This window comes from Peromyscus californicus, unplaced genomic scaffold, assembly GCF_007827085.1.
Source record: "Peromyscus californicus insignis strain IS unplaced genomic scaffold, ASM782708v3 Scaffold_7__1_contigs__length_154581171, whole genome shotgun sequence".
In the NCBI taxonomy this organism is placed as follows: domain Eukaryota; kingdom Metazoa; phylum Chordata; class Mammalia; order Rodentia; family Cricetidae; genus Peromyscus; species Peromyscus californicus.
This window is the reverse complement of record NW_026294595.1, coordinates 151,517,551-151,589,639: the sequence shown is the minus strand read 5'-3', so window position 1 is coordinate 151,589,639 and position 72,089 is coordinate 151,517,551. Positions and strand designations below refer to the sequence as shown.

The following is a 72,089-nucleotide window of genomic DNA, read 5'->3' as shown; positions in this document are numbered from 1 at the left end:
GACGGAGGAAATTCCTTGGTTAAGGTTCTTTCTTCCTAGCAAGGCATGACTCTAGCTTGTATCAAGTGGACAGGAACTGACCAGTGTCATCTATTGGTGTCAGATAATAAGGGGGTGGCCGTTTGCTGCTTCAGCAACAGGAACTCTGCACACACCCAGGAGAGAGATGCCAACTGTGTGCAAGGCCTGTGTGCAGAGAAGGAAACAGGTCACCTCTAGGGGAGTGTGCAGAGCCCAAGAAGGGCAGAAGGGACACACGTCACCTCCTAAGACAGCTAACTGATCCTAGCCGCCAGCAGGGCCATAAGCTGTGGTCCTTTCCTTCCCCAGAATATTTATAATTTTATGGGGAAGAATTGAAAAGCAGAAGGTCTGCAAGCCTCAGAAGAATAAAGCTGTCATGAAAGGGAGCAGAGTATCGGCAGAAATTTCTGCCAGACTCTGGGACCTCAAATTAAACCAAGGCAATCTGTGGGTACAGTTAGCACTGGGATATCTTGTCTAAGGGACAATTTTTATAACCATCGTATTTTTCAGACAAGTGTTAGAACACCTGGTCCCATGATGGTGGGGATTGTCACTTCAGAAGTGCCAGCTGCAATCTGCAACTCACTGTCTGTCTGCAGGAATGAGGTGGTATGATTTATCTTTAGTGCTCCATGCTGTACCTGCCCTGGTTGCCTTTGAAGGCATTACACGGCTCCGCAGAACCCCAGGCTTTGGTGCCCAGCACACCTGGCTCAGGTTCCCTGGGAACAGCGTTGGTGGAGATCCTGACTGTCTTTCAGGCTGTTTTCTTATCTAGGAAATGCAGACGTGAACAGTCCTGGCATTCAGGGTGCAAGCATGTGAATGATTTTGATGAGCTCATCAGTGGTGGCTGGTGCTTGGCATGCCACTTCTGTTGGCTTCCTAGGGAGGTGGTGTCCTTTCCCCCTGAGCGTCCCCAGTCTTAGTGATGCTGGGCACCAGGCTGGCCACTCTCAGTGCAGGTGTTTTTCTTTTCTACACTGTTCCTCTGAGTTCTGGTTGCTGCTTGGGTGATCGTAAGCCCGGTGCTTTCTGCCAGGAATCAGGGTTGGGTTTTACCAGGTGCTGAGGTCCGGGCTGGGAAAGCTGTGTGTGAACGCTCTGCTTCTCTGCAGGTCCTGGGGGACCCCTCAGAGGCAGGAGAGCCACCTGGAGCTGCTGACCAATTCTCCTTCTGCTTTTCCTCCTAAGATCTTTTCTTCCTGGGAAAATGTGCCTGGGCTTTTACCCAAGGGTTATTCTGAACACACAGGAACCCAGCTGATGGGGAAAAACAAAGTGGCCCTTCGTGCTGTGAGGATCCTTCTGCCTGCTTTATTCCAGAGGTCTCTACAGAGACACCGCCAGTGAAAATGAGCCACTGACTGTGACTGGAGCAGAGAGGGCACAAAGTGAGGGTTGGCAGAGAGCGTCCACCAGAGCCCTTTGTGTTTGCACAGAGATGTTTTAAGGAAACAATGGAAAAAGCCAAAAGACAAACAAGAAAGAGAGCAAAAATCACAATGTCCAGGGGCTGGAAAGATAGCTCAGTGGTGTGTGTGTATGTATGTGTGTGTGTGTGTGTGCATGTGTGTGTGTGTGTGTGTGTGTGTGTGTGTGTGTGTGTGTATACTCAGTGCCATGTAATCAGGAGGATCCAAGTTTGGGTCCCCAGACCCCATGTTAAATGCCTGGTGTGGTGACAAGTATTGGAACACCGAGCCAGGCAGACCCTGGGGGCTCACTGGCCAGCCAGCTAGCCTAACTGGAAAGCCCGAGGTCAGGAAAGGACCTGCCTCAGAAAATAAGGTGGATGGTTCCTGAAGAACAGCACTGTAGGTTGACCTCTGTCTTTTATGTCTTCTACAGGCATGCATATGTACACACACACACACACACACACACACACACACACACACACACACACACAGAGAGAGAGAGAGAGAGAGAGAGAGAGAGAGAGAGAGAGAGAGAGAGAGAGAGAGAGAGAGAGAGAGAGAAGAGAGAGAGAGAGAGAGAGAGAGAGAGAGAGAGAGAGAGAGAGAGAGAGAGAGAGAGAGAGAGAGAGAGAGAGCCAAGCATTAGAATCCAAGTACCTTCCCAGGGGTGGCTGTGGCCCAGCTGCAGATGACCGCAGGTACATCAGACAAGCACTGTTCCCGGGAATCCACAGAAGGCCTTCAGTGTCCCTACAACACGGTGGTCCTCAGTTTCTACTTAACCAGATGTGAGTGAGATGCAGGAGGGTCTGAAGATGCGGCACACCTTCCAGGGGTTCCTGGGCCTGCTTTTGCCCATTGGCCAATGCCCTTTCTTATACAGGACACTCTTAGGAGAGGCTTTCTGCATCTATTTCAAAATCTTTTCCAGGGGCCTCCTTTCTGCTCTTCAGGCCCCTGGCAGCATCTGGATCAGTGATGGAGAACAGAGAGGCAAAGTCCTTATCATACAGGATGTCTGTGTTAGCAGGATGGTCACTGCCTTATAGCCATTTGTGAGTCCAGCTACCTGAAGGTCCTGGGATGTCCCCATACCCATCTCACCACGGTTCATCTTAACATAGAAACTGGGAAGAATGAAAGCTCCTATAGTTTGCCAGTTTAGCAACACTGATGGTTTTCATGGACTTTCAGCTTTCTCCTGCCTGATTCATTAGAAAATACTGCGTGTGATGCTCAGGCAAGCACACGGGCCTCTGCAGTCAGCTTAGCCACAGTTTCTGTTCTGTGGGATCACGGGGGATGTCATCACCTGTCAGTGAAGGGCTCAGCAACCTGACACTTGGAGGAGCTTAGAATGTGTTAGCTGCATGGGAATCAAAGCTCAGCTGTCTGTCCATGGCTCCATCAGCTTGTTCCTCTAGATCAGCCTTTGCGAGACGGCTGTCAGTCAGCCTGAGGAGGCAGCCTCGGGCAGCAGCGCGGGACAAATGCACAGGCCTCCCACACAGTGCACACACCCCTCAGAGGACCAGGAAAGAAACTGAATAATTTACCACCAATTTTGTCACCTTCTGTTCTCTGTCACCGAAGGGGATGATTCCTGGGAATGAGGCTTGTTGTAAACTTCCTTTTTCTGCACCCAGAGGTTTAGAGTCACTGACACATACATTATGTAACTGATCCATCTCTTCTGGTCTCCCTGTGCCCTGCCTGGAAAAGAGGTGGAGCGAGCTTTCTGTATGAGTGCTGGAGATAGAACTCAGGTCTCAGTGCTCACATGGCAAGTATGTCGGCAGCCAAGCCATCTCTCAGCACTGCGGCACTTTATGATGGCATGGTGCATGCCATCACAGTGGGGAGGAGCTAGCTGGTGCATGTCATCACAGTGGGGAGGGGCTAGCTGGTGCATGTCATCACAGTGGGGAGGAGCTATCTGGTGCATGTCATCACAGTGGCAGGAGCCAGCTGGTGCATGTCATGATAGTGGGAGGAGCTAGCTGATGTATGTCATCACAGTGGGAGGAGCTAGCTGATAAATGCCATCACAGTGGGAGGGGCTAGCTGGTGCATGTCATCACAGTGGGAGGGGATAGCTGGTATGGGGCATAGCTCTCAATTTCAGAAGAAGAAGGCTTTATTTTGGCTAGAGTTTCAGAAGATTCTGTCTATGATCAGGTAGCCCTGTGGCTTTGGACCTGTGACCCACAGCTCTTTATGACTGGGAGCATGCTGCAGAGAAAAATGACTAACTTCATGGCCGAGGTATCAAGGAAAGGAAGAATTAGAAGCTGGAGTCACACTATTCCCCTTTGACCCTAAGACTGCCCACTAGGCCCCACCTTAAGATCTACCAATAAGCAGAGATCCGGTGCTCAAACACTGATGCATCCATGGGAGACATCGCAGCTCTAAACTGAGGCAGCAAGCCTGTGGGCAGCCCAGTCTGCTAGCCATTTCCAGTGGCTAGTGGTGGCTCCTACCTCCATGCACCCTGATTAGCTCCCAGGTTCTTCCTCTGTGGCCCAGCCCTAGGTTTCCTCTCACACCTGCCACACTGACTCACACCCTTCTTTAAATAGCACCAGGGTCACACCATAGCTCTTTCTTCCTCTCTGTACCATGATATCTTTAGGATCCAAATCATATTTTAACATCATGCCTGGAATACTTTCATCAATTAATTGACTAACTCAGATACACATCTGTATTTTATTTGACCTAGTACAGGTGTCAGTCAGTGCCTGTTCACCTGGGCTATTCTCTGAACACTGGGTTTCCACTAGCTATCTTCCTGTGCCAAGTCTGGCTCAGGGACCTCTCTCGTGCAAGGGAGTAGCCCTTCTGGGTTCTGGCCCCACATGGTCAGTGTCCTCTGATGAAGGAAACAAATCCATCCTTCACAAGCCACTGGCAGGTGCCGATCGCTGGTCTTCACTCTGATAGTTCTTAGATGAACATGATTAAATTCACTCCTGGCTCAAGGCAGCTCGTAATGAGAACATTGGCCAGGTGTGAGACATATGGGTGGGATTTGGTGAAGAGGCAGCAGGTGTGAGGCATGGCAGAGACGGCTTTGGCGGCTTAGGTAAATGGCCAGAAGCCTGTCACGCGTTCTCTCGGCATCGTCTTCTCATTTGTTGTGTGTATCAGAGCAGGGCTTTTATTTTTGTGCATCTGAGGATGTTTCTGTTCTCACCAGCTGGGCTGATACTCTAGGTTGTGACTGTCTGCCTATCCTTGTACCTGCTGCCAGGGTGTGGCCAGCATTGACCAGAACAAGGAGACATTTGTTGAAAGAATGACATCCTTATCATGAGATTTCCTTGTCTCACTGTTAAGTTGTTAGAATGTAATCCTCAGAGCAAAACAGACCCCATCTTCATCAGATCACACCGCCCTCTTGCAAAACACTGGCCAGAATGGGCCTGTGGATGGCTGATGTCTTCTCATAGACTCGATCTTCCATTCAAATGCTCTAACTGCATGTGGCCTGGGGTCTTTTGAGGCACTAGAGCACGTGGGCCAGAGAAGTTACTAGAAGGGCTCTGTTTACTCAGCTACGGGGAAGCCATCATCTGTGTTAGCGGAAGCTTTTCCATTGCAGCTGCTCTGGGGTCACCCAGGCTCTGTAGGTAAAGTCCAGTAAGCTCACTGGTTCCCTAGCTTAGTCCTTGGACCTTGTGAGGGGAAGATGGCATCTGAGTTCCTCCAAGTGGTCTCACCATACTCTCTAGCTCCACATTGACTGCTTCCACCATGCTATCCTGACAAGAGGCCCCTTCTCTTCCTGATGACTAGGCTGCTCAGAGTTTGTGAAAGCTCATTTCTAAACAGAAGTCTAGATGGTCATACCCTGGCGTGACTGAAGCGTTTTATTCTCCAGGCAAAGCTCATGATTTGGAATAACTTCAGACTCTTCTTCATATGAATCCAGTCTCTTTAAAATAATGTTTTGTTTTTTTTTCCTGGGGTTGGGGAGAAAGTTCACTAAGTTAGTGCTTATTTTGTAAACTCGAGAAACTGAGTTTGATCCTTTGAATCATGCATAAAGCCAGGCAAGATAGTGGTAGAGTGCTGGAGCTCACTGGCCAGCCAGCCCAGCCTGATTCCTTCAGGCCAGTGAGAAACCCTGTCTCATTGAAATATGGTTAGTTCTTGAAAGCAACATTCCAGGTTATCTTCTGGCGTGTGATGGTTTGAATGTGAACGTCCCCCATGAACTCATATATTTGAATTCTTGGTCCCCAATTAATGAACTGTTTGGAAGGTTTAGGAGGTGTGGCCTTGTTGGAGGGAATGTGGCATTGGGGGTGGACTTTGAGGTTTCAAATATCTACACCAGGCCCAGTCTCTCTCTCTGTCTGTGTCTGTGTCTGTCTCTGTCTGTCTTTCTTTTCTCTCTGTCTGCAGATCAGGATGTAAAATTCTTGGCCACTGCTCCAGCACCATGCCTTCCCGCCTGCCACCACACTGCCCACCATGATGATAATAGATTAAACTTCTGAAACTGTAAGCAAGCCCCCAATTTAAATGATTTCCTTTATAAGAGTTGTCTTGGTTGTGGTGTCTCTTCACAGAAATAGAACACTAATTAAGAGAACATGTGAACACAGACACACATCTAAATAAAAATAAATAAAAATGTGTATCTTTTTCCTGATCATGGATGCAATATCACTGCAGAAATTTGAAAACAAACAAAACAAGTAAACAAACAACACAAGAGTGTGGAATAAGAGCCAGTCAGGCTGTTTTCCTCTCGTTTTTATGGAACCAGAGTGAGATTTTAAAATTCTGTCTTCAGAGTGGAATAAAGAGCCTCACTCTCAGACCCAAAACTGTCACTGCCGGGGGTGGTGCTTTGCTCTCCTTGACATACTTCACCTCTGCACCCCAGCCTCCTCTTCAGAGTGGCCCCACTGACAGGCAGTTTGCAGCCTTGACTTTGAGTGAATGAACAGTGTGTGTGTGTGAAACACTCTGATGTGTTCTGCTATTTTAAAAATAAATACTGCCATGCTCTTTGCAATCCTTCACTTTCAAGTTTTCCCAGAATGAAAAAAAAATCCCAGTCTCTTGTAACAATATTGCAGAAAACCCGAAGTGATTCATTTCATGGTTAATTTATTTTGTAATTACAGATCTGTTGGTAAACAGTAGAATAATATTTTTTTTCATTTTGCTTATTTATGCTATTTATGCAGTGAATATTTTTACTGTGCTGTGATAGCTGTTCATGGAAGATGTTCCCAAAGTGCATTAATTCAAATAAAATTATCTGTGCTTCTCATGTACACATAACGATGTTTATGTATAAGCTGAGTACCTAGAAAGGCTTTTTTATAAGAGGAAAGCAAATGAGTTTCATCTATTTTTTATTTTTAATTAAAAATGCAAGTTAAAAAGCAACATTAAATCCCAACTTTAAAAACATTATGTTAGCCAAATATTTTAGCTTCTAATTTTGGAATGTATGGGCATGCATATTTTAAAAGATAAATATCAAAAATTTTATCATGGCTGTTTATTTTTATAATCATGACCTCAATGAATTGCCAGAAGTAATTCAACACAGAATAGAAATATACTCAGGAAGGAAATGAGAAAAGTACCCAACAGGTTAAAAGTTCTTGTCTATGGGAGCACAAACAGGCAGGCATGTAAATGTGTGCAGGTATAGGTGTGTGTGTGTGTATGCACATTTGTACAAGCATGTGTGTTGATGTGTGCAAGTGTGCAGGTATGTATGCATCTGTGCAGGTATGTGTGCATCTGAATATTTGCATAGGCATGTGTGTGGGTTGTGTGCACTGGTGTATGTGCGTGTGTGCATGTGTGCAGGCATGTGTGTGTGTGCAGGTATGTGTGCCCTTTCTTATGAGTCAGGTTTACCTCTTTTACTTCTTTGGTGATAGGTAGGGATGTGAGTTTCCTATTGACTAACATTGTGCTTTGTTCTTTGGTTCTTGAGCTGAGGGAGCCCATGTCCCTGAAGTGGGCTGTGTTGTCAGGCACTCTCTCTCTGCTCCCCACACTGGCTCTGCTGAAAGTTTCCATGTGTGCTACATACTTCTGCAACCATTATAGCACGGCAGCCTGCATTTTCCTTCTTACAACTTTTGTGTGTGGGGGGAGTAAACGTGTGCATATACACATGTATGTGGAGAACAGATAACACCCTCAGGTGCCAGTCTTCAGGAACCACCCACCTTGGTTTTTATGAGAAGAGCTCTTTCATTGTTCTGGGGCTTGCTGATCAGGTTAGGCTTTTGGGCCAGGGAGCCCCAGGGATCATCCGGTCTCTACCTCCCCATTGCTGGACTGCAAGCTCACACCACCATGCTCAATATTTTCTATGTAGGTTCTGATGATTGGAATTGGAATTGATGATGGGCCCAATTGAGCTTGGTGATTTACCCTTCCACCTAGGAAGAAGCTTAGAGATCATCCCAGACAAGCCTGCATTTGCTTTTTGAGAGGGTTGTGCCCCACATAATGCCACATGGCTCACTGTCACAGAAAAGCACCCTGTCCCAGTCTTGGTTCTGATGTCACTTAAACAGGAACTCAAAGTTGCTCTCTTAGAGAGATGAGGTCACAGGTCCTATCAGAACAACGGACATTCGCTGATCATAAACCTTCTATAAAACAAATGGCTTCCAAGGCCAAGGCTCCTATGGATATATAGATATATGAACTCAGCCATAAAGAAATTTGTCTATTGCAGGAAAAGAGAGGCAGCTGGAGATCATCATGTCAAGTGAAATAAGGCGGATTCAGAAAGATAAAAGGAACACGCTTTCCTTCCTAGGCAAGATCTAGACTGACAAGAAAAAGGAGGTTGGCTCGGTTTCTAGTACTGGACAGTTTCCCTCCTTTTGAGCAGTCCTTCAGTCCAATTAGAGAGCTGCTGGCTGCCACCAAGATGCTACCTAGAGACACGTGCCGTGCTAGTCAAAAGGCTGCGGTGAGGTGGAGGTTCGTAGGAGAGGTTGGAGGGAGGAAAGAGAAGAGGAGATGAAGTGATTACATTTTAATTTTAAGAATAAAACAAATCATTGTAGGATCTGGAGAACTGGCTCACATGTTAAGAAGACCTGCGTTTCAGTTCCCACAGTTCCCAGCTGCTGTAACAGCCCACTCACAAGCACCTGTGACTCCAGCTCCTGGGGATCCAACACCCTCTTCTGGCTTCTGTGGGTGCCTTCATTCTCGGGCTCATACTCAACACACACACATAATTAAAAAGAATAAACATAATAAATTCTTTTTAAAAACATAATCATTGTAAACAGCTCGAGTTGCTAGGAAAATATTAGTAAGACAAAAATCTGGAATGCCATAAGCATATGACAATGTTTGGGCTACGGAGGGAACACAGAGAGGGAAGGCTAATCAGCTGGCCAACTGTGGCTGAGAGCAAAGGACTGCTCAGATTCAGCATCGAGTATTGGAACATTGACTCAAACCTGTCACTTCTCTTCGGTGCCCTACCCCACCCATGTTGCTCACAAACCCAACCAACCCTGAAGCAGAAAGTGGGCCTCCATACAGACCACTCTCCCACCCCAAAGCCCCCCAACTTCATGAAGCCCCACCCTCTCATCTCAGGCAATGTCTGTGCAATGAACTGGTGTGGGCCTTCCTTACAGAAATATACTCTCATCTCTGCTCCAACTAGTCTGGACGTATTCACAACTGCTCCCACTCATGCTAGTTGGTCACTCTGAGTCCTTTCTCTGGCTAGTGTGGCTGGGGGCTCCACAGTCTTGTTTACGTCAAAAATCTCTCAGTTTCAGAGTTTTGTATCAATGATAGCTTCGAGTGCACTTTTGAGTCAACAAATACTATCTGCCCATGAGCACAATGCTGTAAAAGGTGCAAAACAGGCTGAGGAGGCAGTCCACTTGATAAGGGGTTTGTCATGCTGCTGAAATGGGCCACAAATGTTATTTGCAAATATTTTCAGTTCGAGGTTCTCCAGCCAAGGTTAACGAGGTGGGGGGTGCAGCCTGTGCTTAGGTGTCATTTTGGGTAAAGATTCAGGACCAAATGTGGCTTCTTCCATGGTCCACACTGGAGCTCCATTGAATGCTGCTGAGGCTAGAGTCAGCAAGGGCAGCTGGGCCAGCCACTCCCAAGGACAGCCCAGACCTGCACCATATCAGAGGCTCAGGTATCCAGCACCTCATGGGGGAGCTTCTGAAACATGAATGAAAACAAAGCTGTGGGGGGAGGGGCAATACAATGCCTAGGCATCACTGAAAAGAACAAGTGGCTTGCTTGCCTGCTCTACAGCAAAGCACATGCCTGGCTTCTAGCCCCCAAAAGCAAAAGGTAATGTTACCCTCTGGCTAAGCTGACCTCTGCCTCCCTTAGTCTGGAATGGCTCTATGAATTTCTTGTGGGATGGCATGTGATAAAGCAATTTCTGAATAAAGACTTACATATCAATTATAATCTTGATTAGGTAAAGGGTTTTATCTATCAGTGCCAAATCCATAATTGTACGCACATCCTTAATCAAGACAAGGTCGTATTTAAAATCAGAGATTATTTTATTGTTGGTGGTTAAGTCTTTAACAGCCAATGTAAGAACAACTTGAAACGTTGTTAGTGACTCCGAGTTCCCCCAGAATGGAGACAAGGAAAACAGTAAAGGGCTGTGTACACGGCCCTGGGGACCATCTTCAGAGTTCCGAAGCCCTATGGAGGGCAAGCTTCCCAGCAGATGTTTATTGTCACCTGGTGTCCCTGCCATTACAGGTCAGCATTGGGGAGTGAATCCTAAACATTGAGTCAGGCCTCAGTAAACAGAGGCCACTGTGAAGAGCATAGTTCACAGGCTCTGAGATTTCCCTTTTCTCTGTCCTCTGGGTGCTGTGTCACAGCTGAGTTGCCACGTGGTGTCCTTCATTCATCTCCCAGGCTTCTGACCTGCCCTGGCTGTTCTCACCCCTGCCGGCCCCTCTGCGGGGCTGCTTCCTGCCACTGCTGGTCTCCCTGCCTCTGGAGTTCACTGTATCCTGTGGATCTTTGCTCAGCCCTCATTGGCCAACAGGTGATCTTGCTGTGGCTTTTAGTGTTGGAGGGCGAGCGTTGTGTTAAATGGATCTCTAAGCAAGAGCAGAGATCAGGAAGTAGCTGCTGGCAGCAGATTCTGCCCTCCTCTGCCCAACCTTGAACTTCCTTTCTAGCCTGTGCATGTTGTCATAGTTGTGTCTTCCTCAACCCCTTCTGTGGAAATAGTTCCAATTATCTAAAGGGTCAGAGTGTCTTTCCAGGCTCCTGAGGATGGCTCTCCACAGGGCATATAGCCTGTCCAGGGTACTTAGGATCTGGATCCTTCAAAACACATTGCCTGAGTTTGTACGCTCACTCTACATAACTAATTTTCGTGTTTCGCTTTTAATGCATGCAGACACAGGTGTGTGTGTGTGTGTGTGTGTGTGTGTGTGTGTGTGTGTGTGTGTGTGTGTGTACTCACACATGAATCCTTAGGAGTCATCCTTAGGAATGCATTTCACCTCCTCTGCGACAAGGTCTCTTACTGTCCTGGGGATCACAAAGTCGGTGAAGCTGCTTGGGGTCTGCTGTCCCCTCCTCCCAGCTCTAGGTCACAAGGTGCATCGCTAGGCCTGCCGTTTTGTGCAGGTCCTGGGAACCAATTCAGGTCCTCAGGCCTGCATGGCAGACACTTTACCAACTGAGCCATCGCCTGAGCCCCTGCTGACCCTCTCTCTTTTCTGTCACAGGCTCCAAGTGAGTCTACGCTACTGGATTCAGTTCTCTGCCTCTGCACTCTCCTGCCCTTGCTGCGGAAACACCTGCCTTGTCCTTGAATTGCTGCTGACTCAGAACGGCCTTGGGCTACACTGGTGGCTTCATTATCTTTGTGTCTCTTCCTGAGAAACTTATCTATATTTCTTGTATTTAGAGACTGTCTTAGGCATCCGTGATCCCCTTGTACCTGGTCCAGACCCTGGACCTGCAGTGAATCAACTGGCATTCTCAGAAGGAATTAACACAATGACAAGACTGTCACAAAAGATGCAGCCCAGGGTTACAGGATGGAGATGTTGCCACTTCCCAGGAAACTGTCTCCTCTAGTTTTCAGTCACTGAGAGGTGACCCCCCTTATCTCATTCTAGACCGGGCAGTCACCATCTCTGAGACTGAGGCTGAGCCCAAGGATGGTGCAGTGGTCAGAGTTAGAATCTCGGTCTACATAACAGTAGAGTGTGAGCTTCTAGAGAGCTTGACTGTCCATAAAGTCATTTGGAAGACTTTTTTCTGCCTTCAGGTATTCCCATTTTTTTGGTTGTAAACAACAACAACAACAAAAAACTTACTATAATGTGGTCCATACACAGGATCATAGCGAGTGCATTGTGCTTCCTGTTCTCTGCCCCACTAAAATCCACACTGCTGTGTTTTCCTCTGTACCAAGGTGAGAATGTCAGCCCCTCCCACCAAGACACTCCTTTTATGTGTTGGTGAGAAGCCACAGGGAATGGTACCACCTGCAGCTGAGATGTTGTTCACACACCAGACTGAGTGCCCGTACCCCCATCCCTGCACAGCCCTGGGGACAGGTGACAGAAGAATGGGGTACAGGGGGAGGGAGAGAGTTAGTTCTCTGTGTTGAGTGTCTGATCCAACATCCCATAGTGATTAACAGCTAACTTCAGTAGGCAAGCACATTCATGTAAATTTCACTTTCTGTTCAATACTGAGCCTTGATTTCCCCACCTGAATAGTGGCGGTGTTCACCCACAGTTCTCAGGGTGAGGGGGTGGAGTCAAAAGATTTCTCTGTGCAGCTAGTTCTGTTGTAGACTTTCTCCCTCAAATGATGCTTATGTTTGTGTCTCATGGTCCATTTCACAGATATCATCAGAGAGGAAAAACGACCTCACCAGGGTCACAGGACACACCAACAGGGGCTGGGGCTCCAGCCAGGCTTGGCTTCCTGCCATCCTCTCCTTCAGAGTGACTGAATTGCGTTAGGGACTGTTTGACTCATTCCTTTGACCCAGGAACTTGTCTGAGGTTTGGGCCATGGTCTCCATTCATTTTTTTCAATGATTCCATCCCTTCTATGGTTTAGCTGAATGTCCTATCAAGACTGTGGGCTAAAGTGTGGTCACAGCATGGAGCTGTTGAGCAGTGGTGAAGCATTTCGAATACACTAAAGTCCTTGGGAGGGGAGTCTCCAAAGGAGATTGTGGGACTCTGTTTTCTGCATGCTTGCTGAGTGAGGTGAGAGATGTGATCCGCTCTGTACTCCTGCCGTGGTGTACTGTTCTCACCAGCACCCAAGTGGTGACCATCACACAGTGTTGAATTAGAATCCATTATAGATCCACAGTAGAACATTAGGAAAAGTCTAAGAAGAATTTTATGTCCTGCATTCTTAATGGTGCTTCTCTGCAACTGAAACAGGCAGAGGTCTGTAGTTAGAGTTTTTCTGGTCCTGTCTGGCCCACAGTCAGGACAAATCTCTTTAACCCGCCAGTCCCGCAGCAGCTCAGACCCAACCAAGTAAACACACAGAGACTTATATTGTTTACAAACTGTATGGCCATGGCACGCTTCTTGCTAACTGTTCTTGTAGCTTAAATTAATCTATTTTTATAAATCTATACCTTGCCATGTGGCTCGTGGCTTACTGTCGTCTTCACATGCTGCTTGTCATGGCGGCGGCTGGCAGTGTCTCTCTCCACCTTCCTGTTTTCTCTATTCTCCTCTGTTAGTCCTGCCTATACTTCCTGCCTGGCCACTGGCTGCTGTGGGATGTTCTGTATGGCAAATGTGTTGCTGATTAGTCAATAAATAAAACACTGATTGGCCATTGGCTAGGCAGGAAGTATAGGCGGGACAAGGAGGAGAATAAAGCTGGGAAGTGGAAGGCTGAGTCAGAAAGACACTGCCAGCTGCCACGATGAGAAACAGCATGTGAAGATGCCGGTAAGCCATGAGCCACGTGGCAAGGTATAGATTAATAGAAATGGATTAATTTAAGCTATAAGAACAGTTAGCAAGAAGCCTGCCACGGCCATACAGTTTGTAACCAATATAAGACTCTGTGTTTACTTGGTCAGGTCTGAGTGGCTGTGGGACTGGCAGGTGAGAGAGATTTGTCCTGACTGTGGGCCAGGCAGGAAAACTTGAGCTACAACTGGCCAATCAGTTTTTTATTTATTGACCAATCAGAGCAATTTGACATACGGACAATCCCACAGCAGCCCCCCCTTTTTTTTTAAAAAAAAAAAAGAGGAAGGTTTTAACTTTTACACATCTCAAAGGTCAGTTTGGTATATTTGAGAATTTGGGCGTAATTTTTCTTACTACTTCCTGCTGGAAGGGGGCGCTGTATCTTATGGGGACACAAAGAAAATTTTAGGATTATGGAGTAGTCCGTGAGGCTGTATTGTCTGAGCCAGTTGCCTTGAAATGGTTCTGGATATTGGTTCATCTGAGCCTTGGTGTCATCAGAGGTTTTTCAGGGGGTCTTGGCTGGTCAAACCTGATGTATCTTAATCTGGAACAAATCCATAGCCTCTGGCTTTCTGTGGAAACAAAAGCAGAGCCTCCTTTCCAAAGCAACATATCCTTTCATCCAAATTTTGAAGTCAAGGTACCTTTAAAATATACATTTTGGCATAACTCAACAGTTTTTGCAATCAAATGTTTTTCTTCGGTTACAAATATCAAAGAGGACATAATCCAGAGTCTCTATGTGGTAGCCATCTTTATGTGGCTTATTTTTTATATTATCTTGAGCCTATTGCTTTAAACTGCAGCCTTCTAAGCCTGAAACGGCGCTGGTGCTGTGCCTGCTGACTCCGCCCACTTCAGCTTCCCAACGTGGCCGTGGTACATTTTCCACCAGCTCTGGGAGCCATCAACTCTCAGAAATAGTGGGTCTATGCTTTTATCAAAGCAGCATGTAGCCTAGAAACCTCTTTTTGTTTTGTGCTAGCAAAGGCTAAATCCACCATGCAGCTTAATGTGCCACTTGCAGAGGCCTCATTCCCGCCATACGTATATGCCAGGAACCCGCCATAGTAGCTCAAACACACAGGCTGTCGCTAGCTTGAAAGAGACAACTAGGAACTGTTTTTAACTCTGTTTTAGAATCTTTTTACTCAGGTTTTAGGTGGAAACTTTTGCCCCATGTTGGGCGCCATTTGTAGCTAGAGTTTTTCTGGTCCTGCCTGGCCCACAGTCAGGACAAATCTCTCTAACCTGCCAGTCCCACAGCAGCTCAGACCCAACCAAGTAAACACACAGAGACTTATATTGTTTACAAACTGTATGGCCATGGCACGCTTCTTGCTAACTGTTCTTACAGCTTAAATTAATCTATTTTTATAAATCTATACCTTGCCACATGGCTCTTGGCTTACCGGCATCTTCACATGCTGCTTGTCATGGCAGCGGCTGGCAGTGTCTCCTTCTGCCTTCCTGTTCTCTCAATTCTCCTCTCTCCTTGTCCTGCCTACTTTCTGCCTGGCCCCTGGCCAATCAGTGTTTTTTTTATTGACCAATCAGAGCAATTTGACATACAGACCATCCCACAGCAGAGGTCAGTGTGGAGTGGATGTGTGCTACAAGCATGTGAGCTGGGTACTGATTATACTGCCCATCACCCTGAGGTGCAGGCCAAGCACCACACAGTATGAAACCCCAACCCATGGGGAGAATGAAGATTGCTCAGGTGAGGAAGAGCATTGCTCAGGGACTGAGGACCAATAGGTCATTCAGAAAGGAGGCACTAAGTGCTCAGAGAAAGCTATTCTCCCCAGGCTGGTGAGGGTTGAGGGCAAGTGTAAACACAGGCTTGTGATGTAAGAGCATGTTGAAGGCAAGTGTAAAGATGAGTGTGTGGAAGAGCTGAGAAAGGCATACCAGATGGAAGGGTCTGATCTGTGGCTCGTGGAGATGCTGAGCAAAGAGAAGTCCATCCAGGAGATGAGCTCAGGCAGGTAGGTGGGCAGACAGGTGGGTAGACAGACAGATGGGTGGGCAGGCTGGTACTGTGGTAAGGATTTCAAGCTTTGGAGGAAGCCACTAGGATATGTGGTGCAATGGCTCCATTGGGTTGATGTTTATGGAACTGTGATTCTGGTTAGAGGATGCCATGAGTGGAAGAAGCTAGACATAGAACAAGGGAGTCAGTAGGGTTCCTGCACAGATGAGTGGGTGATGCCGGGTAGGGGGCCAGCACACAGATGCAGAAGGAAGGGAAGGAGACATGTTGAGGGTGCTCTGAAGAGGATTAATCCTGAGGCTTACTGCTGCTGTGGGAGGAAGTGGTCATGAAAGTGAGAGGAAGCACTTGATGGTGTCTGTACGTAAATTCAAAAACATCCAAGGAGGCTAAAGGCTAGTATTTTTATTTTTATTTTTTGCAGACATTGGAAGGAGGAAACATTGGGAATTGGCTTTGCAACTGTGTGTAATATTGACTGAGAACTACTAAATGATGATTGTGTTCTCAAAGGAAATGCACACACACAGGTCTTCACTCCACCTTATTCTCTCTCTTTCTCTTTCTTTCCTTTCTCTCTCTCTCTCTCTCTCTCTCTCTCTCTCTCTCTCTCTCTCTCTCTCTCTTTCTCTTTCTCTCCTCTGCTTGCATCAGAGAGGAAGGCTAGCTCCAGAGTCATGAGCATGAACATTTACAACTGTGGATCCAGCACCTGAGTCCCAGTGTGTGTATACAAGGGGATGGGACACTGAAGGATACTGGGAATGGTACAAACACATTCATAGAAGCTGCCTGAATAAAGGAGCTGTCAGTGGAGTGGGATTACAGTGCCTGGATGGGATTTCAATCCTGTTACTTGAGAATTCATCTTTACATGAATTGAAAATCCAGTGTCAGAAAAAGGGCTTCAAAATTCTCTGGAGATGAAAGTTACTAAATCCACCCACATCTGCATGTGACAATTTGGGGATCCTGAATGTCAGTCATCCCAAGGTGGTTTTTCATTGTAGTAAAGGAAAATCCTACTGATTTGGGGTCTCCAGGGGAATTACACCAGGTGAAGGTCACATCAGCAATGCTCTCTCCAGGGGGAGGGCTTGGACATCTACTCCAGGCAGGATTTCCCACAATGCCACTCTGTCGCAGCAGGACTACACCCATTTTAAAGGTACATGATAGAAATAATGAGTTATTACACAGCTTTGAATTCAAGAATAAAACCTATAATCAAAGAAATAGTAACTCTGAAGGGTATTTAATGATACCAGGGAGTGAACTTGAGACTTAGCACACATCAGGCAAGCACTAAACAGAATCCAAACCATCCTTTTAGGCTTTTTTATTTTATTTTATTTTTTTATTTTGAGATAGGGTCTGTTAAAGTTTCCCAGGCTGATCCTGAACTCACTCTGTAGATCATAAAGGTCTTGAACTTGGGATTCCCTGTCTCAAGTATCCAGAGTAGCTAAGATTACAAGCCTGAGCCACCACGTCCAGCTCCTAGATTTGCTAACATGGGTTGTGAGTTCATTGTGGTGCCATACCTATAACTCCAGGGTACAGGAGCCAGAAGCAAGAGAATCCGAGCTTCAAGGTCATTCAGCTCTGTAGAGGCTATCCTGGGCTATGTAAGCTGCTGTTTCATTTAATTAATTAGTCAACCAACCAACCAATCAAATAGGTTGTTAATCACCAATATACCCCCTCTAAAATACATATCATCAGGTCAGAATTCTTAAAGGCTTATGAGTTTAACACTAAGTCTTTTCTGCATCTAAACTTTGATAAATTTTATCCCAGAGTCTATAGGTAAATAAAAGTGGATGCAGGAGATGAGCTGGCCATTTATAATTCATTACTGGCACCACCAAACATTAATGCCCAGAGAAAACAAATTATTGGTCCCTCCTGCCAGAGCCACGGAATATGATCAATATTTCATTCCACGGCACTCTTCAGACATTTGAATAGCTCATGTGTCCTATTTATGCCAGTTAAAATGAATTCAACCTATCATGGCCAAATGCATTCTTAATGACTCTCTTTACCTTGAGGGGAAGTGCAACCACAGCCTGCCTCCTTCTTTTCCAAACCCTTCATCCCGTGGTGCACTGCCCATGAACCTGTATGTGGAAGTGAACTTTTCTTACTAAAAACAAACCCCTGCATATTAAAGAATAGATGCTTTCAGAGTCCCTTGATGGTCAGTGTGGCAGGAAGTGGAAAACACACACACTGTTTTATTTTGATTCTTTTGTCTTGTCTTGCTGATACAGTGCTTTTCTCAGATTCCATGTCCAAGGGAACTCTGTTCTTATTCTGTGCTTCTGTCACATTTTGGTAGTTCTTGCAATTTATGGTGATCTTGCCTGTCATGGTGGTCTGGGACTCTATTGCCTTCATGGGTTTGAGGTACCGTGAACTACCTGTGAACTAGCAAACGCTGTCTGAGTTCTGATCACTCTGCAAACCAGTCTCCTTCTCTGGCTGCCCCACTATGTAGCATAAGTACTGAAATCTGACGAGTTAGTCTCCTGGTGGTGTTCTTTAAGCACTAGGTGAAAGGTCTGTCACAACTTCCATTTCAAGCCAAAGCTGGAAATGATTCCACTTACTGAGGAAAGCATTTCACAGCTGAGCGGGAGCAAAACTGAGGCCTCTCCTCCACTAGCTAGCCTAATGAACAGGGAAGGTTCTGGAAGGAGATGCCAGACAGTGAACAGTGAATGATGAGAGAGGCAGCCATTGCTGATGTGGGGAAAACCTCAGTGGTTTGTAGAGCAAGCATTCCCCTCTTCCACAGCCTAGACCAGAACAAGATCCTCAAGTCTAGGTGTGGTGTGTGCGCTAGTGAGGCAGACACCCAGCAGATCCTGGCTCTGGAGGCCAGCCTGTGGCCAGCCATAACAGTCTGGCTTGTAAATTCCAGGCCAGTGAAAGACGCTGTCTCAAAGAAATACAGAAGGAACCTGAAGAAGGACATCCTGCGAGGTTGACTTCTGACCTCCATGTACACATACATATATGTACACTCTCACCACACAAATACACACATAGAAAGATCCACCATGCCCCTTAATCCTGTGAAGGCTAAGAGAGGTAAGAATCTTGAAGATGAAAGAACAAAAACTATCAGAGGTTGGCTCATGAGGTTGAAGGGAAAACATGTCTCTATACCACAGGGACGCTGGTGAAGTAGTCAGTGCCAATACAGGAGTTGCACAGAGCAGGCTTTTCAAAGGTCTCACTAAAATTGTTGATGACAGTACTGTAGCCACTAGCAGATTTCCCACATAGATGGAATAGCTTTCCATTGGACAAAGATGTCATCCAGGACTGTCATAGAGAAGAAGGAGAAGATAATGTCTAGCTTCAAGACTTCAAAGCACAGGCCAGCTCTCTTGTTAGGAGTTCATGATCTTTGCTGTTCCAAAAGTCCTGGGGACCACTGAGGACAATAACTGTTCTACTCAAATCATGCTATCAGTGAACAAGGAAACCAGATGAGAGGACATCTGTTTATGGCATGGTTTTATCCTGGTGTTGAGATCTACTGCTCATTGGTAGAAAAGATTAATTTCTTGGTATCAATATTCCTTAGCAATGTACCTGATCACACAAGATCTCAGTGGAAATGTACAAGGAGATTGAGGATGCTTTCCTGCCAGCCACTTCTGTAGCCATGGGGCACTTTGCTACCTGCTTTCTGGGTCACTAGCTCAAGGATCAAGTGACGTTTGGTGAGTAACCTCATTATCTAAAAATTACTTTTCGTAGGACTATCATAGGTGGTGTCATAGGTGGTGGTTCTGCGTGGAAGAACTTCCCAGGAAGGACTTTTTTGCCCTAGACACCACTGAGACAGCTGTGATCCCAGGCAGGAGGTTGAAACATCAAGATGAACAGCGGTTTGGAAGAAGCAGATGACTGGAGGTCAGAGCTGGCAGTGGTGCCCAGAGCTGACTCTGATTCACTGTAGTACCATGGAAGAGCTCAAGCAGAGTGGGAGCACTCTTGCAGAGGGGTACAGTCATGTCCTGAGATGGAATCTGTTCCAAGGGAAGGTCTGAGAATGCTATCAGGTGACAATGTAGGGTCATTGCCCTCTACAGAGAATTCTGAAAAGTTGATAGGCAAAATGAATATCATTGTCTTCATATAGTAAGACATTATCAAAGCCACCCCCACCTCCAGGAATACCCTTTCCATAAGTCAGCAGTCTTATCAGCAATGAGACAAGATCTTCCTTGGCTGTGACATTGTGGAATGCTGTACCTAAGGTAGAGTCACACTGGCTACCTATATACAACATTAGATTCCATTCTTGGAGCTTCTCTGCTGCCCCAATTGGTGTGTAAGCTGAAGCCAAGATTGTTCTAGAATTATCAGTTATGGATTTGTGAGCTTTAGCACGTCATTACAATAGTTCTAATTCTTTCAGAATAACGTGTGCAACAGTGGCTTTCTTAACCTTCATTCTGCTTCTCTTCAGAGGACTCTGAGACCCCACTAACATATCAGTTCAGCACCCCCTAAACTGCAATCCCTCAGACTCCCAAATAAGGCCCTTTATGTTTCAGAGTCAATGCTGATCTTTGTCTGATACAGCACAAAGTTGATAGCTCTGAAGCCCCCAAGCACCATGGGCCTTGTTCACAATAAAGTCTTTTAAATGAAAGTACATACATTTTGGGGCAGTGCCTTTGTGTGTTTAATAGATACCAGTATAGTAGAAGCATAGCTTTCACGTGCACTGGGAAACCAAAGTATTCATGTGACAGACACCTTGGACCTCTCAGGGACATCTTCATCTTGTTGTGAGGTCTTGCTTTAGAATGGAAGGCAGTCCTTCCTGGTGAAGTAACTTCTCTTACAGAAGTGGCAGGAGGAAGGGGCAGAGGAAGTGCCAGGTGATGCTCCTTCAAGGCTCAGCCTCTGTTCTCTCTCACTCCACACTGGATGGAGCAGGCATCAGCACATTATCCCTCAGAATCTTTCCAATTCCTGAAGACCCCACTTAGACTCCTCTTAGCACATGCTCTTCTCTGGTGTTTTCTGTCTGATGGGACAGATGATAGCCCGGTTCTTTTTTCATGCTCCTCTTCCCACGATGACTGCCTGAGAGCAGAATTTTAAGATTTCAGAACTTTGTGTACAGATCTCAGAAATGCAGCAATTTATTAATGCATTTCTCCCATCACTAATGGAAAAGGGACTCGCCAAAGCAGGTGGGAAATGGAGGGGGAGGGTCTGCTGTAAGGGAGACTTTCATATTTTCTTCCCTGCTACAAACATACCATTAAAAGGCCCTGATGTTTTATCTGTTTGTACCTGAGAGAGACTTTATTCCCTACTAATGGTGGGAAATTAAGGCTGTGCTCTCTCGTCATTGTTCTGGGTGTACCCTTCTTTATTTTGAAGGCTGATTATACTTTGTCAATAGAAAGAGGTGGTTTGGCAGATAAGGCTTAAAACTGCGGCATCTCTTGCTCAAAATGAACCTCACCTTTCCTCTGGAAAGTATCTTAAAGGCAGCTATTTTAAAGATGAAGGGGACACACAATATTTCTTTAAGCATGAAAATAAAAGCATGATAACAACCATGACACCTTAATGGTGTGTTTGGGAGAATCTCAGAAGGTGCCGAGCCTGGTCTGGAAAAGCCCCGGATACTGTGCACAGTGTGTGGTGGGTGGCTGCAGGTTATATATAGCAGACGCACCTAGTGCTGCTGTGCTGTTTTGGAGGCAAAGCTTGATTACTTGTGAAGCTGCAAGCAGTTCAGTGGGGGTTCAGGGAAGAGGTGGGGCTGCTGTGGGAATGTCTAAAAAAGAGTGGGCATTCCTTTGAGCAGGCAGCCTTCCATGTCGATGTCACCAGCAAATGCATGCATTCTTTTATGTGTCGCAGTTAAGGGTGGCTGCATCCTGGTGGGTTCCTAGAATATTCATCAATGGCATCTCACTGTCTAAGATAAGTATCAGAGGTTATCAGCCTTTTATTTATTCTTTGGCAATTTGTAAGTGTATATGTTGATTTTACCCACCCCAGCTCTCCTTGCCCCTTCCCCAATATTCCCAACATGTTTCCCTTCCGCCTTCATTTGACCAATTTGTGCTGCCTGCTGAAAAGTGGTTCCATCTTGTTGGCATGATTCTATTTGGATCTTGTACAGATACCTGCAGCTGCAGTGAGCTCATGAGAGCAACGGCCGTGTGTGTTCAGAAGGCAGCGCTGCTCACACCACCTCCACCCTTGTCCCCAGCTCTCATGCTCTTTGAACCTCTGCTTCTGCGATATTCCCTAAAGTTTGGCAGGAGTTTGGACAGATGTTTCTCCTGACCTTTGGCAGGAGTTTGTATGGATGTCCCATTTACGGCTGAGTTCTCAATAATCACTGTTCTTATCCTTAGTTTTTATCCTTAAGTTCTGAACAGCATTTGTTATCCCCTCCAGCACGGCTCTTGGCTCAAAGGCACACACACAGGGCCTTCCCACCACCATCCCACCTCACTAAGGTTTCTATTGCTATGATGGAGATCATGGCCAATGCAGCTTGGGAATAGAAGGGTTTATTTCAGCTCACAGTTCCATATCACAGTCAAGCAATGAGGGAAGTCAGGATGGAGCCTGGAGGCAGGAACTGAAGAAGAGGTGGAGTGCTGCTTACTGGCTTGTTCCTCACGGCTTGCTCAGCCTGCTTTCTTATAGCACCCAGGCCCACCATCCCAGGGATGACTCTGTCTTCAGTGAGCTGGGCTCTGGCACATCATCGATCAAGAAAATATGCCCCAGTCTTGCCCACAGACCACCCTGGAAAGGACATTTTTCTCCACTGAGATTTCCTTTCCATAATGAGTCTACCTTGGGTTGACTTGACATAAAACTAGGCAGCACACACCCAGAGTCCCATAGATTGCTCTGTAGAAGGGCTGGATCTTATCCACATTATAAGACAGAGGTAGGGTATCAACTCTACTGGTCCATTTTAGGCTTGTGCATTGAACATGCAACCACCCTCCCCCCCACCCTGTGGCAATAAGGAATTTCTCTGATGAAGGCTGAGTACAACACTAATTTATGGCTATAAACATTGGCATTTAGAATAACCAGGGCCTGTAAAAGAAAACTGGTACTTGTAGCTGAAGCCAGTGTGATCACGGCAATTCCATTCTGGCTCTGAATGGGTGGCTGATGCTAAGCCAGGCTGGAAAGCACAGAGTGCCATGAACCTGCTTCATTCTGCCACACACACTCCATCTGGGAGGTGTTTTACCAGGACAGCCATGTGTGCCTGGGTTATCGGGACCTTGAGGCTTGCTGCATCAACATTTAATGAGCTTTATGTATCCCTCACAACAGAATAATTCTCCTCTCCGAAGCCATGGTCATTTTCAGCCTTGCCTCTGCCTCCCTCCTAGTGCCAGCAAGACTGTGCCTGGCATTTCTGAACTACTGCCGCCTTCCAGTCTTGAGTGACACAGAGGCCGTGCTGTCTGCTTTAGCTGCAGTAGCAAATTTGCCATGGAACCTTGATTGCTTTCCGATATCATTTCCAGGTTAGCCGTCCATGCATGATGGATAGCCCATCCTCAATTTGGGGTCGACAGATGATGTGACCCCCGCCGGCTGTGCTGCTTGAGGGTGCACTTGCCTCCCTCAGGAGTGTCAGTGTCTACACTCAGCCTGATTCTCATTCATATCTAAACCAGGAGAGATTCTAGGCAAGCTGAAGGTCACCATGGGCATCCACAGTGGAAGCTAGATCCTCACTAACTGCCAGACAAGTCTATGCTAGGCTACAGAGGCGATATGAAAGAGAACTACCCAGTCCTTCAGAACAAGGCTGGGCTCAGAGGCCAGAGCAGACAGGGGATGGGAGTGCTCAGACCCTCACGTGCAGTCTGGGTTTAATGTTCTGAGCTAGTGTTTTCCAGTCTGACTCACGGAGGATTCTTCTGACAAACTGGTCTCCTACCTCTCTTCTGCCTACCTACCTTTGGTCTCATCTTGGGAGCTTTGACATCTGATAGATGCAAAGGAGAAAGCTCTCAGGAGCACCAGCTCTGCCCTGCTCCACATTGCCCCTCCCAGTGCAGCAGGCTGGTGATTCAGTGCAGGTTTTTGTTAAGGTGAAGCTCTCGATGCTGCAGGTCTGGTGTTTACACAGCCTCCATTGATGGTTTTCTAAGTTTCTGACAGATTCAAGTGATGGTGTCTGTGGAGGATGCCCTTAGGTTGGGGGTTAAAAGTATGCTTAAAGTAATAATGCTAGACAAGCCTACAACCCAAGATGGCAGTGCTATGTTGGCCAACAGATGAAGCTTAGGTCTATGGAACACAATAGAGAAGCAAGGCAATGGACCTTCAGCAATGTGGCCAAGGTGACGGTGTTGGCCAACAGATGAAGTGTAGGTCTATAGAACACAATAGAAAGACAAGCAATGGATCTTCAGCAACATGGCTTGATTGATTTTCGACATACAAAAACAATTTCCTGGCGTGAAGACTGTGTTCTGAGAGTGACCCAAAATGTAAATAATGGTGAACCTGAGCAATGCATCCCTTACACAAAATTTGTCAAATGAACAACAGACTTAAGAGCAGAATATAATGCTGCAAACTTTTATTGAAAAGTCACAAGAGAAACTTATTAAGATCTAGGGAGAAGCATGCAGTTCTTAAACTTAGCACCAAAAGTATGATCTTTAAGATATCAGAAACCACCCAACAACGCACAGTGTGTCTTGGAAATCCAGTGAAGAGTACAGGGAGGACACTAGAGTGGGAGAGAATATCTGTACTATATAGATAGAGGGCTAGAGTCTATAATACATGAAGACCCCTCTTAACTCAGTGTAAGTAAAAGAAATAATTGCACAATGGGAAAAGGGTATTTCAACTACAGAGTCTGAAAATGTCAGCAGTGCACGTGCGAAGATGCTGAACCCTGTTAGCCAATAAGAAGTGTAACGGTACCACCACACTCAGCTATCCTGTCGAGACACACTATGGTAAGGCTGCTGAGACTGAGTCCTCCATTGCATATGATGGGAATGTGACATGAAACACTCTGGAAAACAGCTTGGCAGGTTCCTGTAACTGTCTACACAGTCACCACATGATCCAGAAAAGTCACTCAGACATTTCTCCCAGAGAAATAAAACATTATATTTGTACAAAACCCGTGTATGAATATTCATAGATGCATTACTTATAATGGCTCCAAAATGGAGAAAAAAAACCCACATGTCTTTCAATGATCAAATGCTTAAATAAATTGAGAGACATATGCAGGATGGAATATAGCTCAGCAATAAATGACATTGCACTTCGATATGTTTAATCAGATGTGGGAAATCTCTAGAGAATTAAGCACGGGGAAAGAACCTCAAGTCCACGGTTTACACCCTTGATGATTTTATTTACAGATGAGTTAATCTTCACTGTCAACTTATCTGGACTGAGTAGATGTGTGAAAGCATTTTAGGAGAAATTCAAGTGCAGAGGGAAGACTCCAAATGTGGGTGCTACCATTCCCTGAGCTGGGGAACTCACAGAGGAAGGATAGGTACCCTAAGCAGTTGGCTGCCAGAAGAGCTCCTGTGGGTCATTTGGCAACAGGAGCAGCAGAGAAGAATCGGGCGCTGTGACAGTCCATAAGCTTTCCTTGATCACATGAATCTACACTTTCTGCTCTGACCTAGAGGACTGGCTTTGACTTTTCCTGGGGAGGTGGGAGGGTGGACTTTTCTGTGCACCGAGAAGGGGAGTGGCTGTGCTGCATGCAGGGTTTCTTCCTCCTTCAACATGACTCTGTGATCCTGCTTTTTCCTGTCTATGAGCAAAAAGCTGAGGCACAGAACACAAACTTAGAGCTAATCTCATCATAAGAAACAAAGGTCACCCCACCCAGAGCAAACACAGCTTTATTACTTCTGATGGGGGCTATCCTGAACCTTAAATTAGTTCCTGGGAAAGAGAAGTTGTTTGCCTGTTTCCTCCTCTCACTTAAACCAACAGTGGCGCTCTCTGAAGAGAGTGCTCTCCGCCGAATTCTGGTATTTCAATAAATTCCAATGTGCTGCTATAGTAACTGTCTTAGCTATGATTAATGTCGGAACATTAGGAGAGCATGTTATTATTATTCTAAATTAGGTTTTGCTTGAATTAATTTTTATGCATGGTTACTAAGATGTAAAAGACTTTCTGAATTGCAAATTGTAACATCCCTGCTTTGGGGGTGAGATTGGAAACACAGGAGCCCTCCTGCTGGAAGGATTTCCAGTTAGAGTATTTGCCTAAGGGCCAACATATTATTTAGTTAGTAGCCTGCTAAGAAAATGCAGCTTGACACCATGGATCCTTTAGTTAACGGTGCTTTGCATCACCACCTGAGCCTACTTTGTGGAGAAACACAATAGATATCAATATGCTGTCACGTTCATGATGTGAGGAGTAGGCGAAGAGTCAGGCTGCCCCAATGGAGCCCACGCATGTCACTTTATTTTCTCTTTTGAAATCTTTATACCAAAATGATGGGACTCACACGCTGGAAATCGTAGTCGAATGCTTACTGGGCACTTAGCAGACCTCCGAGGCTGCCTTTTGCTGCTGTAATAAAACACCAGCCAAAAGCCACTTGTGGAGGAAATGGTTTATTTCATCTTACAACTTCCAGGTCACATTCCATCACTTAGAGAATTCAGGGCAAGAACTCAAGGCAGGACCGTGGGCACAGGACTGGAAGCAGAGGCCATGGAGGAGTGGCGCTGACTGGCTTGCTCATTATGGCTTACTCAGGCTGCTCAGACGATGGCAAGTAGGTCATGGAAATATGGACTGCAGGTTTGAGTGATGTTGGGAGCAGAGACCGGAGAGAATTAGCTGAATGTTGTGTGAGTGAAAAAGAGTTTTCTGATGTAGTGAAAAGAGAAGACCTTGGGAATGCCAAACCCCAGCTTCCTAGTTCTGGTTAATCAGTTGAATTAGATAGTTGGACAGGGAACCATGGAGTTGGGGAGGCCCGGGTCAGGAGTAGGCCCTGGGGGCTATTCAGTCTGGTAACACCAGGAAGCAGAGGCTTGGATATTCACTGAACTGAAACCTGAACTTTGTGAGACCCAAGTGTGGTGGCAAGCTTTAATTGTCAGCTTGAAACAACCTAGGATCGCCTGGGAATTCCTCATTGAGGGATTGTCTTTATCAAGTTGGCCTATGGGCATGTCTGTGGAGAATTGTCTTGTTTGCCTAAATGACTATGGAAGGCCCCATTTCATGGGATGGTCACTGGACTGTGCAAGAGTGGAGAAAGTGAGCTGAGTACCAGGAAGTTTGTGTGCACTCACTGCTCCCTGTTCTGGTCTACGATGTGAGAGGACTTAACACTTCAAGTTCCTGCCGTTTTTTCCACTATGATGGAACATTTGTTACCTGGCACTATGAAGGGAAATAAACCCTCTCTTCCCTAAGTGGCCTTTTGTTAGCGTGTTTTATCACAGCGACAGAAATGCAACTAGTGGAATAACATTGACAGACACTCAGCTTGCATCCCTATTTCTGTCTCCTCAGAGGAGTTCTGTCTAAGAAATCATGCAGCGCATAAATGTGGATCTAGGTTTGGACACTTCTCAACCTCAGGTATTTGAGATGCACATGTTACCCTGCCAGGAGCTCATTGGTTTTTATTTCTGCTTGAGAAAGGTGAGTAACAGTGGGCAGGACCCGAGGGGAGGCACCTCTGCCCACCTCCTGCCTGGTCAACCTCCTAGATCAGGCGCTTGCTATTTTGGAAAATACACTCAAACACTTTTTGTGCCTTTTCACTTTCATGTCTTTTGGGTAAACACCAAGGTTTCCAGAACCTGAGGGTAAGAACATCTTTAATTTTATGAGAAACTCCCAGGTAATTTTCTCTTTGAAAAAGATGCGATAGGGAAAAACAGAAACTCTCGTGCTTGGCGGCGGCTTCGCTCCTGTATTTATTAGTTCTGGCTCTCTCTTTCCTGTAGATCACGGTTCTTACTTGTTATCGGTGCTCTGCAGCCCAAGGCACTTTCCTCGTGTCCCTACCTCTGTAATTAGCTGGCAATAAATCGTCTCAGATTTTATTTGGTTGAAAATATCTTCACTTAATGCTCCCCTTGAAAGGTCTTTAGGCCAGGTATAGAATTCTGGATTGATTTCTTTTCCTCCAGTAGTGGAGAAATCATTGGATTGTTTTCAAGGGTCTTCTGTTCCAGAGAGGGATTTGTGTTACTGTGTTCCTTTTGAATTTAGTTGTTTGTCTTCCTTATCTTTCAGGAGCCATCAGCTGCCAAGCTCCGTGTTTTCCAGTATTCTTGAGGGTTGGCTGCAGGATGAGGTTTTCCCACCGTCCAGATCCAGATTTCAGGTAAGGTTACATATAGATAAACGAACCATAAATCAAAGATGTTAAAAATGTGCTTAGTAACTTAACTGGCTTAACAACACAGCCCTTAGAGATTATTTACCCTCTTGTCAAAATTCAAACTTCGTGGTTCTGCTTTTACTGAATATGTGATGTTCTCACACCATCATAAAGAAGAAAAATCTTAAGTCATTCCACAGCGAAGCCAGCGGGACTCTCTCCCCTCACTCCCTATCCCCCAGCACTTCCAGTCTGCATGCTGTGCCAGCTTTCCCCTAGCTTCCTAGAGATCTCTGACTGATACCCTGGCTAAGAACCTGCAGATATTCTCTGCTGTGTCCTGGGGACTGATATTCTGAGGAGCTGTCTCTTGCCTGGTGTGTTAGTCAGGGTTCTCCAGAGGAACTGAGCTAATACAATGAATATACATAATATACACACATATATACATATATATGTATATATATGTATATACATGTACACACACACACATACACACACACACACACATACACACACACACACACACACACACAGAATGGCTTACAGGCTGTGGTCCAACTAGTACAACAATGGCTGTCTACTAATGAATGATCCAAGAATCCAGTAGTTGTTCAGTCCATAAGATTGAGGTCTTAACTGGTCTTCAGTACACACTGGAATCCTAAAGAAGTAGGCTCTAATGCCAGTGAAGGAATGGACTTGCCAGCAAGGATGAAATCAAGCAGGCAAAGACAGCAAATTTCCTTCTTTATATAGGCTGCCAGCAGAAGGTGAGGCTCAGAATAGAGGTGGATTTTCCCACCTTAAAAGATCTGGATTGAAGATGTGTGTATCTTCTTACCTCAAAAGATTCAATTAAGAAAAGTCCTTCACAGGTGTTCCCATCTGCTTGGACTTCAGTTAATTCTAGATGTAGTCAAGTTGACAAAGAAGAATAGCTTCACAGAGGTCAGGAGAGATGACTCAGCAGTTAAAAGCACTGGCTGTTCTTCCAGAGGACCCAGGTTCAATTCCCAGCACCCACATGGCCTCTCACAACTGTCTGTAACTCCAGTTCCAGGGTACCAGACACCCTCACACAGACACACATGCAAACAAAATACCAGTGCACACACAAAAAAGAATAGCCATCACAAGTACACCCTTGTCTACTTGACACACAATCTTATCATATTATGTCATGCTTAATTTCCAAATGAAAACAATAACCAGGTCATAATTACACCTAACAGGATATAACTATGCCACATACAACCTCAAATGCATTATAAATTTAGAATCAGTGGCAATATCCCTTGAGGGACATTTGTTTATTATTTCAAACTTTAATATGATAACCACTGATATTCCCTTAATTGATGTCACATTATATGATAAGAAATCAAGGAAAGAAAACAAAAATACATGCACAGACACATTCTTAAAAAAATATGACAGAGGCACTCATGTCAATTATAATCCTCATTTCTGCAACTGTTCTCATGGCCTTAGCTGGGATGTATAACTGCTTTTCTTTACTGCCCGTTCTGTGCTCCCTACACCTTCAGCAAGCACTTCAGCAGGCCTTGGTTCCTTCCCTGGAGGAGTGACCCATTCCTTCCTTCCTGACAGGTCTGTACCCTGGATTAGGTTGTGGCAGTCTACCATCGACTTTACTCACAGGACAAGGGTGAAGGTTACGGGCCGAAGGTCTATGGAAGAGGAGTCAGAATCTCCCATGGTAGCAGAGCCACTTAAGCAGTCAGGCAGTGAGGAGTGGAAACCAACCCTAGCCAGCCCTGTCACAGCCACAAAAATTTCTGAGTGGTCTTGTAAGTGCTGATAGGGGCCCAGGGCTCCAGACGTCTTCAGGTGCTGTGGATGAGAAATCCCATAAGCTATCTGCTAGTGCTTAGTGATGTAAATTATGTGTATGTGCTCAGAAGCAGGACCTGGCTCCTGCAAATGAGTATATATGAATGTGTGTATACATATGTATGTATGTGTGTATATGGTGGTTTGAATGAAAAAGGCCCTCAAAGGGAGTGGCACTATTGTGGCCTTGTTTGAGGGAGTGTGTCATTGTGAGGGTGGGCTTTGAGGTCTCCTATGCTCAAGCCACACCCAGTGAGACAGTTCACTTCCTGTGGCCTGCTGATCAAGATGTAGAACTCTTAGCTCCTTCTCCGGCACCATGTCAGCCTGCATGCCATCACGGCTCACCATGATAATAATGAACTGAACCTTTGAACTGTAAGTGAGCCACCCAATTAAATTTTTCCTTTATAACAGTTGTCCTAATGGTCATGGTGTCTCTTCACAGCAATAGAAACCCTAAGACAGTATATACGCATATATGTGTAAATGTACATATATATGCATATATGTATGTATATATGTGTCTGTATCCATATGCATGCTTAAAGGTATAAATATAGATGTATATATTCTCAAAAAATCCTCACACACATTCATTCAGGTTTCATTCATGTGTGTTCAGGTAAATGTGGCCTTGGCTTGCTGGACCAGAGTTCTTGCTTGTACCAGATGTGGTACAAGCACAATGAACTACCTATGAAGAAAACAAAACACCCATCAATAACAATGTGCACATGTCTTTAAGAACAAATGGACATATACTCACGCAGACTCATACACATATATATATCATGCACACCCATACATATACACATGTCACACATAACATACCAATCACACACAACACACAATACACACAAAACACCCATACATACACACATAGCATACACATACATATCATACAAATACATACATATGCACACACCTCAAAAGATGTACCTCAACAGGAAGGACTGCTAGTGCCCAGGAAAGAGAGGTGTGAGTCGCACAGAGCAGTGTGTACTACTGTACATGGTCATTATTTCAATGCTCTGGACACCACAGTGTTGAGTTTTCTTGTACCCCTAAGGCTGTACTTGGCCATGGAGTCTGCTGGCTCAGGACCCTTGACTGCTGTAGGACAGAGCCCAGGTCGTGCCTGGCAGATGGAAGTGACATGACATTAAAATAAATACTTCAGTCAGTCAAGGAGAAAAGCATATACTTAACTAGGAATGTGCTTTAAAATCCCAGTTTGGGCCGCTGCATCTTTAGTTCTGACCTTTTGAAGGCGTACATACAGACCTCCCTGACAAAAACACCGTTCCATATGTGGCCGGCTCTGTCTTCCTCACCCCCAAACTGACCACATGCACACCTCTGACTCGACAGAAAAGACTTCCTTGCCCTCTGAGCATTCTTTCAGTGCCGCCTCCCCATCCTGGCAGTCCCGTCATCAGATAATTATCTGTAATGTTGGGATTCTCCTCTTGACTCTGAGTCCAGTGATTGTCTGTGATGTTACAGGCTCCCTGGCTCAGACACTGAGTAGGTACTTTATTATCACTGCAGGAACAATGAGTTGTTTGAATAAAGGCCAAAGTTGAGGGTTAGGCCACAATTATACTTTTGAGCTGTATGTATGAAAGGCTTGAAAGGGTAGAGGCTTGAAACTCCAGTGCTCATGCGACAGACCCCCAATTCCACTTAGAGGCCAGTTCCTGACCCTCATTAGTCATTCTAGGGGAAGCATATGAACCACTTCTCAGGTTTAACACTGAAGGCCCCTGGCCCACTCCACCCCCTTTCAGAGTGTTCCACCAACGAGAGGCAGGTAGATCTCACCCACATATGGCAGCAGGTATTTCATAGTTTTGAGCATGTGTTTCTTCAAAATAGAACAATTTGGCACGTATACCCTTAGCATCTGAGGTAGGAAAGAGTGAGCCGCCTGTTTTTTTATAAGTTGGCGACATTACTCCAGTCTTGCCTCTGAAACAGTGTCTTGCTTTTCTGTGCCTGGTGCTGGCTCACGCTTGTGCTTTTCTTGTGTGTTAAATGCATTAGTGTTTAGATTCAGAGCTCAGGCTCTCCTAGGGCTTCCTTTGAAAGGTCCTGTCTCCAGGAGGTATAGGCATTCATGATGGGCAGCAAAGACTGCAAACTCTGCTTTTGATTTTGAGTTCTGGGTCTCAATTCTGCCTTTTTGTCTTAGCTTTGAAAGGTTCCCAGTTGGGGAAGCGGAGTTGGACTCCATTGCTGTTGCCTTATTGTGTCTGTAGGTCCGTTACTTTCGGTTAGCTGTTGAATGATTTATTAGGTGGACAAGCTGTTAGAGTCTATGTCTTACGAATATATGAGAAATGTTTTCAATTTGGATGGATTTTTATGTGTGTTGTAGGCATGTGTACACTGGGTGTGGGTTGAAAGGGTAGTCTATAGCCAGCAATAATTAGAAATAGTTCATATTTGAATAAGACTTGTGTGAAGTATGCATGTGTATGTGTGTGCGTGTGTGTTCGTGTAGTATGTGTCCATATCTAGCAATAACTAATCTGCTGCCAGCAGACAAGGAAGCATTTATAAAATTGGGGTTGGGAACATGCTTTTCCCCCCATTTTTCTAAACCCAACATCCCTTTTTATTCCCTCACTATTTATAGTGTTTTCTTATCAAGCTTGCTCTTGCATGTCCTCAGGGCAATTTTGTCACTTTGAAAAGATATATTAAAATGAGTGATTCTGGCAGCACATAATCTATGACTTATGTGTTAATTATGTTTGCGTTCTTCAATATGTATTACACTGAGTGCTGGGCAGGATCCCTGGTGACCAGTCCCTAGTAACTCCATCCCTGAAGACAGATTTAGAGACCGGATATTTCCTCTGGTTTCCTAAGTGACATGCTGTGGATGTTAGCGTTTCTCAGAGATGACAGGCAGAGACAGCTAAAGGCTCTTTAATACGCAATGAAAACTACAGCTCTCATCCAACGGCATCCATTGAATTTTCTTTATCACTTCCAGCCCTGGAAGCAGAGTGCTAAGGTACTAATGGAGTAGATCTCGGGGTACAGAAATAACCCCATATTACAGTTTAAAAGACCTGAGTCGAGAAAAGCAGGTTCCCACAGAATACAAGCCTGACAGCTAAGACCCCCCCAGAGCCTGCCTTTAAAACTTGAGAAAAGGTACCAAAATAACAACTGCCAGCCCCTGCTGGCTTGCAGAAAAAACAATGGATCACAGCTAACCGGGGGGTGGGGACAGACACAGTGTGGCCACCATTCTTCTGGGTTCACACTTTCTCTCCCAGAACCTAGTCTAGGGTATCTCTAGTTGCCAGTTTTCACTGCAGATGTAGGCACTGGAACCCTGAAGACAAAGGCCATCATGCTGGCCCCAGAGCCAGCTGGGAAGCATGGGCGGGGCTTCCCCGCACCTCCCTCCCCACAGTCCTCCCCCTACTCCTCCTCTTCCTTTCTTTAGCCTCTCTCCTCCCAATTTTTATCCTACTCCTCCTTCCCCTTCCCCAATTGCTGCTGCTCCCCTTTCTCCTCCTTTTTTCTCCTCATCCCCTTCCTCTCCCCCATCTCCCTCCTGTTTCTCTTCGTCTTCCCTTTCCCTGCCCTCTTCCTCCTCCTCTTCTCCCCCCTCCTCCCCCTCCTCCTCCTCTTTCTCCAGCATCACCCTTGCATTGCTTCAATGGCGGCCACAGTCCTACATCTTCGTGTGAGGAGTGTGGAAAGTTACATGCTCAGTATTGCCCCATGTTCACTCCACCACTGATCTGAAGAGAGCAGAGGGAATTCAACAACAGAGAGAGAGTGTTGGAGAGGAAAGGGGTGAAGAAAGGATCCATCAAGTACTGGGAAAAGCAACAGATGTCTCTGCTTGTCTGCAGCACATGAGCAGAAACAGCAAAGGACTCCTTCACACCATAGCCCTCTGTCTTAGACCCCAAGGTTCCCAGAGCAGATGTACAGTGCAGAGCCATCAGGTTTGGTTTAATCCAAGGCTAGTTCAGTCTCTGAGACAAGAATGCAAGGCCAGCTCAGTCTTTAAGAATCAACACAGGTTAGAAGCTTCCAAAAGTGAATCACAGAGTATGGAGGATTCCCATCCTCTTCCCACTAAGATCCAGACTGAGAGGTTCCAGTGAAGGGTTTACCTAATGTTCTGATGGTGCTGGGGCTGGAACTCGGGGCCTTGTCCATGCTCAGCAACCACACTCTGCCGCTGAGCTACATTCCCAGATCGCATTGATTCTTACCTATTGATCCCAATCAGACAAATTGACAGATGGGTTTTAAAGTTCATATAGAAAAGTAAAGTAACTAAACTAGCCTATACTAGTCCAAAAGAACATAACCAGAAGATCCACTGGGGGCAGATTCTTTGTACCGTTTACTATGAAGCTAGAGTGACCCATGCAGTGTGGCACAGTGAAGTACAACATGCTTTATTAATTACTTTTCTGGGTGTGATGACATCATAGAGTCCTGTAGGCAAGTGTGTGGGGGCATTTTCTTGATTAATGATTGATTTCAGAAGGTCCAGTCCACTGTAAGTGGTGCCAACCCTGAGCAGGTGGTCCTGGGTTTACAAGAAGGCAGATTGAGAAAGCCAGTAAACAGAATTCCCCCATGGCCTCTCCTTTAGTTTTTTGCCTTGAGTCCCTTCCTGACATTTCTTCATGGTGGAACCGCTAAGCTGGAGTAAACCCTTTCCTCCCCAGACTGCATTTGGTCATGGTGTTTTATTACCCAGCAACAGAAGGAGAGTGAGGGTGTCCGTGCACAGCCCTTCTGAGTGCAGCCACTAGCAATGAGAGGGAACACACTGGATGCCATGTACCACATTTGCTGAAGGAAAGGTGCTAAGCTGACGGGTCACATGCAGTGTGGCCCATTTCCACCAGTCCAGAAGATGAAAACCAGCAGGGGGAGGAGACTAGTGCTTGCTTGTTGGTTTTTTTTTTTGTTTGTTTGTTTGTTTGGTTTTTTTTTTTTTTTTGAGGCAGGGTTCCTCTGTACAGCCCTGGCTGACCAGGAACTTGCTATGCAGACCAGACTGGCCTTGAACTCAGAGATCTATCTCTGTCTCCTGAGTGCAGGGATTAAAGGCATTAGCCACCACCACCAGACTTAGATGAATACTTGCTAGCACCAAGGTTAAAAGATGACAGGGTGTCTATAGCAGGAATCTTAAAAAGTCTTATTAATAAAAACAAACCTGGGCCAGGTATTGGGGTGAGTACTGGAAGATCAGAGAAGCAGAACAAGCCACATCTACCTCAACTTGCCAATTCCTCAGCTGATCCTGTTTCTTCAGACTGGAAGCCTGAGTCCTCATCCGAATGGGTCTCAGCTGAATTGCTTCTCAAAATCCTGAATGCTTAACCAGCCTAGTTCCTGGTTTTCACACCTTATATACCTTTCTGCTTTCTGTCATCACTTTCTGGGATTAAAGGCGTATGTCACCATGCCTGGCTGTTTCCAATGTGGCCTTGAACTCACAGAGATCCAGACAGATTTCTGCTCCTGGAATGCTAGGATTAAAGGTGTGAGTGCCACCATTTTCTAGCCTGTGTATCTACTGGCTGTTCTGTTCTCTGACCAGATAAGTTTATTAGGGTACACAATATTTTGGGGAACACAATACTACCACAGGTGTCTGTCTATATAAGGTCTGAGTCAAAGGATTTGGGGACCAACAGGAGTCTCCTGCATAGTTCTGTTGTAAAGGGCACACAGGCAAGAGTGTGTCCCAATCAGGGAACTTGGATAGTGAAAACATGGTCAATTTGGGAGTGTCTAGAAACTTCAGGAGGCAGCTAGAGGAACTCGGTCCCTAGGAGTAAGCCTTGAAAATTTTATCTGGTTGTTGTGGATATCGCTCTGTATAAATAAAACACTGATTGACTAGTAGCCAGACAAGAAGTATAGGCGGGACTAACAGAGAGGAGAATTGAGGGAACAGGAAGGCAGAGGGAGAGACTGACTGGAGCCGCCGCCAGGACAAGGAAGATGTAAGGTGCCAGTAAGCCACAAGCCACGTGGCAAAGTATAGATTAATAGAAATGGGCTGAATATAAGAGTAAGAGCTAGACAATGATAGGCCTGAGCTAATGGCCAAGCAGTTTAAATAATATAAGCATCTGTATGTCTATTTTGTAAGTGGGCTGTCGGACTGCCGGGGCTTGGCGGAACCCGGAGAGAACATTCCAGCTACATCTGGTCTTGTTCTTTCTCTTTGCTTCCTGTCCTCCATGAGATGACCTGTCCCCTACTCCACCTACCCACCTGCATGATGCTCTTCCTCGCTGCAGGCCCAGAATGAACAGTCAGCCCCAGTGGACTGAACTGCCTAAAACTGTGAGCCAAGACAGATCCTTCATTTTTGAAGTTGTTTGTATTGGGCATTTTATCAAAGCATGAAAAGTACGTGACATGTGGTCAGAGAGAGCCAGTGGCCGTGACAGTTGTCACCAGCACGTGCAGAGCCCTGATGCTTCCCCTGAAGGAGGGAGGGGAAAAGAGAGGTCCTGGACTCACCATGTAATCAGGGCTAGAGTGTCTAGTTCTGTCTGTCAGACACAGGCTAAAGAGAACACAATATCAGATTATAGCCTGAATCCAGACCTCCCAAGTGGTCCACGTAGTTAGAGATAAAAGACACACCATCACAGGCGGTCAGAAATTAATCCACTCAGTTCCATGATGCCCATGAGAGAGAGAGAGAATCCAGTGATGTCCTTAGCAGTGGGAGCTTCCAAAAGCAGGCATTCAAGGTAAGAGTGTCTAGATAGTATCAACCTACCCTTTATCACAGTGTGGATTTGAGACCCAGGCCTGGTCCAGAGAAGAGAATCTAGGGATGTGGTCCATGGCTCTGCCTGAATGCTGGCATCCTACAAATATCACTGATGTTTGCATCTGGCAAAGCTCTCCTCCCCTGTCAACAGGAAGGTCTGGGGTGACCCTAGTGAAATAAGCTCATTCTTTTATCAACTAGAAAAGCCTGAGTAGGAAGGAAGAAAGGAAATCCAGTACTCAGGACAGTCCATCTGCTCAAAGCACGGGTAGTGTCGGCTCTTTCCTCAAATTGCCGGCGCACTGGAGTAATTGCTGTTTCAAAGGCAGCCTGACTGTCGCATGCCTTGAGCTGGTGTAGCTTGCACCTTTTCCACACTGTGGCTTTTATCTGGAAAATGCTAATGGGAACTGCAAGCGCTCTGAACAGAAGGCTGCGAAGAAGGATCTGCTGGGTAACTGGGGGTGCAGATCGAAGAGCATGGGGCAGTTCAGCCCAAAGCCCAACGCAGACAATGTCTGTTACACTTGTAATTGCTACTAAAGTTCAGGGTGGCATTTTGCTGATGTGTCTAAAATAGTCTTCTTGGGGCTGTTGGATCTGGCTTGACAGCAGTAAGGCACGCAGGGCAACGATCCAGTTGAGATCTTCCAAGTCATTTTGATAAGTGGACCGCCTTGCAAAAGCTCCTTAATTGCTCCAGTATTCTTCAATTGTTCCATTTAGCAGGGTCCTTTAAAAGGTCATTGATCAGTCACTAAAGATGGGAAGTTTTACATTTTGCTTGCTTAACAAAATAGCCCTAACGAAATCTCTCCCATTTAATTTCAGATGAGCTGATACCACGGCGCCTGTGCTAATAGGCAGTCAATCTTTTTAATTGTTGTGGGGGTGATGGGTCCTCTGGGCTCCAGGTCGATGGACAGGAACCTGGAGTTGACAGGCCAGAGGAAGGGGAGGGAGTCTTTGGTAAGGACAGGAGTCGGAGTTGAGGATTTTGTATTTCAAATACAAGAACAAAGTGGCCTGTTTGATGGCTCGACATGAAGTTTGGTTGAGACCTCATGCAAACCAGAAGATACACCAAGTGCGAACCTCAGTCTACAAGGTCTAAGAAAGATCTCTGACACCCAATGACCTCCGTTCTGGTTTCATTCCTCTTGTGGTGACAAATACTCTGATAAAAAGCAAGACAACCCTCCATAGACATGGGGAAGGCCAACCTGATGTAGACAAATCTTCATTAAGACTCTCTGCTCCAGATGACTCTGGGTTGTGTGAAGTTGACAGGTAAACTAATTGTACAATCTCCTTTTACAAGTAAGCTACTCGCCCACATGGTGTGGGCTTACTGCGCTAGACCCTGTGGATGGCTAGTAGTTCCTCTGCATGCCTTCCGGTTGTTACCCCTCGCCACCCCCATTCTCTGTTCTCACCCATGGGGAGGTATCTTGTCTCATGTGAGAACTTATGCTTGAAGACTGCAGAATCTGGCTTTGACCAGATCGCTCTGTAAACCCTCAGGATAAAGGCATGGAGCAGGGTGAAGTGTGATTGGCTGGGTCTTCTCTATCTCACTTAGTGACTGTCCTATGTCTGGACACCTTATGGGTGGTTTCCCCTTAGAGCTGTCCCACTTGTATCCATGGGTGGAATCATATAACTATAATTCCTTTCTCTTGGCCATAGTTTTTTATAATTATTTTTATTAATTATTTAGGGGAAATGATGAGAGTAAACGAGTGTGGCTGACAGAGACAAAGCAAGGCAAAATTCTAGGGAAGGGCTAGAGAGATGGTTCAGAGGATAGGAACACTTGCTGCTCTTACAGGGTCTGACCTAGGTTCACTTCCCAACACCCATGTGGCCCCTCACATCTGTCTGTAAGTCCAGTTCCAGGAGATGCCCTCTTCTGGCCTTTGCAGGAGCCAGGCACACTCATGGTGCATATATACAAATGCAAGCTAAATATTCATACACATAATATTGATAAAACCTTTCTTTTAAATAAATTTTTGTAATAGAAGCCCCTACTTCTGCCTATTCTCTCCCAGGCTTCCTGGGAGGCAGGGATGAGTAAGATACTCCCAAGGCTTGGGGTTCTAAAATTAGGCAATTAGACTTCCATGTTTTGGCTCTATTACCCAGTCCCTTGGGAAGATTTGAGGGAAATACCGTGTTCACAGTGGGCAGACACACTCCTGCCTCTCGGGGTGGCTGGTGCAGCCACATGAGTTAGCAGAGGTGACAGTCCATGGCCGATACCTGCTGCCATGTGGCTGCCATCTTTGCTTTAGCAATACGGCCACCTATGCATCTCACCCCTCAGGCTTCAGCGGTTTTCCTTGCTTTTCTAGGAGTCTTTGGCCAGTGCAGGCTAAGTGCTCTCTTCCCTGTGTAACCAGAGCACAGCTCCACACCTGGCCCACATTTCTCTGGGCTTCATCCCAGGAGACATGCACCCAGCTGCAAGGAAAAGAGAGCTGAGGGTTCTCCCATCTTTCTGGTCACACAGTTCTGTCTTTGCAGATGGGGAGCCTCAACCATTACCACCACCACCCCAACACACACACACAAGCAGCCACCTGTTCACACTGCAGACTGTCTTCCAGAGAGCAACAGTTCTTAAGGCATGTGGGAAACCTTCACAATTTTCTCTAAAAATAATCAATAGCAGGTTGATAGCACAGGCGTCATGGAAAGCGCCTGCGTCAGATGAACCGGAGCTGGGCAGCCAGGGACTGTGCTCCTGGGAAGGTAGGAGGAAGAGTGGGGCAGGCCTGAGTGAATTTGCAGTTTGCTTTCCTTCTCTCACAAGTGGAAATTGCAGTTGTGGGGACTTTGCACACGGCTTCATAGCTTGCAAAATTGCAAAGAACGGGAGGAAAGCCAGTGAGGTGCTGCAGATGGGTTCTGCTCTCCCAGAACCCGACACAAAAGAGAATTTTCAATGTTAAGGCTTCAGCTGGGAAAGAGACAGGAGGTGGGAGGCAGGGAGGTTTTGCTTAAGCAGAAGTAGGGAAATGAAGCTCCGTGCAGCACCAGTCCACACAGGCAGTTTGCTCTGTACCATCCCTCTCCCCAAGCTCATCTTTTTGCCTTCTCCTTCCAAGAAGAGGCTGGGTCACATCTGAGGCTACCTCCAGCCTCCTGCTGATCCCAACAATATAAATTTTATAGCAAGATCATGCCTCTTCTTCTCTCTTGCCTTCCTGGCAGCTCTCTGCCAGGGGGGAGGGACACCCAGGGCTCAGCATCCGGCTTCTTGCAAACAAGCCTTTGTTTAGGGGAGGCAGTCCCTTACCTGATGTTTGATCATGAATAAGTGAACAGGCCTTGAGATCACAGCAGAACAAGTTGGAGGTTTCTGCTCAAAATCAGACAAGGGCTTGAATCCTCATCGGCCCCTTGGAATTGGTGTGAGAATGTGCAGGTGTGAGGGAGTGTACATGGAGTGTCTGGATGTGAGTGAGTGAGTGTGTACATGTGTGCTATGCATTTGTGTGAGAAGTGTGTGCATGTGCCAGAATATGTGTATATACATGTCTCTATGGAAGAAATGTATTCATGGTGTGTGTGTGTGGGTAAGTAAGCTGTGTGTTAGTAGGTGTCTGGGTTTGAATATCTGAGTATGCATGTGCCTGGAAGTATATATGAATGTGAGGAGTCTGCTGCTGTGATTATATTTGAGAATATACATATGTGGGAAAATGTGTGCACATATGCATATGGTGTGTATACCAGAGGGTGTATGTACATGTGCAGCATGTGTTTCTGTGTATTTGTGAGCATATGCACATGTGTGTATGTGTGTGACTGAACATGTGTGAAGGTTTGTGTACCTGGGCATCTGAAGTCATGTGATGGACACTGTACACTGTAGCTAGAGTTTTCCTGCCTGGCCCACAGTCAGGACAAATCTCTCTCACCTGCCAGTCCCACAGCTGCTCAGACCCAACCAAGTAAACACAGAGACTTATATTGCTTACAAACTGTATGGCCATGGCAGGCTTCTTGCTAACTGTTTTTACATCTTAAATTAATCCATTTCTATAAATCTATACCTTGACACGTGGCTCATGGCTTACCGGCATCTTCACATGCTGCTTGTCATGGCAGCGGCTGGCAGTGTCTCCTTCTGCCTTCTTGTTCTCTCAATTCTCCTCTCTCCTTGTCCCGCCTACTTCCTGCCTGGCCACTGGCCAATCAGTGTTTTATTTATTGACCAATCAGAGCACACATTTGCCATACGGACCGCCCACAGCAGGTCACTGGTTACGTTTTGCTGTATCTTATCTGCTCTTGACTGAACCCAATATCTTCTAGAATGAGAGTCTGGATTTCAGGGTTAAATTGAAGTGAATCATTTTTTGTTTGTTTTGTTTTTTTGAAGTAGGGTTTCTCTGTGACCTGGAACTTGCTCTGTAGACCAGGCTGGCCTCGAACTCACAGAGATCCCCCTGCCTCTGCCACCCAAGTGCCAGAATTAAAGGCATGGGCCACCAAGGTCTGGTGTGAATAATTATCACTGGCAGCAAGGGTCTCTTCCTAAACCTTCAGGTCAGCTCAGCCCCTCTCTCCAAGCAGAGTTCACAGATGTGCAGGTTAAAGTGGGTGCAGATGGGATAGGAACGTAAGTTCTTGGACCACAGGAGAGAGAACCCCTCTGCTGTTACTGAAGTTGACCAGAGATGAGCATTTTAGGGTCAGGGAGTAGTGATTTTCTTATTAACATCTATAATTGTTGAAGAGGCCTCCAGGACAATGTAATGAGACATTTTGTCATGGAAATCAATAAATGCACGTTCACCCCAAGTCAAACAATCCCAATGTATTCAGTCCATATAGTGAGAGTGACAAACCATTCTGTACCAATTTAACAAAAATTCAGAGCAATTAAGGCCATTTCACAAGGCCAGACATTCCCTGAGAGGTAGAGCTGGTTTAGGACCAAGGCCCAGGAAACCTTGCCTGGCTTGTTTTTCTCTTGCCTGAGAGAACTGGGTCCCCATGAGGATAGACATTACCTGAGGTCACTCCACTGTCTTATCCTTGTCTCTGTCACACTTCTTTAAGGCGGAGATATCTGCATGGAAACATGGCTGAGAAGGCACTCAAGTCTGTGAGGTCCCATGGATGAGCGAGTTCCTAAAAGTCCTAAGCACCTTTCCTGACCGTAGTGTGCTCCAGACCGATGTGAACTAATGACAGAGGGAAGAATTCTTCATTCAGATAATTTGATCACTGGGGGCCACAGTTCTTCTTCCCAGCCAACCATAAGGAGAGCTGATATGATGGAGGCCCAGTCTGATTTAACTAATCACACCTGGAAGGCTTAACCTGCTTTCCTCATACCTTATTGCACAGCCTGAGGAGGGCTAATAATGAGCTTATTTTTTTTCTCCTGTTCGAATTGTGTTGTGTGGACAGAAATAGACATCTCTTTCCACAAGCTCTGAGTGTTTATTTTGTAGTGTGAGTAAAAGCCACTGTCTGCCAGGAGCGAATGAATCATTAAATGAGGTCCAGGAAGAGGCACAGTCAGCCAGGTGTGCAGTGCAGGGCCCAGCAATGCAGACAGAGACTGCATCTACCCAGAGCCTCGGCCTAGGGCAACACGTGACAGCAAGAGTCCTCCTGATCTGTGATTAATTTATCAAACCAGGCAGTTGGTTTCCTTTGAACCTGCCTTTCCCCCTCTCTTGCACTTATGTTCTTCCATGGAAAGAAAAGCTCAGAGTCATCACAAACATCAGTGTCTCCCTGGGCTACCATGATCAAGCGTGCTGCTGTAGACTTAACCCATGACTGTGACCTGGCCTCACATGCTTAGTGTGTGCATCCTGAGCCTGAGTCTTGTGCTGTGCCCATCAAGGCCTGGAGGAGGTTCCATCCTGTGATGGGGACGTTCTCCAAATGATCATGTGTGGCAGGCAGTCAGCTTCTATTGATGTTCCAAGAGGCAGCTCTAGCCTTCTTAGGTCATTTTGTGGCAGGGCTAGAGGCAGCCACATCAAGAGAGAAGGCTTTTCTTGTAGAAGTTCAAACTCCAAGCATCTATTTTTGGAATAACAAGGCAGAAGGCCACTGTAGGCAGAAGGAACGGAAGCACAGGTGCATTGGAGGAGTAGTCTTGGATTTGCTAAGAACCAGTAGCAGTAAAATGCAGGTAGTTTATAAGTTTGCTGGGTCAGGCCCCTGGATGTGAGTAGAGAAGTGGAGGAGGAAGCTAGAACGCCTGTTTTTGAGCTGGGTGCATAGTGGGACTTGGTCAAACAAGCCATCAAAGCTCATCAAAGCACTGATTCCAGCATCCAGCAAATCCATGAAGTCCCCTGTCCTTGGGAGGTTGCAGAGGGACGATGAGGTCTGTGGTGAAATGAAAGAGAGCTACAGCTACATGGAGGATCAGCTCAGATGAGGCAGTGGTGCCCAGTGCTCTGAGAGTGCCAGGAGGGCGTGTCAGAGGAGGTGCAGGGAGAGCAGGGCATGCCAAGGGTGAAACGGAGCACTGGGGTCTGACGGGGTAAGGAAGGACTCAGGTCAAGAACTGCTTTATCTGTAGAGCGGAGTGGTAACATGCCAAAGGGGACTCGGGCAGCAGAATAAAGGGGTGTCCGACATCCAGCCAAGTGTTCTCAAGTGTTTGCGTTACACAAGAGAAGGAGGAGAAAGAAAAAGGACAGGAGGGAGAAGAAGAGGAGGAAGAAGAGGAAGAGGAAGCAGGGTTAGACTAGCCCAGTGGTTCTCAACCTTTCCTTTAATACAGTTCCTCATGTTGTAATGACCCCCAGCCATAAAATTATTATTGTTGCTACTTTCTTGCAGGCTTCAAGAATATATCATAGAGATATAGCTGTGTATTAAAGCTATACCTAGAAATTTCAAGGCATTTTTCTAGAGGAAGGCATCTATCACAGAATATTTGGTTTTATTCAGTTTTTAATATTTCAGCTGTCTTCTGCTATGAAATGCTTGTGGGCCCATATACTACTAGACCATTTGGCAAACAGTTCAGCTTCTCAGACCTGTTGATCCTCTAGGTAACTAACTCCTCCACTGAGCCTAGGAGACAGGCAGGCTGTAGATGCATAGCTTTGCTTCTTGTGCAAATGAAGCTCAGACCATCCCTTGTCTCCAGGGCCTAGTGGCACTCCAGAGCAATTGACTGAAGACAATAGGACTTTTTGCATAACCAGGTGCAGTAAGGGATGGAGTGGAATTCCAGAAGAGGTAGAGAGAACTGCATGGTCAGGAGAGAAAGAACAAGACAGTTTTGTTTTTTTTTTTTTCTGTAGATGGTAGACAGGGCTGCATGGCAGGAGAAAAGAGAGAAAGGCAGAGGTTCTACAGACGGTAAGGCAGATCTCCTGTAGAGTTTTCTCAGAGCCAGGAGTAAGGAGCAAGGAAGGAAAGATGGAGGATGAAGGAACAGAGGACGAAGATGAGGTCAAAAGCGTAGTAGCTTACTAAAACTATGAGGACAGGAAAAATAGGCACAGAGAGGAGCTGAATGTGAGGACGGAGCTGAAGCTGTATAGATAGAATTTTGCCATAGAGGAATGAAGGAAACAGACTGAGAGCATGGTGTACATAGATTCCTTTCCCTCAGATAACCCCATGCTGGATGTAGTGTCTTCCCCGGGACTCTGGCCTGAGAAAATTCCATTACTACTTCATAACTGCAGTTTTGCTACTGTTATGAATCGTAATGTAAATATCTGTGTTTCCTGTGGTCTTAGGAGACCCCTGGGAAAGGGTCACTTGACACCTGAAGGTTGTCATTGCTGAACTAGAGGTAAAAAGGAGGAGGGGGAAGAAGGAGAGGAGGAAGGAGAAGAGGAAGGAAAGAAAAAGGCATTAGAGGAAAGGAGAAAGGGACAAGTGGTGTAGATGGAAGAAGAGGAGGAGGGGGGAGGGAGGGGACCATTCTGGAAGTTGGTTGGGCAATAATGAGAATGTATTTAAGGCTACTGAGCCGTGCATTAAAAATGGTTGAAAAGGCGAGTTTTATATTCTAAGTATTTTATCACAATAGAGCCAGCTTGCGTAGTGTTCTATGGTTTTCTCTTCACATCTTTCACCTCTTCAGTAAAGCTAATTCCTAAGTACTTTATTCTCTGTGATGCTGTTGTAGACAGAACTGCTTTTGTAATTTCTTTTTTAGATGGTGCCTCATTAGTGGATAGGAATACACTGGCTTTTGTGCGCTGATTTTGTATCTCCATGTTTTTCAGACCCCGTTTATTAGGTCTCACCTTTGGGTGACAGAATCTCTGAAGGTTTTGTTCCTATGAGAGCATGTTCACATGTTCCTGTCCAATTGAATCTTTCTGCTAGGCTTACACAGTGGCTCAGACTGGAACTTCCCACTTGGTGGTGTTGAGGCCTTGACCTGCCACTCTTGTCTCCTCTTGACCTTGGGAGAACTCAGGACTTCCACCATGGAGAGTGGGTATTACATAGACTCTATCTTTTTTTCCTTATTGTTTTAAAATATCTTTGCATTCATGTGTGTGTGCCTGTAGAGGTCAGAAGGCACTCACAGCTGTTGCTCCATGCTCTCTGCTGTGAAATTGGAGTCAGGTCTCTCACTGGCCCATAGGTCACCCATTCGGCTAGATTGTCTGGTGAGCATGCTGCTGGGATCCTCTTCTGGCCGCCAACCCCACCCCAGTGCTGGGATTACAAGCTCCAGCCACGATATGCAGCTTTTTCTCTTGTTGTTGGTGGTTCTGGGGCTTGAACTCAGGTCCAAATGTTTGCAAGGCAAGCATTTTATCAATTGAGCAATCTTCCCACCCTGGACCATTTCCTTATCTGTAATGTTTATGATGGTGGTGGTGGTGGTGGTGGTGGTGGTGGTGGTGGTAGGGTGTGTGTGTGTGTGTGTGTGTGTGTGTGTGTGTGTGTGTGTGTGTTTTGTATGTGATGCGTGTCTTGTGCATTTGTGTGCTGTGTGTTATGTTTGTGTGTGTGCATCTTATAAGTGTTTTTGTGTATGCATTGTGTGTGTGTGTGTTCTATGTGTTGTGTACTTGTGTGTCCTTAGCAGCCCATTTCTCATTGCTCTCCCAGGGCTTTGGAATTTTCTAGACTTCAGCACATCCTCCCATCTTTGTTCCATTTTCCTGGTCACTCTCTTTCCAAGTGGTGAAGTTTCCACTCGGGACAGTCCTTGTGTCACTCTCTCGTAGCACACTTTGTATGTTGTAAAGATAGCTACGTGCGTTCTGTTTCTATCATTTTGTCTTGTGAATCATGGTGGGATACATCCTAGGCCTTAAACTCATCATCCTCCTGCCTCTGCCTTCAAAGTGTTGGAATTACAGCTGAGTTTCACAACCTGGCTCTCTTTTTTCTTCATACACATGTGGAAACAGGGAAAGATGCAGAGAGAGAGAGAGAGAGAGAGAGAGAGAGAGAGAGAGAGAGAGAGAGAGAGAGAGAGAAAGAGAGAGAGAGATCTCCCAAGACCATAATCATCTCTTGGCCCTAAGACTGGGAGGGTCGATTATTCCCATTTCAAAAATATGAACATTTTACTTTTATTTCTAAAATACAGGTGGGTGAGTGTACTAGTGAAGACTGAAGTAAACTTGGAACATCCCTGTGCCTCTTCTTCTCTGGAGCTGTGTTCTGAACGCTGGACAGAACAGCGGCAGGGAGCACGATCCCTCGCCTCTGTAGTGATCTGTGCTGTTCAAGTGTATTCCAGCAGAACCTCTGTGGTAACAAGTTTCTGTCTGATGTGAAGACTGAGCCTAGATGCTCTGTCTGAAGCCCTCAGGGACCCACACGTAGAAGAAGTACCCGAGGAAGGTTGTCTTGCCAGAGTTCTCAGGTCGCACAGTGCTCATAAGAAAGGGGACAGAGAGGCTGTCTCTCCAGTTCTGATCAACTCTTGGTGCTACCTACTCTTTCCTGTACTCCCCAACAGCTCCTGGAAGATGCCCAGGGGACTTCAAGTTGCTTTCTTTGCTTAATAGCAGAAAGAAAAAAATGGAATCTCGAGTGGTCTCCTTTTAGACTCTTACCTGGAAACTGCCAAGGGATTCTCATGTGCATTGTATGTATTAAAAAGAAGGGAAAAAACATACACAGAAGATTGTAGAAGTAGAAGTAGCTGGTGAGAATGTGGGTAATGAACGCTCCTGGCTCAGGGGGGCATGGTCTCCTCTCCATGTGGACTGTCAGCTCATCAGCGACAGGATCTTCTGCACTGAGGAAAATGGACCCCAGATAGCGACCTCATTTATACTGTTTCTGTGGCCAGAGCCTGAGGTGGCAACCCCCGCCCCTTCATACTTTTTTTCAGAAAGTGAGTTTTCATGGTTTTCGCAGCAGCCTGAGGGGCATGTGTTCTGGTGGGATCTGAAGCTGCCCCATTCTCTATGGTGCCTGCTCTGAATGTGAACAGAGACTGGCCTAAGAGAAGATGGACGCTATTCCTTATCTAGAAACTTCCTCACAGACACACCTGAGAGATTGTCTTCTAGCTCATTCTAGATCCTGTCAGACTGGCAAGCAGTGTTAACTGCTGCAACAGCTCACCTTGGAAGGGCATGATCTGATCTGATGGAGAGTTCAATGGCATCAGAGATGTTCTCCTTGCTGGCACTGAGGTGAACTTCCAGCAGGGAAATGGCTGCTGCCTCTGTTTAAGCTGGACCCAAGCCTTAGGTGGGGCCCCAGCTTCAGTTTACATCTTGATCTCAAGCTCCTGAGCCAAACAGGGGACTCATGTTAATCAATGACAGCATTTAGGGGTCTTGTAGGTGATGAGGTAACACAATTGTGGTGGTCTGAATGAGCATGGCCCCCATAGGCTCATATATTTGAATGCTTGGGCCCCAGTTGGTAGAACTTCTTGAGAAGGATTAGGAGGTGTGGTCTTTTGGAAAAGGTGTGCCAGTGTTGGTGGGCTCTGAGTTTTCAAAAGCCCACACCGTTCCCAGCTGGCTCTCTGCCTCTTGCTTGCGAATCAAGAAGCAAGCACTCAGCTACTTCTTGGGTGACAGATCTGCTTGCCTGCTGTCATGCTCCCTGCCATAACAATCACAGACTCTAACCCTCTGAGACCATGAGCTCCAGATTAAACTCTTTCTTTTAAAAGTTTCCTTGGTCATGTTGTTTCATCAGGACAATAGAAAAGTAACTAGACCTCTGACTTCATGGTCATTGCAGCAGAGCACAGAAGGCCAATGCAAGCAAGGCTGTCTATCTTGCTGGCTGCAGAACAGGGGCACTCTCCAGGGCCCACTTCATGTCAGCTTGGCAGAAGTTGATTGCCACCTCCATGGGCCTCTCCCCCAGGAAGTTGCATGCTTCATGTCATAGAAAATGGTTTAGTTTTAGAAATTTTCCCTCTGGGACATCTATATCAGGAGAGTTGGGTATGAAAATAGCTAAGTGATTAGAAACCAGTAATGACCCCCTCCAGCCTTCTTTGTTCATCAGTTTTTGTTGGTTCATGGTAGAATACATCATATTTGGGAATTTATATTTTCATAAATATATATATATATATACATATTTATACAAATATATACATATATGTACAGATTAATATTTGCTTAGTGTGTTTTATCTTTTTTATTTTTGCTTACATGTTCTTTCTGCGTATATTTCCCTTCTGATTTTCTAACTCTACACACTTGTTTCAGAAGGAACAAGCAATTGGAAAACAACGATCTTCCTTGTACATTAAAAAACAATCCCAATAGGGGCTAGAGAGATGACTCATAGGATGCAGTGCCCACTGCACCAGCTCTAGAACCTGAATTACATCCCTAGAAATGCACAGAAATGCAAGGTGTGGCTCTGCTCATCTGTAACTCTTGTGCTGGGGATAGAGACAGAAGAATCCAAAAGATAATGGATCCTAGAAGCTGGCTGGCCTGCTAGTTGAGCCAAAGGCAAACTCCAGGTTCAGTGAGGCACCTAGCTCAACAATAATGAGGGGAGTGACAGAGTGAGATGAATGAAGTCTGGCCTCTACAAACACCTGCATGGACAAGTGCACATGAACATTGTGCACAGTGTACACACATGCATATCCCTCTCCCAAATTAATCCTAAATGGTGCACAGCTTCAAACAGCTTGTTCTACACCTCCTTCATTGTGTTTAGATGCCTGCCACCCTCTCTTTGTGTCAGAGAAGAGAAGGAAAGGAGGAGGGAGGGAGGGAGGGAGGGAGAGTGAAAGAGAGGGAGAACACCATTTCATAATACAGCGAATACTCCAAGGCACTTCTTGGTTATTTACCTAATAACTACGGTGCAGCACCTTCTCTCCAGCCTCGCATCCTTTAGTTGGATGTTCACAGTTCAGGAAGACAGCCCCATCACTCCTGTGATGTACTTATGACAAGGCAATCCAGGCTGGAACGGAAGGTGGTCTTTCAGCTGAGTGGAACTAAAGGAAAGTTGGAGCTGAAACATAAACATTGGGACTTCAGGTTACTTTAAATCCCCAGTATGTTTAAGCTGAACTGTGGGAACCTGTGCAAAGGGCTGCTGGGAAACTCTGGGTGATAGGGTAAAGCAGCCCTCACCTCAGAAGGGAGCAAACACTTCCTAAAACACCATTACTGTGAATTCATTGTACATAAGGATGGATTTCCCAAAGCCCATTCCTCTCAGGTGTGACCACATTTAGCCCTTCCCATCTCTCCCCTCGCCTCCTCTCCTTTCCTCCTGCTGATGTTCATCCTCCCTTCCTCCAGTCTGTATGACTTCATGGATTTCTGTGCACTGTAAGACTCACAATGAGAGAAAACACATACTCAACTCCCTAAGTCTGGCTTATTTTGTAATATGACAACCCAGCTCTACCACCCCCATGCGTGCACCCGAAGGACTCCAGGTCAACACAGCATGGAGATGCCTGGACATCCATGCTGAGTACACACTGCTCACAGCAGCTGATTTACAGAACACATGTAGGTGGCTATCAGCAGATGGTGAAGAAGATGTGGTGGGGGTGAGCGGAGTTACCTACCTGTAGAGAAGAGTAAAATCATGTCTGCAGGAAGATGGATGGAACTGGACTTATTTTTAAACCTCTCCATTCACCTTCCCCTGGAATCACACCCCTGAGTCTACAGTGTATCAGTGTTTGGGATGTGAATTAAATTTTCCTTCAGGGCCTCATTTAAGGCTAATGGCGATGGCTCTGAAACAGCCCCACTAGAGTGCAGAACTCCAGCCCTGCTGTCAGCTGAGTTAATTTAGTTGAATGTGGAGGGAAATTAGTACATCCAGGGTTTCTGCAGGAGCCACAGGATGGGAGTGGTGATGACATTGAGGTGCACGGATGGACAGGCTGGGTGACCTCTGACTGGAGATTTCTATGCACATGGAACATTCAAAGGGTCTGAAGACATGCTGAAATGTGCTTCAGATCACAGAGGCTGAGTCAACCAGGTAATCCTACTGCCTTCACCACGACCTGCTAACCACAGTGCCTCAGCACCTCACTGCACCACACCAGAGGCTCACACCACAGTGCCTCAGCACCTCACTGCACCACACCAGAGGCTCACACCACAGTGCCTCAGCACCTCACTGCACCACACCAGAGGCTCGCACCACTGTGCCTCAGCACCTCACTGCACCACACCAGAGGCTCACACCACAGTGCCTCAGCACCTCACTGCACCACGCCAGAGGCTCACACCACAGTGCCTCTGCACCTCACTGCACCACGCCAGAGGCTCACACCACAGTGCCTCAGCACCTCACTGCACCACGCCAGAGGCTCACACCACAATGCCTCAGCACCTCACTGCACCACACCAGAGGCTCACACCACAGTGCCTCTGCACCTCACTGCACCACGCCAGAGGCTCACACCACAGTGCCTCAGCACCTCACTGCACCACGCCAGAGGCTCACATCACAGTGCCTCAGCACCTCACTGCACCACGCCAGAGGCTCGCACCACAGTGCCTCAGCACCTCACTGCACCACGCCAGAGGCTCACACCACAGTGCCTCAGCACCTCACTGCACCACGCCAGAGGCTCACACCACAGTGCCTCAGCACCTCACTGCACCACGCCAGAGGCTCACACCACAGTGCCTCAGCACCTCACTGCACCACGCCAGAGGCTCACACCACAGTGCCTCAGCACCTCACTGCACCACACCAGAGGCTCGCACCACTGTGCCTCAGCACCTCACTGCACCACACCAGAGGCTCGCACCACAGTGCCTCAGCACCTCACTGCACCACACCAGAGGCTCGCACCACAGTGCCTCAGCACCTCACTGCACCACACCAGAGGCTCACACCACAGTGCCTCAGCACCTCACTGCACCACACCAGAGGCTCGCACCACAGTGCCTCAGCACCTCACTGCACCACACCAGAGGCTCGCACCACAGTGCCTCAGCACCTCACTGCACCACACCAGAGGCTCACACCACAGTGCCTCTGCACCTCACTGCACCACACCAGAGGCTCACACCACAGTGCCTCAGCACCTCACTGCACCACACCAGAGGCTCACACCACAGTGCCTCAGCACCTCACTGCACCACACCAGAGGCTCACACCACAGTGCCTCAGCACCTCACTGCACCACACCAGAGGCTCACACCACAGTGCCTCAGCACCTCACTGCACCACACCAGAGGCTCGCACCACAGTGCCTCAGCACCTTACTGCACCACACCAGAGGCTCACACCACTGTGCCTCAGCACCTCACTGCACTACACCAGAGGCTCACACCATAGTGCCTCAGCACCTCACTGCACCACACCAGAGGCTTAGATGATCTCTAGTCTTGATATCTATGTCCATGGCAGAAAACACATGGAATCACAAAGCAGAATGCAAAAAAAAGAGAGCAGCTCAAATGCCAAGGTCTGACTCCTTCCTCCTCCAGCTTCTGACTAGGCCACCCCAGCAGCATGACACCTGGGGTGAATAATGCCCACCTACTCAGCCTTCATGTTCTAGAGTCTTTTAAACCTTTCTCCAGAGTAAAGGACATCTTATTCTCCAACACTGCCCCCTCCACACACACATCGCTGCAGCTATTCCTCATGGTTAGAAAGAAACGATTGATTCTGAGACTGGAGAAACAGGGGCAAGAAGCGGCAGAATGAGCCTGGAACACCTAGTAGGGTCTGGAAATAAGAGTGTCCCCTAAACACACTTTGCCCCAAAAGGCCTCACTGCAAATAATGGAGACGTGACAAAATAGTCCAAGAGCCACTGGAGGTCACCAATAGCAAAAGGTAGAGCAAGTGGAATGAAACACGTAAAATAATATCTACAACACTTTATGTGAGTCTGCACTGATGTCAATAGACAGATCTGTGTATAGAAGAACCCTGAATGATCAGGATAATCCATAGATAATCCATTTTCAATGCATGGGACACACTCCCCACTCTAACTGCGGACAAAACAAGATGGTATGAGAAAGGCAACATGAGTGAGCAGACAGCCTGACCAGCGTTACCTAACAGGCCTGATGTGGCCAAGGTCATCAGCATTACCGCAAGCCTGGTGATCAAGGACAAAGCTCCACCGTGAGAGCTGACAAATAGTCATAGCCAGGATATGGAGGAATGGCCAATGCGTGCCTCTTTGTATCTTAGTTGGATCCTGGAACTGGCACAAAGTTATGTTAACACCACGGACCTTGGAGTAAGTGCTGACTGCGTCGTGTTAGTGCATTGATACTGGAGCATCAGTTGGTTTGATGGGTTTGCTACACTAATTCAAGATGTTAATAATAATGGCCAGTGGAGACCGTCAGTTTGAATGGCCGCCATCTCCTTTGAGCTCACACCCATTTGGAAGTGAAGAGAGCTGGAAATATGACTTTCAGGAGGTATCAGGGCTACTTTGGATGGTCTTCATTTCTGGAGTATCGTGTTAGTGTTGCAATAACTTTTCCTGGGGAGACCTAAACAAATGTCTATTCAACCCAGACTGAGCACCAACTGCAGACCACACAAGATTCACCCGAGTGTAGCTTGGAGAACCAGGAGGTTTAATTATGCTCCTTAAGGGGCATGGGAAGGAGTTTGCTCACAGGGGCATGGTCAACTTCTGAGAAGCTAAGCCTCCTAAGAAGTCTCTCTCACCCATCAACCCGCAGCGTCTATATATCCTCAGGGTGGGGCAGGACTGGCGGCCCCCTCTCTCCCATGATGGAGCATTGAGAAACTCCATCTTTCAAGAATCACCTGCTTCAGATTTTATAAGGACAGCATTCCCCAGTGGAGGTCTCCATGTGACAGATGGCCAGGTCGAGCCTGGCCACACTCATGTGACTCTCTCAAAGGCCAGCCTTTGTGTCCATTGTGCTGGTGCTGCTGGTTCCAAGATCATTTTGATTGAAGCAATCATCTCTTTGAAGCAGAAGATGAAGAAGAGGACATTTCCCCAGGAAACAATGCCGGCTTCCTCCTCTTCAAACAGACTTTCCCCGTGCTGTGAGGCATTTCTAGCTCCTTCCCCAGCCAGCAGGGAAGACGGGGAAAGCAGATTACACTGCTTGGTGATGAATCAGTTGCCAAGCATGTGAGGGCCCACTGCATGATGGGTATTGGACATTGTTCTTGGTGCCATGTCTCGCTAAGTTATTAAAATATAGATTAGATACTGCACAATGCTTGTGTGAAACAATTGCATGAATTACCTCATGCACCACTGCCGTGTGTGCGAGGGAAAGTGTTTGAAGCTGCACACCCGAGCATACCGTGTTTGCATTTCAGCAGATGTCCATAGGTCCCAGCGGATGGTAGCTACAATTGCAGCAGGGAAGAGACCCCTGCCGGGTCTTCAGCCAGGGCCAGCATGGGAGCCTGCAGCACATCTCGCCGGTTTTTTAGCCCAAAGATATGTCTGGTGTGTGCATCCTCCCTGCAGAGAAATGAAGCTCTCAGACTTGATATTATCCGACTTTCTGCAAAGCAAATGTTCTGTTCTGAGCGCCGTGGGGAATTTGAGTGTCCATGATAAATGGCGGAGGATGCAGCCTGGGATAAGTTTTGGAATGTTAACTTCGCTTTTCCCCCAGAGATGGTTTATTAATACACGGTCTGGTCTCTGGGTTCAGGAATATAAATCAGATTCTATTTAACTAGGTTTAAATTGTGCTCTGTGTCTGATCCTATCTCCATACAGTTTCCGAGTGGCTGAGAAACTTCTTGAAAAATATATAGAAAATGAAGTTTCTATGGCAATATAATTTGTTTTACCCCTAGAAAAGTACAAAAGAAATAGAAGCCATTCTCAGACCAGCCTTTTTCTTACGCATCCCCCCTCAGCTCAGCCTAGCAGTCAGGGAGGGGTGGGGGGAGCACTGTTCAAGGACAGATTTCTCATCTCTTAAAGTAAATGACAACTTATCTCAGAGTCACGCGGGCTCCATCATCTCCAACTGCCAAAGCTGCACAGCCACTGATGCAGAGAAGAGCTGGAACAGCCTGCGTGTCTAGAGCGAGTGCGCAGAGGAGTCCTGAGCCCCCAGGCTCCCTCTGAGCTCTCATCTGGTATCCTAGAAAAATCAGCCACCTCCCTGAGAACACACAGCCAGACCTCAAAGGTCCTATCTTCCTTGGAGTGGGGTAGCCACACACAGAGGGGACAAACTGATGTCTTTTTAAATTAACCTTGTTGCCATTTAAGACCTCAGCGGAGGCATTCCTGATGTGACAGTGGAGTCCAGATTTACAAGTGCAAAACAAAGTCTTAGGTCCAGTTTTGGAAAAACAAAACAAAAAATCCACAAAAACAGTAAATGCCATTGGACAGCACTGTCGACTCCAATCAGGCACAGCATGGGGGAGGTGCAGCCGGGCTTGTGCTTCCTTCTCTCAGACTTTCCTCAGGGTGTCCTGGGAATCAGCAGCAGGAGCCACAGCCATCCCAGGAACACTATCTTCAGGTTGTCCCCATCAGCCTGCTGGGATTTCATCTCTGCCCGGGACTCCAAGCTGTTGCCAAGATGAGAACTGAAGTTGCTTGTCAATCAGACACAGGTGAGACAAAGGGGAAGGGGGACTTAAAAGCCTGTGGGAGGGCAGGGGAGATTGCTCAGTAGGTAAGGACACTTCCTGTCAAGACTGAAGACCCTGGTTCAATCCCTGTGAGCTACATGGTGTAAGCAGAGAAACAACTCCCACAAGCTGTCCTCTGACTTCCATATACATACTCCAGCAGGTGTGCAGATGTCCCAACACAATCATTAATAAAATATAATAATAATTAAAAAACCAAAGCCTCATAATACAGCTGTTGTCACCTGTGCCCTCTGTGCATGAAGAATCCATATTTGGGGAGCTGCAGCTTAGCAGAAGTGGCTCTTTTCCTTTTGACCCATGGGGTGGTCTCTTAGAGCTCAGGGAGGATGCCAGTGAGTAAGGACCTCTGAACCCAGATGGGATGTGTGGTGTATCGAGGCCATGGGTTGTCCCTAGAGCCTGGGAAGCAATAAACACATACTAGACTGGAAGGAACTTTATCTAGGAAAATCATCACTACTGTATTGAGGGACATGGGGGAGAGGGGTGTTGATGTTTCCTGGTGCCTGTCCATACCCTATCTTTGCTCTGCCAAAGACCCATTTTTCTTAGGTTTTGTGAGTCCCAGCTCGAACATACAGAGCCTTCGGCTGGCTCTGTTCCCCCAGTACCCACACTGCATCACAAAGCCAGCCTCTGTGCTTGGGGCTGGATCAGAAACCTCTGAAGCACACAGCCAGCATGCTGATCACAGCACCAAAGGACCAAGGAAGGTAGCCTCGGTCTACGGAGGGCTGGAAGGGTCTGAATGCTGACAGGCTCCACCAGGGGCTCTGGATGCTGTTGCTGGTTCCATTCCTGGTTTGGGATCAGGGTGTTGGATGTTCATAAAGGGATAGTGGTTTGCTCACCCACCTCCTCTGCCTCCATATGGCTTGAGCCTGAGCTGTCCCACATAGGGCTATGTTTTGAGCTCTTGATCCTTTGATAATGGTGCTATTTGGGGACATTTATGAGGTGGGGCTTAGCTGGGAGATATAAGTTCCTAGGGATGGGGGCCTTGTGGTCCATTGTGATGAGGGAACGTCCCCTTCCTTACCATTCTCACACTCTGGCCTCTTCGAACATTGCCATGCCTTTGCTTCCATGATGTGCTGAGGCCCTCTGGAACTGATGAACAAAAGTAAAACGGATCTTTCCTTCACATACTGTCTCTGTCAGGCTTTTCGTCACAGCGCTGTGGAACTAACTAATACACCTGCTCTCTGGTGTGCCTCCAGCACTGTCCACCTGGAGCCCATGCTGTCAGATCCCTGTCCCTCAGCACCTGGGTGACTCACACACTGTGATGACGGCCACAGTCTCAGTCAGCTTTCATGTACATGTTCTAGGGCAAGCCTCTGCTCTGTCTGTGAGTCTTCGATCATTTAAGACTCAGTCAACCCCATGTGGCAGGCAGTTACAATTGATTCTATTTCCTCCATTTTCCGAATGACAGAACAGAGACATACAGTGATTGTCTCAAGGCCTGGAAGTAAAAACAAATGTGAACAGCCATGATCTTGAGCATGTGAGAACACCACACAGGCATGGATGGCTTGAAAAAATTATGTCCCAAACTTCAGGGAAATGTTGATGACAAAGGACCAGGTCTTATCTGAGACTAGGCATCACCCAGCCATGCATTGTGTGTGCACCAATCTCCTACATCCTTCAGCAATGCTCAGCCCAAGCCGAAAACCATCCCATGAACCTGCAGGCTCAGCTTAGATTCCAGGCTCAGGCAACTGTGTCTTCTCCACATCGGCAAGCAGCCTGGGTGGAATTCAACCTCTGTAGCTATTGCCAGTTGTGATGGCAGACAGAGAAGGTGGGGAGGGAGAAGCTATTCCACCCTTTTCTTTATCGGACCAATTAATGTTACAGATGTGCACCCCAAATCATGAATCCCCTGTTGTGCATCCACATCTCCGTCTGTCAGGTGTGGCTGGAGGGTGTTCTACAATGTAGAGGACAACAGTCCGGGCTTTTGTGACAGCTCAGGGGTGACTTGGGATGGAAACACGTCCTATAATAAGACCACAGTCCAACAGAAAAGGAAATTATCAACCTGAGCAAACCCAGCCTGGGGCGCCAGTTGACTGCTGCTGAAGGACACATGGATGCACCAGGCAATACCAGGGGAAGTGAGGTTGGTGGAGAGATGAGGAATAGACTGGACAGGGCACAGGCCAATTCAAGAATTCCAGAGCAATGGCTCATGGGTAGAAAGGGATGAGAGTGACTGGGAAAGGGGGAACATGAATCTTTCTGTTTTGTAGAGATAGGAAAGGCAGATATAGGAAAGGCTGGTTTAACCAGCTCTTACACGCTCTGTCAGGCTAAGGAGGTTATGTTTTATTCAGTAACATCAAACTTTTTTTTCCTGTTTTTTTATTTTACAATAATCTTACTTAGGTTAATTGATTCTATAATTGCTTATAGCATAATACAGTAGCTTACTTTAGTGAAATGGAGTAAGGGGTTCCTGACTAGCCTCAAGAGCATTCTTTAGACCAAGACGGCTCAGTCAGGCTGGTTAGGGCAAGTGCCTAAGCAAAAAAAAAAAAAAAAAAAAAAAAAAAAATCACTCGTCTTGGAGGCCCATCTCTCCATTTACCCTTCTCTACAGCACAGTATGCACAGGCTTTGACATGTCCTATAGCCCAGTGGTTAATCAAGACCATGTAGTGTCTATGTTTTATTTTTGCATGTGCAGGTGTGTGTGCAGTGATGTGATAGAGTACACGTGTATGTAGGTATTCTTATGTGTATATACACATGTGTATAGGCATTCTTCTGGGTGTATACACATGTGTATGTAGGTATTCTTATGTGTGTACACACATGTGTGTAGGCATTCTTCTGGGTGTATACACATGTGTATGTAGGTGTTCTTATGTGTGTACACACATGTGTGTAGGCATTCTTCTGGGTGTATACACATGTATATGTAGGTGTTCTTGTGTGTATATACACATGTGTGTAGGCATTCTTCTGGGTGTATACACATGTGTATGTAGGTGTTCTTGTGTGTATATACACATGTGTGTAGGCATTATTCTGGGTGTATACACGTGTGTATGTAGGTGTTCTTATGTGTATATACACATGTGTGTAGGCATTCTTCTGGGTGTACACACGTGTGTATGTAGGTGTTCTTATGTGTGTGTACACGTGTGGGTGTAGGACAGGGGCTAACTTTCAGTGTCACTCCTCAGGAGCCATCTACCTTGTTTTTGTGACAGGTCTCTCACTGGGATCTGTGTTGCACGAACTCTGAATGGTCTTACAATAAAAACCCGGAGCCAGATGTTGGGGTAAATGCTGAAAGATCAGAGGAAACAAAGGAACAAGCCACAGACACTTCTCACCTCTCCAGCTCCTCAGCCGATCCTGACTCCACAAATTCTCAGACAGAATGCCCCTGAGTCCTCAGCCGAAAGGGGCTGAGTTCCAGTCTCCTCCTGCCTTACATGCCTCTTCACCCAGCCATCACTTCCTGTCTCAGCCTTCCAAGTGCTGGGATTAATGGTGTGTGTGCTTCCCAAATACTGGGAGCAAAGGCACGAGATCCCAAGTGCTGGGATTAAAGGTTTGTGCTACCACTGCCTGGCCTCTATGTTCAATAGAAGCCAGTGGCTGGCTCTGTCCTCCGATCTTCAGGCAAATTTCATTTGTTAGAGCACAAACAAAGTACACAGATCTGGGGCTCACTGATCCAGTCAGGCTGGCTGGCCCATGAGCCCCAGGGATCTGCCTGCCTCTGTCCTGCTAGCACTGGGATTACAAACAGGGAACCATGCCTGGCTTTTGATCTGGGTGCTGGGGTTCAAAGTCAAGTCCCTGTGCTGACTCAGCAAGTACTTCATGAAGTGCGATCCTAATTAGTCTTAACAATAAAACCCAGAGTCAGAGGCTGAGGGTGAGAGCTGAAAGATCAGAGAAGCAGAGCAGTAGCCACCGGACTTCTTACTTCTATCTCAGACGGAATAGGGCATCCTGTCTCTACGAATCCTCAGACTGAATGGGGCAGGGAGATCCTGTCTCCAACTGCCTTAGATTTCTGTCTCCACTTCCTAAGAGCTGGAATTAAAGGTGTGAGCCTCCCATGTGCTGGGATCAAAGGCATGCACCACCACTGCCTGGCTCTATTTCCCTTTTAGACTGGATCAATCTCATGTAGCTCAGGATGGCCTCGAACTCCTGATTTTCCTACTTCCTCCTCCCAAGCGCTGGGATTAAATGTGTGTGCCACCACTGCCTGGCCTCCATGGTTAACTAGTGGCTAGCTCTGCCCTCTGATCTCCAGGTCAACTTTATTTGTCAGAACACAAACAAAATATCACACAACAACTTCCCCTACCAAGCCATTGCCCCAGGCCCATGTCCGTGTATTCTTCCAGCAGCTCATCCTAGAGATAGCACATTCCCTGGTACGACTTGCCTCTCTGGCCTGGCAGAGTGCCTGAACCACATTAATCACAGAACATGATTTCAGGGAACTAGGAACAAAATCTTGAATGAGTTATAGAGGAGAGGCCAAAAAAAGAGAGACCATATATTCTAGAAAATTCTAGCCTGAGCCTCTAATCCTGGATGAGATCCCTCACGACAAAAATAACTCTGGACTAATCTTTAAAGCTTGAGAAGTGCTAGAGAGATGGTGGCTGGGCAGGAGTGTCACAGGAAGCCATGGGATGTCAAAACGATGTTCTAGCACTTTGCCAACATGGTGGAAAAGGAGGCCTGGAGGAAATTGCCACCAACCCAGGTATGGTGGCGCACGCCTTTAATCTCAGGACTTGGAAAACGGAGGCAGGTGGTTCTCTGAGCTCCAGGCCAGCCTGGTCTACAGAGCGAGTTCTAGGACAGCCAGAACAACACAAAGAAGGCCTGTCTGTAAAAACAAAACAAAAAAAACCCAAGCAAACAAACAAAAAAAGAAAAAAAAGAAGGGAAGAAAGAAAAAAGATTGCCACCAGAGGGAGCATCAGTGGCTCTGGGGCCAGAATCCAAACACCCCAAACTTACCTGGGGAAGAGTATTTATGTTTTCAGTGTGTCCGGTGCCAGAGGTGAAGCCCAGCAAGTCACTTCTCTCTCCCGTATTGGGACACTTGTCTATCAGCCGGAAAGAGCACTTACAAGACACTACCTGCCATGACTAGGTGTCACACGGACTGCATTTTCACATCAGTGCTGAGAACACCTTGGAGCACAGCTACTGGATCTCAGAAGGTGGCATTCAGCTTTGTAAGGGACTGTCCAACTGCCCTGCAGCATGGCCCTGCAGCGCGGCCCTGCAGCGTGGCCCTGCAGAGTGGCCCTGCAGTGTGGCCCTGCAGTGTGTCCCTGCAGAGTGGCCCTGCAGTGTGTCCCTGCCGAGTGGTCCTGCAGTGTGGCCCTGCAGAGTGGCCCTGCAGTGTGGCCCTGCAGAGTGGCCCTGCAGTGTGGCCCTGCAGCGTGGCCCTGCAGAGTGACCCTGCAGAGTGGCCCTGCAGTGTGGCCCTGCAGCGTGGCCCTGCAGAGTGACCCTGCAGTGTGGCCCTGCAGAGTGGCCCTGCAGTGTGGCCCTGCCAAATGGCCCTGCAGCGTGGCCCTGCCGAGTGGCCCTGGAGAGTGGCCCTGCAGCGTGGCCCTGCAGAGTGGCCCTGCAGTGTGGCCCTGCCGAGTGGCCCTGCAGTGTGGCCCTGCAGTGAAGCCATGCATCTTGCATGCCCCACTAGCAATGTGGCCCTACTGTTTGCATCCCTGCAGACAATTAACACTGTGTTGTTTTTTAGTCATTCTAGTAGATGGGTAAATAAGCCTGCTCCCCACAAAATGTGCTTACCTTCCCTTGAAAGAGAGAGGCTATGCCGTTGGCGTAGCACGCTGCCATATGCAATCCAGAATTACTCAGAGCAGATACAGTAAAGGGCCTTGTCTCTTTCTGACGTTGTCTGTGAAGTCAGTGGATAGAAAAGTCAGGGATTGGGATAATAAATGCATGCTTGTGTGAGTTTAGATATTTCTTTAATATGGTTTAATATGAGTTTTCAGCTCAATTATAGACAGAACTGTGTTAGTGTGATGGTTTCAGTAGGAAATGCCCTCTTGAAAAAAACAGCATGTGAAAAGCTTGGCCTGAAGCTCCCGGGTCCAGGTACTGCTGGGTTATATGTGCTTCAACCTAATCAGATTTGTAAGCCGATGACATTATTAAAAAGCATTGGAAAGTTCTGGAGGTGGGGACTGGCTGGAGTAAGCAGGTCACCAAAAGTGTGTCCTGGGGGAGCCCTTCCCTGTCTCCTTCTGTGCTTCCTCATTGTCATGATGTGGGTGGCTTTCCTCTATCATGGTGCTCTCCCTCCTCTTAGACTCAGAAGTCAGAACCAGGCTACCGTAGACCTCATGGTAGTGGTATCTCTTATTACAGGCATCAAGCTTTCATGGATACCAGGCAGGAGTGGGGCAGAGCCTCATCACTGTCTTAGATGCTCAGCTCTCACCTTTAGCTGCAGCCGGAGCCCCGAGGGCTGAGAGGAGGGCCGATGTCCATCAAGAATGAAAGGCAATGCCTGAGGTTCCTGGAGCTGCCAAGGCACAGCACCGCAGATCCAGATCTGGACAACACAGGTATATTACTGTACAGCTCCAGATGCCAGAACCAAGGGAGAGAAATCAGCAGGGCCCCTGGCAGGGCTCCCTCTGCAGATGCAAGGTTATCCAATCAAGGATCTACTCCTAAGGAATAGTGCCACTCACAGTGGGCTGGGTCTTCCCACATCGATTACTATGTAAATAAGACAATCCCCCACAGACACACCTGCAGGCTGCCAGCTTGAGCTAACCAGCCGCTCATTGGCTGAGCCTCTCCTTCTGGATAATTCTAGGTTGTGTCAAGTTGACAAAGCTCATAGGCACAAGACCCATTCTACTCTCCATCATGACCCTGGCTTGTCTACTGACCTCTTGATGGCCTGGTGCCCACATGCCTGATAGGAGATTAGAACAATGACATCTGAATGGGGGAGGACACAATTCCACCTGGAGAGTGACATCCCAGGTGTCTGTGAGTGACACTGGGTTGTCCTGAGGAGGCCTGTGCAAGGCTAACTGTAATTTCAGGGGCTTTATGAAGAGTGGAAATGAAGAATTTTCAAGCCAGTGCCAGTGAAGTCTGAGACCAGATGAAGGATCCCATGTGCGTGCTCTTGTGGCTTGCCTCTGAAGAGGAGAGGGGCCAGGCAAAGCCCTGAGGTGACTCAGTGGAAGGAGGGAGCAGCGAACAATGGACAGCTCATACCCACTCAATAGTATCTCCTTAACTTTACCGCAAGCATGTGGGATTCTTTGTGCTGGTGTGGCACACAGGTGTTTCCTGTTCACTCCCCATGCATGGGGGCTGGTGTGCCACATTTCACAGGTGTGCACAGCTGATGTTCCCGCCCACAGAGCCTCACGTGGCATCTGTCGCTTTTGTCATCTGCAGTTGCCTCTTCCCAGATGACCACGGAGTGGACACGTGTGGTGTGTGTTGTTGTGTTTAGTGTTTCGCATCCTGGGCTCCAGACATTTCCCGCTTTGAAGCATGTGTGGGTCTTGTCTCTTTAATCTCAGCTGTGCGCTTCCTCAAAGTCTTGAGATGAATAAATCATGTCCACCTCAGTCTCTAAGTCCATCTTCCCACTCAGGGCTCTCCGCTTGCTTCAGGACTTGGATTAGCCAGGAACTCTGGGGTTTGGTGCAAGTAATTTTCACCATTCCTGCAGATCTTTCCTCCCTGGGGAATTTGTATAAATAACAGGGCATTCTCTGAACTTGGCTGCAATGCCAAGAAAGAATTAGACTACTTTCTAAGGTCCTGACCCAGCAGCAAAATGAACCAAATTGAACATCCTACATTCAGTGAGGTGAGGTGTTCTCCTCAGTCAGCTTCCCATTAGCACCCCAGGGTGGTCAGGGGAGGGGAGTAAGGAACCTGCAGACACAGATGGTGTTCAATGAATCCCACCAGCCACTAATCCGTTCGGGGGACTCCCTTCTCTAATGAATAGCCATGGCAGTTCTGATCATGATCCTTGGTGCCCTGTGGATTCTCCATCTTCATAGGAACCACAGGCAATTTCTCTTTGCACAGCATCTTCAGGAGGACCTAAAAGATGTTGACCAGGACCGTGTCCTGCTGCCCAGAGCTCTCCCTGGATTCTTCACAGGTATGTACACCTGGATGGGTTCCTCAGGTCTTGTCTATTCATATGTCCAAACTCTTCATTATCACCTTCTCTGACCCTGCCTCCTCTGGTCCACCTCCTCTGTCCTCACCTCTCTGACCCTCCTCTACCCCATCTCCTCTGACCCCACCCTGCCTTCACCTCTGCTCTCACTTCTAATTCCACTTCCTCTTCCCTTACCCCCAGTCAGTCCCACCAGCACCTCTCTCTCTCTCTCTCTCTCTCTCTCTCTCTCTCTCTCTCTCTCTCTCTCTCTCTCTCTCTCCCTCTCCCTCTCTCTCTTTCTCTTCTGATCCCCAAAGGTTATTCAAGGCAAGTCCACAGCCCAGAGCACCACTGCCCATACTGGGTGGCATCCAGAGTCACCTGCCTTCACGTTGTCCAGGCTTGAGACTCAGACGTTCCATCTGACTCCTCCGTGTCAGTCCAGCAAGCCTCTGGGCTGGGACACGCCCAGCCTCTGGGTCCTGCGGCAGCTCAGGACAGAAATTTTTGAAGAAGTAGAAGCAGGAAGACTATGCTCAGCAGGGCAGGTACGGGACAGTCTGCTCCTTTCCAGGTTCTCTCAGCAGGAGAAAACCGGACTCTCCAGGAGGCAGCACTACACAGCCGGGTCCTCCAGGCAGGGCTGGGTCAGCGCTTAATCTTCAGAATGTCGTTAATGTGACCTCTAATACAAAGTTCTTAAATTTTTCATGAAGAAAAGCATGAAAAATTTAAAATTAAAACCATTAAGAGTGACCTCCTGATAAACAAATGCTTGGGCCTACAAGTCCAGTAAGCAGGGGACATCTGCACCTCACCCTGCATGTCTCCTGGCTCACTAGCCAGAGCAGCCTTCATTCCAATTAGGTTTGGGAAGTTTGGGGAATGGATTCGGGGTGAGGGAGGTGGGTTTTGTTTGAGAGGCAGAAGTCAGGGCCTGTTGGTGCCTGGAATGCTCACTTTGGGCTCTGTTAGTTGGAAGTTTTATGCTTGTCCTCATTAAAATTTAACCAGAGTATTCTTACCCTCTAGCTGCATTTGGGATTGATGAAGAGACTGTGTCTCTCAGAGCAGAGCTGAGCTTCACTTGTAACATGTGTGACAGGCTGAAGGCAGGGGGCCCGCCCCTCGTAGGTGGGACCTATCTGGTTTGCTCTAGCCAGAGAGCAATCACGTGATGTCAGCCCTTGCATTGCATCATGGGAGGCGGACCATTGTAGAACTGACCCCATGGCATCAACTTACTGGGTAACCCTGGAGATTCATCCAAATTCCACAGGGCTATGCTCTGTCCAGCACATTCACAGGATGATCATTTCTCAACCAACAGACACTAGAGCTGAGCTACACTGGGGAGAGCAGGAAAACAGCCCCCAGAGATGTTCACATCATTCCTCAGAGCCTGTGAGCATGTCATTGCCAGTTTGAAATGGAGACTGTACATGCAACTGAGTGAACGATGCTGTCTTACTTCTGTTTCCCACAGCTATGATAGATACACTGTAAATCAGCCTAAAGAGGAAGGGTTCATATGACACACAATGTGAGGTCACAGTCCGCCACTGTGGGGAAGTCACGGGATGGGAGCTCTGGAAGGCTGGTCACATCACTTCCACAGTCAGGAGCAAAAAGCAGTGAGCAGGCACACACAAGCCAGTGCCCAGCTGACTCCTTTCCATTCAGTCCAGGGCCCAGGCCAGGGAGTGATGCTGACCATATTTGGGGTCTTTCAACCCCGATCTACGCAATCAAGCCAATCCACGACAGACATGCCCACTGGCCAGCCTGATCTGGATGATTCCTCCTGACATTCTCTCCCTTGGCGGTTCTAGTTTGTGCCACACTGACAGTTAAACTGAGCAACAGGAACAGAGGAGCCTGGCTTGTCCACACTCCAGAGGGCTCATAAGAGGGGGTCAGAGTTCAGGCAGAGTGACAGCACAGGAAGGAGGTGTCACCACACAGTACTGGCCTGGAGAAGAAAAGGGCCATGGCCCAGGAGGTGGGGCAGCCTCTTCCACTAGAGAAGGAAGGGTGGGAGTGGGGGAGAGAGGTTCTGTCCTTTCAGAAAAATGCACTCTATACCCCTGGGGTGTTCATTCAGTGAAACCCCTTTTCACATCAGACCTCTGGAACTGTCTTAAAAACTAGGGGAAAAGATGGGAGAGAAAGAGAGGGAGAAAAGGAAGAGGAGCAGAAGGGAGGAGGGAGGAAACAGCTCAGAGCATAGCAGTTATCCGTGAGTGTTCTGGAGTTGCCCAGATGGACCGGCTTTGGCCAAGAGGCCTCCACTATGCAGGCCGAGAAGAAATGGTTTCTGTGGGCTCCCTCTAGCAAAGAGGACTGATCAGACTGGACCTGGGCCCCCAGCCTTTAGCTCTCCTACTTCCCTCTCTGAGGGCAGAGCTGCTTCCTTCTCTCTATCTGCAAGAAGAATTTTCTAGAGAGAAACATGAACCCCCAGGCCAGGGGAAGCACTTCCTTGCCTCACTAAGGAAGAGACTGGAGCTTCCTCCTCAGTCTCCACCTCAGTTCCCAGATTCTGGCACATGTGAGTGGAACCACACCCCTCTTATGCACTAGAGTCCCCTTCACAACCCTCTTCCTCCCCAGCATCCCCCCCCCCACAGCCCTCTTCCTCCCCAGCATCCCCTCCACAGCCCTCTTCCTTTGGAGCATCCCCTCCACACTTGGCCCAGCCTCAAAGTTCTGCTAGAAGCTGAGGCTCAGAACTACACTGCACAGAGACAGTAGAAAAGCCTGATCATTCCAGATGACAGTGGTGGATTTGCTCATGTGGACATTCTTCATATCTCAGAGCTCATTGTCCTACTTCCTGCCAATCAGGCTTCCTTCTAGTGTCACTGTGCCCATATGATGCCCCCCGTCTATGTGATGCCACCCTGTCCATGTGACACCACTCTGTCTATGTGATGCCCCTCCCCATCTATGTGACACCACTCTGTCTGTGTGATGCCCTACTACACTTTCTTGTGATATACCTTATACTGGTGAAGGCTTTTTGAGCTCACTGAGAATCTGGCTGTAGGGGTAGGGCTGCACTCCTCCCCCATATCCAACCCCAGCACGATTGTCTTTAAGTGTCTTCCGAGGGATGAGGTGGACCCTAAATTCTGTGTCAGAGAGAGAAGCAGAGAAAAAGGGTCCTTGAGAACAGATGGAAGGTTTCCATGACGTTTATCCCATGGCGTGAAAATGCCTAGAGTGGGGAGGACAAGCCTCAAGATCAGCCACGGAGAGAAAGCTCGAGGGAACAGTCCACGGCTTCAGCTTCTGCAGCTGGTTTCCTCTGGGTGTTGTGAGCCCTGGCTTACTGATGTCACCTGTGGCTGCTGCTGCTGCTTCTCTCACTTGGCAGTCTGACTGGAGGGGTGCTCTGCTCAGACTCCCAGACCAGAACTCCAGCTACGGCCTCAACAGGGCTCCCCAGGAGGTTCCTGCTGAACATTCCTTAGCAAGCCCAATTTGATGGTGCTTTGCCATCCATCTACCTACTTATCTGTTATCCATCTATTTATATCTATCTGTCCACCTATCATCTCTCTATCATCTATTATCTATCTATTGTCAGTCATCTGTCCATCTATCATCTATTTATCAATCATGTGTCATCTGTTATCTATCTATCCATCTATCTACATCTGTATGACTGTCTGTCTGCTGTGTGTCACTTATCTCTATTCTTTTACTTGGCTTGCTCACTCATTCTAAACCTTAAATATGACTATGTTACATCATTCTCCAGACCGTACAAAACACGCCCTCCCAGGCTCTGATGAATAGCCTAAGATACTTTTCTCACCATTGTTTGCAAGTTGAAGTTCATTGTTCCCAGTTCAGCTTTGCTCCCACACTGCAGTTGTTACCATTATATCAGCAACAATGCATGACGATGGCGCAACTGTGGCCAACCTGCCAGTACTTGCCCACACTTTCAACACCAGTGCATTCTCACAGTTGTGCCTGCTATACCTTCAGGACAGATGTTCATCCTCTCTAGAGACCCCTTCAGATCCTGGCTGTGTGTGGATGATACAGACTCAGTCACTCGCAGCTCAGAGGGTCACTGACTCAGGCTTGGGCAGACAGTCCCGTGTCCGCTTGCCTGCAGTAGGGAGTTCACTGCCCAGGGCCAGCATTGGGCTCCCCTGTATTGTGGGTTGGTGAGACTGTTTACGCTCCTCTCTCAGGTGGGCTCACTGGGTTGTGGGGCAAAGCCTCCATTGCTGCTGCCACCTACCCTGACAATAGAGTTGAAGCTGAGGAAATCTAAGCTCAAAGACAAAAAGAGATGGACTCCCACCAACACCATTACAGCTCCTGGATTCTGACAGCATTGTGAGCCTAGACTGAGCTTTTTCCCAGGAGGCAAGTGTGCACTGTTTCGTGGGCCAGGCAAAGCATCGCTATGCTTCAGAAGTATGCTGCAAACCATTCTTCCTCAATCCCAGCCGAGCTCCGGCCCCTGGTCACCTCCTTACAGCTGCCTCAAAGTCTGATTACGAAGAGACAAGAGAGTGGATAGGTAACCCCCAAAGGAATCAGAGCCCGCAGCTGGAGCAGGATGCAGTCCTCTACTGCATTTCCCCTCATTTTCACAGCTACACAGGGCAGTAAGCGTGCCTCCTTCATCCCATGATTTTCTGTGTTCACTCTTCCTGGTGTGCTCATACTACCGCTGCCCAATTTTAAACCTTAAGTTCAAATGTTATCTTCTCCATGCCTCCAGTCACAGGGTCCTTAGCACAGGTGTTAACCTCCAGTGTGGCTTGTTAACTGAGCACCCAGTGCACTTCTATGAACTTAGTTTACTTATGAGCCACCATCTGATGTCCTAGCCTAGACACTGGGTATGGTGGTATTGTGTTCCCCAAAATATTGTGCACCCTAATAAATTTACCTGGAGTCAAAGAACAGAACAGCCACTAGATACAGAGGCTAGAAAATGGTGTCACTCACACCTTTAATCCTAGCATTCCAGAGGCAGAAATCCCTCTGGATCTCTGTGAGTTCAAGGCCACATTGGAAACAGCCAGGCATGGTGACTCACACCTTTAATCCCAGAAAGTGAGCCTTTAATCCCAGGGAGTAATGGCAGAAAGCAGAAAGATATATAAGGTGTGAGGACCAGAAACTAGAAGCATTTGGCTGGTTAAGCTTTTGGCTGGTTAAGCTTTTAGGCTTCGAGCAGCACACAGTTCAGCTGAGAGGCATCCAGTCTGAGGAAACAGGATCAGCTGAGGAACTGGCAAGGTGAGGTAGCTGTGGCTTGTTCTGCTTCTCTGATCTTCCAGCATTCACCCCAATACCTTGCTCCAAGTTTTTTTTTTTTTTTATTAATAAGACCTTCTAAGATTCCTGCTACAACTGGGTCATGGCTAGTACTCATGCTTGGTGAGTATTTGGTATACATGAAGAAAAGCCCGGTCCCAGAAGGTTAAACACACTGCTCAAACAGCAAGTCTCAGGAGGCAGATGCAAGCTGGCCCCTTCTGCTGAGAAAGGGTGCTTCCCATGTGTGCTGTCTGGTATTAGTCAGTGTGGTGTTGGCAAAACCAGGGCCTCTTGCTCTGAATTAGCGAGGAGCAGTGCAAGACATTGTAGGAGCTGCTGAGAGTATTCTGCCGCAGGCGGGGTTTCGGGAGGTTTTCTCTTAGGCTGTGGGTTCCCTGGGGAACAGCGAAGGTGTTCCTTCCACATCTTCATCTCTCATTGGCCACAGTTGGCAGGCAGCAGGATTCCATAACAATTCAAAGGCTACAAAGCCTCACGGTGACTTCAGCTTCTACTTATCCTGCTGTAAACTGAATGCTACGGAGGGGCATCCGCAGGAGCTGAGTTGCCTGGTGTTCAGTCTGCTGGCTGCCTGGTGGAGGCAAGTCCTAGGAGGCTGTGATGTGGGCACCAGGGCTTCTCGCTAAGGCTCCCAGCTGCTGTGCTGCGGCTGCTGCTGCTCTGCGCATGGGATGCAGTGGCAGTGCTTTGCTGCAGCTCACACTGTCCACCTTGAAACGTTCCAGCTTCTCTTTGCCAAAACAGATCAGGTTTGACAAGGCTGTCACTCCCCTAACCCCAGGATGATCAGGGGTTAGTGTGAGACTCTGCAGAGTTGAAAGACGAGATTCAGGCAGAGCAACCCAAGAGGTTTTTGGTGCTTTCACGTGTGTGTATGTATGTGTATGCATAAGGGTGTATGAATACCTGTGCATGTGGTTATATGCAGGTGTGTGCGTGCATTTGGAGGCCAGAGGACACCTCGACTGTGTGACTCGGGACTCAGGCACTTTTCACCTTGTTGTGTGAGACAGGATCTCCCCAGACTGGTGCTACTTTGCCAGTGACTGAGCTGTCTTCTCAGTGAGCTATACATGCTTCCTTGTGAAGGAAAGAAGACCCTGGAAGGAAGGGAAAGGAAGCAAAGGAAAGTGAGTGAGCAGAGCCTGTCTCTCGGATCCCCTCCCCTCCCCTTCCCCTCGGATCCTGGAGTTAGAAGCATCTGGGCACACTGGCTCCATGTTAAAACTTGTCAGCCCCACAGCTGTGGGAGTACGGAGACCCGTGAAAAGGAACAAATGCCCTTCCGTGTCGTCACGGCTCTGAACAGAGCACAGAGGGATGAACATGACTTCTGAGTTCCCATCTTCTGTTGCTATTAATTAAGCTTGACCTATTTACTGGAAAAGAATCAAATCACATACATCTGAAACTATTCTACCAGCTGCACTTAGGGCTAATTTCCCCTCAATCCCATGAAGGGTTGTTGCATGAATATGTTTCTTTAAGGCCACACGTGATATCAGATTTGCAGTGTGTTCTGGAAGGAGCCACGGAGGTTGTCAGAGCTCGACTGACAGGATGAACTTCACATCTCTGAATTCCTTAGGGAGAAGAGGGTGAGAAGGGGGTCCCCCTCCAGGGAAAGCCTAGGAGCCAGGCTGATGTGGTGAGGACCTGAGCCCCTTTGCCTATTCACACTGTGAATGGGATCAAGTTTGCCCAGAAGCACTGTTCTGTGGGAGGAGGTGCTTGCATGCCCTGGACTTCTGGTCTATGCCCTAGAAATGCCTTCTGTACAGGGTGTGGAAGAGAACAGTGTCTGGGTGGAAGCCTGGCCCATGCCCTAAGTAAGCATGTGACTCTGGAGTATGAGACCAGGCCTGAAAGGCCCCTGGGTGCTGGGTATATCAGACAGGGATAGCAGGGAAGGTGAGCGAGGAGGAACGCTGAATCTGATGATCCACCGTGCAGAGCATCCCTCCAGCCCCAGCAGCTGTGGTGAAGGGCAAGCTGAGAGGTCTATCCACGCCCCACCCACCCTTTCTTCTACAAGACTAGATGCTGTGTTAGTCTTTTCCAGGCTCTGGATTTTAGGAGAAACTCAGACAGTGGGGGGTATTGAATGAACACAGCAACTCTTAGTAAGTACCCACCACGAGCAAGTACTATGTCTCAGTACTAAGTCAGGATGCTGCCGTCACCACTGTCCAGGGATTTAGTTTTGTGCCCACTTTACATGTAAGTCATAGAATCACAGGTTGAGCATGTGGCAATGGGAGGCCAAGGCTTGGCCCAAGTATCTTGAACATTTCTTAATATTACTTGTGTGTTTGTGTACCACAGGTGTATGGGTGTCCATGGAGTTGAAAAGGCCCATGGAGCTAGAAGAAGCAAATGCTCTTAAACCACCCAGTCATCCCCTGTGATGCTGTCTCTGGGTGCTGTCTGGTGGCTTTTGGTTCTTCTAGAAAGTTGAAAGTGAGGTGGACGTGTGTCTTATTTTAGAATGGGCCGCAGACCCTCCAGTATAAAGTCAGTGTATGATAGTGTATTCACATGTGCCTGCTCATATAGGGGCCAGCCCCACAGGCCAGGCATGACATACATAGACTCCACAATGGTCTGCAAAGGTGTAGAAAGCCAAATGCTTTGGGGTTCTTTGAAAAAAAAAAGAGCATTTCAGGGCCACTGTTTCTCCTGTAGCAGCATCAGAAGCAATGCATAATTTAAAAACCATATATTTTCAATTACTGTGAATGTCCCGGACAAGAACCTCTCTTTTTTTCCCTCTTCTGGTGAATGTTAAGCACAACCAGGTGATCATTAAAATCTCGCTTGTGTTGACATTTCCTTTAGCTCTGAAACCAAGATAAATTTTCTTAGTAGTAAATGAGACCTCTTGGGAAGAGAGTTTCAATAAAAATGATTTAAGCGGTTTTCCTAGCAAAGGAAAGGAAATGAAGAAAAGATGGAAGAAAGAGAGAGATCTCAGTTTTACGGCTTGCTTTCGAATCAAAGTCATGGCCAATGTCCCACTGAGATGGAAATGAGTTCAGGACGGAGTCAGGCAGAAGATGAGTCTCTGAGATGTATGGAGACCACAGTCTCCACAGTGTATGCAGATATCCAGCTCAAACCCACCACGTTACCCTAAGCCCTGGGCACTGTTATCTAAAACATCAGATAGAGGTTCCGATATGATCTCATTATTACCAAATGAATTCAGATCCTAGAAGCATGTTTGGTAAGCCTTCCGGAAAGAACAGAATGGCAGCCTGATGAATCACATGTCAGAGGCAGCTCAGTGAAGTCAGGAATCTGACCTTCTAGAATGAACAGTTGGATGACCAGACTCCCATCTTGGACATCCCACACCCCGGGAAGATACCACACAGCTGTGACCCTGGGAGCTGGCATGGCTTACAAATATTCCCACCCCCCTCTTAAGAACCATCGATTTCTCATTAAACTCCTAAACATATGATCTTTATTTCTTTCAAGTTTGATTTCAAACCTTCTCTTCTGACTTTCCAAAATTGCTTAAAACACCTATAAAACTCAGAAAGCTTAATTTATCGTCAACAGGGACAGCTAAGAAAGTCCAGCATCATAAATGACTCCCCACAGCCACTCACAGGCTCCCACTGCCCATCCAAAGGAAGTTCACAGCTTTGGGTCTCTTTTTAGTTCCAGGTGAGGTGCAAAGGACTCACAGATGTGTCCCGCGGGGAGCAGTAACACACGTACACTCGTAAGATGCAGATGTTATGACAAGAATCAAGCCATGTCCAGATGGCAGAGTCCCACACCCCACTTGCTTTCGTCTCTGCATCCAGGTGTTTCAACAATAAATAAAATTAATAGCCACCTGGATTTTTTTCCCAAGCAAATTTTCTGCTTTCAGAATACCCCACATAACTTTTCTTTACTCCATTATGGAAGCCTCTGGAGCATTTTATTGCATTACAGCTTAGGAGGATGCGTGCCACACTGCTTGGGTTGAATTTCAGCCATGCGTATTGCCACGAGGAGGTCTGGGAAAAGACAACACTTCTGAGCTTGAATCCT

At 47.2% G+C, this 72,089-nt stretch overlaps 1 long non-coding RNA gene across 1 annotated transcript; it reads left to right on the top strand.

Moving 5' to 3' along the window:
* Window positions 1-22,533: 22,533 nt before the first annotated feature.
* LOC128101949 (uncharacterized) lies at window positions 22,534-61,981 on the top strand. Its single transcript, XR_008215253.1, has 3 exons — window positions 22,534-27,840; window positions 60,941-61,140; window positions 61,633-61,981. It is a non-coding gene; the product is annotated as an uncharacterized LOC128101949 (long non-coding RNA).
* Window positions 61,982-72,089: the final 10,108 nt, after the last annotated feature.